We start from the raw sequence: 72089 nt of genomic DNA, 5'->3' as shown, positions 1-72089 counted from the left end.
CATAATTGTTAAAACTAACACAAGACTAGTAAGTACTAACTGTCAAATAATTTATTTAAATAAATTATTTAATTGATAGTTGTAAAGTGTTTGATAGATGTTAAAGAGGGGGGAAGGAAAATAAGATTACTATTTAGTATTTAAAAAGTCAATTGGTATATAGAGCAGGGTTATGTACTAATCTATAGATCTGATTATAGACCAGCCAATATATCATACTACAGAATACAGACTATAGGCTGGTCTTTAGATTACACTAGTCTATAGATCGTACTTTACACCAGCCTATCAGATAATAGAAAACACTATATAAAAGTCTATAGAACAATTTGCTAACTAATATATTGATCAAACTATTGACTAGCCTGTAGACTTGTCTATTGATCAAAATATAGATCATGGTATAAATTAGTCCATAGATTAGACTATAAACTAGTTTATAGATCAGACTATGAACCAGTCAATAGATCAGACTTTGGACTAGTGAATAGATCAGACAATAGACTAGTCTATATATTAGAATTTAGAACAGAATATAAACTAGTGTATGGAGCAGAGTATATATCAGACTATAAACTAGTGTATAGATCAGACTATAGACTAGTCTTCAGATTAGATAATATATTAATCAGTCTATAAATTAGTCCATAAATCAGACTATGAACTATTCCATAGATCAGACTATGGACTAGTGAATAGGTCAGACAATAGACTATTCAATATATTAGAATTTAGATCAGACTATAAACTAGTGTATAGATCAGAGTATATATCAGACTACCAACTAGAATGTAGATCATATATATAGACTAGTCTATAGATTACATCATACACTAATATATAGACTAGTCTATAGATCAGATAATAGACTAGTCTATAGATCAGGCTATAGCTAAGTATACAGGTCGTACTATATACTAGTCTATAGGATAAATATAAGTCTATGTACATCAAACTACAGACTAGTCTATTTACCATACTGCGGACTAGTCTATTGATCAAAATATTGACTAATATATTGATCAAATTATATATTAGTTTAGATTAGATCATAGACTATAATGTAGATAAGACTACGATCTATTAGTCTGCCTATAGAAGAAGGTCAAAATAGATGTTAGTCTATAGATCAGACTATATACTGTTCAGGATATAAAGTAGTCTACAGATCAGCCTATATACTAGTGTATTGATTAGACTATAAATAATTCTATTTTTATAATTGTGTTTAAATCGGGCTATATACTAGTCTATAGATCATACAATTCTACAGATTATTCTATAGAAGATTTTTAGATCGGATTATAAACTAGTCTACAGATCATACTATAGACTAGCCTATAGACTGTTCTATAGATCAGATTATAGACTAGAATACAGATCAATCCACAGACTAGTCTATAGATCGTACTACAGACTAGTCTATAGATCGTACTACAGACTAGTCTATAGATCATATTAAAGACAAATCTATACATCAGACGAATGAGTTAACTATTGAACGGAATAAAGACTAATCTTTAAATCTATCAACCAGAATATAGCCAAGTCTATATATAGTAAAGACTAGTCTATAGATCATTGCAAAGACTAGTTTTTAGACCATTGTAAAGACTAGTCTTCAGATCATTGTATGGACGAGTTTATAGATAAGTCTGTGTATCAATTTATAGACTAGTCAAAAGATCGTTGTATTTACTAGTCTATAGAGCATTGTATAGACTAGTCTTAAGATAATTTTATAAACTATAGATCGGACTAAAAACAATTCTACATATAAGACTATATACTAGTCTATAGATCAGATGAAAAACTATTCCATAAATTAGACTAATTTAAAGTATACAGATCAGATTTATAATAGTGTTTAAATCGAGCTATATACTAGTCTTTAGATCTTACAAATTCTACAGATCATACTATAGACGATTTTGTAGATAGTATTATATATTAAACTATAGATTTGACTATAGATTAGTCCATCTTAGACTATAGATCAGAGTAGTCTGTAGATCGTAGTATAAACTTGCCTACAGATCAAACTATATGCTGGACTATAGAACAGTTCATAGACTATATGTACAAATCATAGTATAGACTAGTTTAATATCACAACAATATAAAAACAAGTATATAGATTAAACTATATAAGACTATACCGTAGTCTATAGATTAAACTATAGTCTATTTTAGTAGTTTTTAATAAATTTTCCCGAAAATTTTTGACAAGTACTTACCTTTTTTGCTTAATTATGACAACAAAGAAAAAGAGAATTTTAAAATAACGTTCTTTTAACTCAAAATATGATTAAGTTCTTAAAATCTATGGAAAACGTCCATGTTTGTAATACATACATACATCTGAGACTAATTTCGTTTACCATCAGGACAATCTCACCCCTCATAGACATACATATTTACTTACATACATATATAAGCTCTGTATAGTGGGTTTGAGGCTGGTGGTTTTTAGAAGCATTTGTTTGACCATAGTTAAAACTATACATAGTCCATAATACTAAAGATTAAAAGTAATTATGTTCTTACAGAAAATAGTAATTTTGTGTTGATACACTCAATCAGTTAAATAAATTCAATTTCAATTGGAGTGCTCAAAACTGGTTTTATTTAATAACTAGTATGCACTAACTATTACCAGCATTCTTATTAGGGATTATGGTTATGGAACTACATATCTAGTTAAAAAATATTAATTGATTAACATATACATACATACATTACCGTATAATGTTGATAGATTTATGGCTAATAGGGGTTTTAAGACCTTCTTATATAGATTTTAAAAAAAAAAATAATAAACTGTGGACTAATTCTAACTATAGACTAGAGTATAATTTAGTCTAAAACCCTGTTTATAGATCGGATTATAGATTAGTTTATAATTAAGGCAAAATACTATTCTAGTTATATTTCAGACTATAGACTAATCAATAGTTTAGTATGTTCTATAGTTTAGACTATACTCTAGTGTTTACTCAGACTATAGTCTAGTTCATACTATAGTCCAGACTATAGCCTAGTCTAGTCTATATTATAATATTCATACTGTAGTCTAGACTATAGTTCGGACTACAGTCTAGTCTATATTTCGGACTATAGACTATTATATAGTTCAGACTGTAGTCTAGATTATAATACGGACAATAGATCATAGACAATCCTACAGTTCAGACTGTTTGATTAGACTATAGCCTAGTCTAGTCTAACCTATAGTATATATTATATATTCATACTATAGTCTAGATTATAGTTCGGACTACTGTCTAGGCTATAGTTGGGACTACATTCTAGTCTATATTTCGGACTATAAACTATTCTATAGTTCAGACTGTAGTCTAGTTTATAGTACGGACAATAGATCATAGACAAGCCTATAGTTCAGACTGTTTGATCAGACTATAGCCTAGTCTAGTCAAGTCTATACTATACTATTCATACTATAGTCTAGAGTATAGTTCGGACTACTGTCTGGACTATAGTTGGGATTAGAGTATTGTCTATATTTCAGACTACAGACGAGTCTATAGTTCAGACCGTAGTCTAGTTTATACTACGGACAATAGATCATAGACAATCCTATAGTTCAGACTGTTTGATCAGACTATAGCCTAGTCTAGTCTATACTATACTATTCATACTATAGTCTAGTCTATAGTTCGGACTACTGTTTAGACTATAGTTGGGACTAGAGTCTTGTCTATATTTCAGAATATAGACTACTCTATAGTTTTGATTTTTGTCTGCTTTATAATATGGACAATAGATCATATACATGCCTATAGTTCAGACTGTTTGATCTAGATTATACTGTAGTTTTAAGTTTATTCTATGGTCAAACTATAGCCTAGTCTATATTTCATACTATAGTATTTTCTATAGTTCAGTCTTGTGTATAGTTCAGACTGTAGTCTTATCTATATTTCAGACTGTAGTCTTGTCTGTAGTTCAGGCTTTAGTCTAGTCTATACTTCAGACTGTTCATAATTCAAACTATAAGTTAGTCCATAGTTCGGGCAATAGAATAGTTTATAGTTCAGACTGTAGTCTAGTCTATAGTTCAGAATATAGTCTTAATAGTTTAGACTGTAGTCTAGTCTATAGTTCAGATTATAGACTATTATATAGTTCAGACTATAAACTAGCCTATAGTTCTGTCTATAGACTGGTCTATGGTTAGACTATAGTTCAGCCTATAGACTAATCTATATTGCAGACTAGTAGATAATTCAGACTATATACTAGTATATGTTTTAAACTATTGTTAGTCTATAGTTAAGATTATGGTATGGTTTATAGTTCAGAATCCGTTCAGATACTGTAAAGTTAAAATTTGCTTTAATTAAAAAAAATATAAAAAAAATTTCTTTCGCCCGAGCAGGGACTTGAACCCTGGACCCTTGGATTAAAAGTCCAATGCTCTACCGACTGAGCTACCCGGGCATATGTCTTGCTGCCGTTTAGTTAAACCCACTTCGCACATTATACTAGATATTAAAACATACTCAAACACACATCGTGCAATTAAACAAATAAAACATGAATAATAGTTGCTGTTTTTTTGTTGTATTATTTTGTAAACATTTGTTGTTTTTTTTTTAGTAAGATTAAATACAAATTGATAACAACAAATTCAATTAACTGGAAATTGATAAAGTTTATTATGTATTAATAATATTAACTTGTTGCTTTTATTTGATTTAAATTTTAAAATTAACATTTTTTAAAGAGAGAAAAACTGTATTTATATTTGCCATGTTTTAAATGTAATGTAATGCGTTTTTTTTGTATAAATATTTAAAATATAATCTATTTTGAAAATAAGTTTATTGAAAAATTTTATTAAAAAAATGCTTTTTCAAATGACACTAAAAAATGATATTAAACGTTTTCTGGGAATTTTTAACAATTGGTCTAAACTCTAGAACAGCATTTAACCTAAATTTTTATAATTTTTAATGCTAATGATTTAATATAGAATAACGAGATTTAAGAATGGAAAAAAATATTTGTTCTTTTATTGTAAAAGTATTAGATGTATGTATGTATATATGTACATACCAAAACGAATACATATAAAGGTATACAAGTTCCCAGCAAACATTTAATTGAGGCGAAGATCTAAAATTAAATCAACATCCATTACAATGTTAAGATGATATACAAATGTATAACACTACTGATCTATAGACTAGTATATAGTCTGATATATGGTCCTATCTATAGACTAGTATATAGTCTGATCTATAGTCCGATTTAAATACTAGTCTATACAATGATCTATAGACTAGTTAATACAAAAAGCTATAAACTAGTATATACAATAGTCTAAGATTCGTCTATACAATGATCTATAGAGTAATCTATACAATGATCTATAGAATAGTCTATACAATAATCTATAGACTAGTCTATATAATGATCATTAGTCTAATCAATACAATGATCTTGATATAGTCTGATCTATAGTATGATCTATAGTCTGATCTATAATCTAGTCTATAGTCTGATCTATAATCTAGTCTATAGTCTGATCTATAAAACAGTCTATAGTCTGATCTATACAACAGTCTATAGTCTGACCTATAGAACAGTCTATAGTCTGATCTATAGAACAGTCTATAGTCTGATCTATAGAACAGTCTATAGTCTGATCTATAGAACAGTCTATAGTCTGATCTATAGAACAGTCTATAGTCTGATCTATAGAACAGTTTATAGTCTGATCTATAGAACAGTCTATAGTCTGATCTATAGAACAGTCTATAGTCTAATCTATACAACAGTCTATAGTCTGATCTATAGAACAGTCCATAGTCTGATCTATAGAACAGTCTATAGTTTGATCTATAGAACAGTCTATAGTCTGATCTATAGAACAGTCTATAATCTTATCTGTAGATGAGCATATAGTCTGATGTATAGTCTAAATTGAATTGAAAATAGATTTGCATGTAGTCTGATCTATAGAATTGCATATAGTCTGATCTATAGATTAATCTATAGTCTGATCTAAAGACTAATCTATATTCTGATCTATAGACTAGTTTGGTCTATAGAAAATTCTATAGTCTGATCTAAAGACTAGTCTATAGTCTGCTCAAAGGCTAGTCTATAGCCTAATCAAAAGACTAGTTTATTGTCTGATCATAAACTAGTCTATAGTCTAATCATAAACTAGTCGTATGTATGGACTAGTCTATAGCGTGATCTATATATTAGTCTATAGTCTAATCTATAGACTAGTCTATAGTCTGATCTGTAAAATATTCTATAGTATGATCTAAAGACTTACCTAGAGTCTGATCTATAGGCTAGTCTACAGCATGATCTATAGATTTGTCTAAAGTCTACTCAATAGATTAGTCTATAGTCTAATCTATAGATTAGTCTTTAGTCTGACCTGTATAATATTCTATAGTCTGATCTATAGATTAGCATACAGTTAGATCTGTAGACTAGTCTATAGTCTGATCTGGCCAACAGAATAGTCTGCTTTAAAGATTTTTCCATAGGCTGAGTCTAGAGCGTGATTTTAATAAAACATTTCACTTCATATGAGTCTTACTGGGTTTACACACATCCAAGGATTTTTCTTTATATACATATATATTTTCCACATACATACATACGTATGTATAGGTCTGTGTTTCCTTACCTTTTCGGTTCAGAGTGTCAGAATTTGTGGTCAATTGTTAAATGACAATAGACTAACAACCATAATGTCGTTTCTAAGTTTTCCAAGTATGCTGTAGACCTTTTTTAAACATTGGTCATCATCTTCATCATCGTCATCATTGGAAAGTATGTTCATGAGAGCAAACAAACACACATAGAAAATCAAGTATTGTATTTTTCCTTTAGAGTTTCTATACTCAGATTGGGTGGAGGGGAAGTAGCAGGTTTAGATACTGTGGCAAAATACATACATATATATACATATTTAGGAGAATGTTAAGCTCATAAAACCTGAAAACATATTTTAAAATCATAATATGTAGAAGAATGTACATAAGTGTGTAATAGGTGGAAGAAATATAAAATTCTATCGGAAATTTAGTGTGACATAAAATGGTTGAGTGTATATTAAGGGGAATTTTGTTTGTTAGGTGAGAAACGAAAATGAAGCTTTATAGATCATTCTATGGACTAGTATATAGAACATTCTAAAGACTAGTATGTGGATCAGTCTTAAGACTAGTATGTAGATCATTCTAGAGACTAGTCAATAGATCATTCTAGAGACTAGTCTATAGATCATTGTATAAACTAGTATATAGATAATTCTAAAGACTAGTATATAGATCATTCAAAAGACTTGTATATAGATCATTTTAAGACTTGTCTATAGACCATGCAATAGACTAGTATATAGATCATTCTATAAATTAGTCTACAGATCATTATATAGACTGGCCAATAGATCATTCAATTGACTAGTATATAGATTATTCTAAAGACTTGTCTATAGACCATTCAATAGACTTGTCTATAGACCATTCAATAGACTAGTCTATAGATCATTCTTAAGACTAATCTATAGATCATTCTATAAACTAGTATATAGATCATTCTATAGACTAGTCTATGGATCATTCTATAGACTAGTCTATAGATCATTCTAAAGGCCAGTCTGAAGATCGTTCTAAAGACTAATCTTTAGATCATTCTATGGACTAGTCTATAGATAATTCTAAAGACTAGTCTAATAATCATTCTTTAGACTAGACTTAAGATCATTCTGCAGGGTAGTCTATAGATATTCTAAAGATTATTATATAGATAATTCTATAGACTAGTTGGATGATCATTCTATAGACTCATTCTAAAGACTGGTCTATAGACCATTCAATAGCCTAGTATATAGATCATTCTAAAGACCAGTCTACAGATCATTTTATAGACTAGTCATAGATCATTCTATAGACTAATCCATAAATCATTCTATGGACTGGCCAATAGATCATTCAATTGACTAGTATATAGATTATTCTAAAGACTTGTCTATAGACCATTCAATAGACTAGTCTATAGATCATTCTTAAGACTAATCTATAGATCTTTCTATAGACTAGTCTATAGATCATTCTATAAACTAGTATATAGAGCATTCTATAGACTAGTCGAATAATCATTCTTTAGACTAGACTTAAGATCATTCTGCAGGGTAATCTATAGATATTCTAAAGACTAGTATATAGATCATTCTATAGACTAGTTGGATGATCATTCTATAGACTCATTCTAAAGACTGGTCTATAGACTATTCAATAGCCTAGAATATAGATCATTCTAAAGACCAGTCTACAGATCATTTTATAGACTAGTATATAGATCATTCTATAGACTAGTCTATGGATCATTCTAAAGGCTGGTCATTGAATAGCCTAGTGTATAGATCATTCTATATACTAGTCTATAGATCCTTCTATAGACTAGTCTATAGGTCATTCTATAGACTAGTCTATAGATCATTCTATAGACTAGTGTAAAAATCATTCTTTAGACTAGACTACAGATCATTCTTCAGAGTAGTCTATAGATATTCTAAAGACTAGTATATTCATTCCATAGACTAGTTGAAAGATCATTCTATAGACTAGTCTGTAGATCATTTTAAAGACTGGTCTATTGACCAAAGAACAGTCTACAGATCAATCTTTAGTCTGGTCTACAGATCATTCTATAAACTAGTCTGTAGATCATTCTATATATAGATCATTCTATAGACTAGTTGGAAGATCATTCTATAGACTAGTCTATAGATCATTGCGCAGAGTAGTCTGTAGATATTCTAAACACTAGTCTATAGATCCTTCTATAGTCTAGTCTATTGATCATACTATAGACTAGTCTATTGATCATTTTAAATAGTATTTTCACGTTATGAAAACTTTGAAATAAATTTTTTATATATTACCGCAGTGTCTGACAACTTGAAGCCAATTATTGCGATATGTTAATTTAGAAACCATTAATTTGGCATAAAGTGCCGGAAGTCATACATAAATATCAATGGTTTTAATGTAGAAACATTTTTCAACTGTCCTCTCTAGTTACCTTTTACGCACTGCTGTTTCTAACACATCTCTCTAAACTGTCGTTAAATAGCATGCTGAGGTTTTCTTAATTTAAATTTTCCTTAAAAAAAAACGATTTTGTGTGCCCATAATGACAAGGCTTTGTGACCTGTTTCTAAAGCAAATTTTACAAAAGAAACAGTTTTCAAGTAACAGCTGGAAGGACCATATACAACCACATAAACAATTAAGTAAAAAAAATGTTCTAACGTTGGTCAATATATTTACTTATACTTAAACAGAATTTTTCTCTTTAAGTTTTTGTTGTTTGTCATTTTGACATTTGTTAAGAAGATTGTTTTTTATTTTTGCCTTTATAGACAGGAAGAATATACACATTCATTTGTATGTGTAAACATGTAAGTGTGTCCTAGATTTGAGTGGCTTTATTCTATTTAGTATCATTAAATATGGCCCCAACCACAATATAAGGGATAACAAGAGAAATCATTTAGTTGCTGTTTAAAATGTTGATCTTTTAGACCTTAAGTCTGAAACTAAACAACATGAAATGAAACTAAAATTTACTAGACATCAATAAAAAAAAAAAACAACTTCATCTTCTTCATCAGCAATATCATCATCATCATCATTAGTATTAGAGATTTTGTAGCAAAATTTCAGACACACATCTATATCATATGTAGTTGCTTTTTTATATCATTTATATAGATGCTACTAATTTTGTTTATAATAGAAAAATTGGTTTAGTTTAACACCGATTCACATACTATACATACATATGCACATATATGTAAATATACACACATACATTTACTCATTTACTTAATTACATACAAATACACTTAGTTGTACTTTCCAGTTTATAGATTTTGACGTGTATACTGTATCTTTCTGTGAGTGTGTGAGTGTGTTACCAAAATTTAAATAAAATCTATTTTCTATTTTAATGGTATTTTAATAGTGTGTGTGTGTCATCAGTTGTACATACATATGTATGTATGTTATTGCATACATACGTAGGATACAATGCCAAATATGCATTGAAATTTAGTCTGCCTTTAGATGAATGTATGTATATGTTCATTAATGTACGAGGGTTGTGTGAGCAAATTTAGGCAAACAATAGACTGTATGCATATAACTTAGACTACTTTACACTTTATACAAGTCTCTCGATCAGACTTTAGTTAAGACTACAGTATAATCTATAGTTCAAACTATAGACTATGGTTCAGACTATAAAAGAGTCTATAGTTTAGACCATAGATAAGTCTATAGTTCAGAAATTATACTTGCTTCTAGTTCAAACTATAGACTATGGTTTAGACTATAAATAAACTATGGTTTAGACTATAAATTAGACCATAGATCAGTCTATAGTTCAGAAATTATACTTGTCTCTAGTTCAGACTATAGACTAGTATATAGTTCTGATTTTTCGCTAGTCTACAGTTCAGACTATAAATTAGTCTATAGTTTAGACTAGTTTATAGTTCAGACTATAGACTAGTCTATGGTTCAGACTATAAATGAGGTTAAAGTTTAAACTATAGACCAGTCTATAGTTTAGAATTTATGCTTGTCTCTAGTTCAGACTATAGACTAATCTATAGTTCAGGTTATAAATTAGCCTATAGTTTAGACTATAGACCAGTGTAGTTAAGACTATATACTAGTATATAGTTCAGACTTCACACTAGTCTACAGTTTATAGTTCAGACTTTATACTTGTCTCTAGTTCAGAATATAGACTGGTCTATAGTTCAGGTTTTCGGGTTATAAATTAGTCTACAGTTTATACTATAGACCAGACTATAGTTCAGAATGTATACTTGTCTCTAGTTTAGACTATGTACTAGACAAGTCTATAGTTCAGACTTTATACTTGTCGATACTTTAGACTATAGACTAAACTATAGTTCAAACTATAGACTAGTTTATAGTTCAGACTATAAATTGGGCTATAGTTTAGACTACAGACCATTCTATAGTTCAACTCTATACTTGTCTCTAGTTCAGACTATGGACTGGTCTATAATTCATACTGTAGACAACTCTATAATGCATTCTGTAGCTTCTCTATGTTTCAGGCTATAGATTAGTCTATAGTTCAGAATGTAGAATAGTCTATATTTCAAACTATAGATTAGTCAGTAAATAGTTCATACTATATACTCGTCCATAGATTGGACTTTAGATTCTAGTCTATATTTTTGACTATAGACCAGACTGTAAATCAGTCCACAGACTAGTCTGTAGTTTAGAATCAGTCCACAGACTAGTCTGAAGTTTAGAATATAATTTAGTCTATAAGGCCATATACTAGTTTATAGTTCAGACTATAGACTGGTATATAGTCCAGGCTATAAACTAGTCTATAGTTTAGACTATAGACCAGACTATAGTTTAGACTTTATAGTTGTCTCTAGTTCAGACTTTATACTAGTTTATAATTCTGACTATAAACTAGTCTATAGTTTAGACTATAGACCAGTCTATAGTTCAGACTATATACTTGTCGCTAGTCCAGACTATAAATCAGTCTATAGTTTAGATTGTAGACTAAACTATAATTTAAACTATAGACTAGTCTATAGTTCAGACTATAAATGAGGCTATAGTTTAAACTACAAACCAGTTATAGCTCAGACTTTATACTTGTCTCTAGTTCGGACTATGGACTGGTCTATAGTACAGACTATAGACTAGTCTATTATTCATAGCGTAGACTACTCTATAATTCATTCTGTAGCTTCTCTATATTTCAGGCTATAGTTCAGAATGTAGATTAGTTTATAGTTCAGACTATAGATTATTCAGTAAGGACTTCAGACTATATACCCGTCCATAAAATGGCCTTTAGATTCTAGTCTTAAGTTTAGACTATAATTTAGTCTATAGTTAAGAATATAGACTAGTCACTAGTTCACACGACAGACTAGTTTATCTGTAATTTAGTCTATATTTCAGACTATAGACTAGTTTATAGTTCAGACTATAATTTGGTTTATAGTTCAGACTGTAATTTATTCTTTAGTTCATTCTATGGAAGTTTGTAGTTTATAGTTCTATAGACTATAATTTTTTCTATAGTTCAGACTAGTCTATAGCTCGCACTGTATATTCTAACCTATAGTTTAGACTATAGACCAGTTTATAGTTCAGACTATACACTAGTCTATAGTTCAGATTATAGACATGTCTATAGATTAAACTTTACACTGGCTGATAGTTGAAAATTTAAACTAGTCTAAAGGTCAGACCATAAACTAGAATATGCTTCAGACTATAGACTATTCTGTAGTTTAGATTATAGACTTCTTTAGACAATAGTTTACTCTATAGAGCAGACTATTGACTACTTTATGTTTAAGATTTTGGCTAGTCTATAGACTATAGTCTATAGTTCAGAGTTTGCACTAGCTTATAGTTCAGAATAGTGTTCAGACTAGTCTATAGTTCAGGCTACACACTTTGTAGTCCATAGTCTAAACTATAGACTGCTATTTAGTTCTGGATATAGTCTAATCTATAGTTCAGTATATGGTTTAGGTTTGGGTTATAGTTCAGACTAAAAACTTTGTTAATGTTTAGACAATAGACTTCTTTAAAGTTCATACTACTATTAGAAGCCTTGGTCTTCTCACTTATCGCTCAGACTCTTGATGTGTATGTTTTGTAGTAGATTATTTACTGACAACATTTTTAGTTTTTTTTTTTTTTTTTGAAAAGACTTCATCTTAATGTAGGCTATTAAATTTTGCTTGTGTTGCTGATGTTGCTACTGTTGTTTGCTTCTTGTTGTAGTTGTTGTTGCTATTTTAGTTACTGTTGTTGTTTTTATTACCATTATTGTTGATATTTTGCAGTAGGTTTTTACATTCTAATCGATTAACTTTCTCACATTTTCTCAGATACATAGAATATATTCACAGACATAAATTCATAGATACTAGTAAAAAAATTAGGGTGGTAATGATTGTTTTTAAAAAAGAGATTTTTAAATAGTTCTTTAAGTATATTTTGAAGAAAACAATAACAGTCTCTAGAGAACTGATAAAAGTAATCTATCGAAGAGTAATCTATCTAAAAGTATCTAGCTGTTTCTTTTTTTTTTTAAATTTTACCACCCTAATATTATAAATTGCATGTGAACTAAATTTAGTTAATTCTACTGTATATGAAAATCTTGTGTATGTGTGTGTTTGTTGGGGTACTTTTTAAAATTTCAATTTTAAATTTAATTAAAAAAAGTTTGTTAAAGTCTTTAGGCAATATGCTGCATACGCACACACATACACACACAAACTCATTCACGAACTTCTATACGTATACATATTGAAATATACCCTGCAGTTTAAGGAACTAGTTTTTCAATAGATCCAGCAGCAGCAGTAGTAACCCAGCCATCTACTTGTAAGACAATTCTAACACCCTAACGGTTTAAGATACTTACAGGAACTCGAAAAAGCTGCTTTGAAATTTTAAAACTGCAGGGTTTTTTTTTGTATGAAAATGTGTTCATATAAACTAAATATTTAAATATATTTATCATACTAATATTCACATTTATTCATGTTTACCGATACTGTATATATAAATATATTGTTAATTTATAAAGGATTAAACCGGATTTTCGTACACTTCATTTTTTGCATTCAAAGTTAATTTTTATTTTTTGCATAAAAATACCTTTATTCCAAAGTAATTAATTTACTCACTTGCCATGATTTTCAAAAAAAAAAAAAAATAAATAATCCATACATTTTTCTTTAAGGAATTTTGTCAAGGAGTTAAAATTCAATTAAATTTACAATATTTTATTTATAAAGGCTTATTTAGTAAAATATAATTAATTCCTTTTTAGAAATCAATATTTTTGGATCAGTAGTTTAATTGGCTTTTCGTAGCAACACTTTCAATTATATATTTTAAAAACACATTTACGAAATAAAACAGTTTTATTAGAAGAATTAATTTTTGATTTCATGTAATAAATTTTAGGTTAAATTGAAGTCAATTGCATACATTTAGTCGGAGCAACTAAGACAAGCACAATCTACAAAATGTTTAAATAATTAATGTTATCGAAAGAGGAACCTGTCCGAGCTATAAACTAATATGTAGTCTAAACTATAGACAAGAACTAGAACAGAACTAGAACTGAACTAGAACTGAACTCGAACTGAACTAGAACAGAACTAGAACAGAACTAGAACAGAACTAGAACAGAACTAGAACAGAACTAGAACAGAACTAGAACAGAACTAGAACAGAACTAGAACAGAACTAGAACGGAACTAGAACAGAACTAGAGCAGAACTAGAACGGAACTAGAACAGAAATAGAACAGAACTAGAACAGAACTAGAACAAAACTAGAACAGAACTAGAACAGAACTAGAACAGAACTAGAACAGAACTAGAACAGAACTAGAACAGAACTAGAAAAGAACTAGAACAGAACTAGAACGGAACTAGAACAGAACTAGAACAGAACTAGAACAGAACTAGAACAGAACTAGAACAGAACTAGAACAGAACTAGAACAGAACTAGAACAGAACTAGAACAGAACTAGAACAGAACAGAACTAGAACAGAACTAGAACAGAACTAGAACAGAACAGAACTAGAACAGAACTAGAACAGAACTAGAACAGAACTAGAACAGAACTAGAACAGAACTAGAACAGAACTAGAACAGAACTAGAACAGACAATAGAACAGAACTAGAACAGAACTAGAACAGAACTAGACAGAACTAGAACAGAACTAGAACAGAACTAGAACAGAACTAGAACAGAACTAGAACAGAACTAGAACAGAACTAGAACAGAACTAGAACCGAACTAGAACAGAACTAGAACAGAACTAGAACAGAATTAGAAGAGAACTAGAACAGAACTAGAACTAGAACAGAACTAGAACAGAACTAGAACAGAACTAGAACAGAACTAGAACAGAACTAGAACAGAACTAGAACAGAACTAGAACAGAACTAGAACAGAACTAGAACAGAACTAGAACAGAACTAGAACAGAACTAGAACAGAACTAGAACAGAACTAGAACTAGAACTAGAACTAGAACAAGAACAGAACTAGAACAGAACTAGAACAGAACTAGAACAGAACTAGAACAGAACTAGAACAGAACTAGAACAGAACTAGAACAGAACTAGAACAGAACTAGAACAGAACTAGAACAGAACTAGAACAGAACTAGAACAGAGAACTAGAACAGAACTAGAACAGAACTAGAACAGAACTAGAACAGAACTAGAACAGAACTAGAACAGAACTAGAACAGAACTAGAACAGAACTAGAACAGAACTAGAACAGAACTAGAACAGAACTAGAACAGAACTAGAACAGAACTAGAACAGAACTAGAACAGAACTAGAACAGAAATAGAACAGAACTAGAAATGAACTAGAACAGAAATAGAACAGAACTAGAACAGAACTAGAAAGAACTAGAACAGAACTAGAACAGAACTAGAACAGAACTAGAACAGAACTAGAACAGAACTAGAACAGAACTAGAACAGAACTAGAACAGAACTAGAACAGAACTAGAACAGAACTAGAACAGAACTAGAACAGAACTAGAACAGAACTAGAACAGAACTAGAACAGAACAGAACTAGAACAGAACTAGAACAGAACTAGAACAGAACTAGAACAGAACAGAACTAGAACAGAACTAGAACAGAACTAGAACAGAACTAGAACAGAACTAGAACAGAACTAGAACAGAACTAGAACAGAACTAGAACAGAACTAGAACAGAACTAGAACAGAACTAGAACAGAACTAGAACAGAACTAGAACAGAAATAGAACAGAACTAGAAATGAACTAGAACAGAAATAGAACAGAACTAGAACAGAACTAGAACAGAACTAGAACAGAACTAGAACAGAACTAGAACAGAACTAGAACAGAACTAGAACAGAACTAGAACAGAACTAGAACAGAACTAGAACAGAACTAGAACAGAACTAGAACAGAACTAGAACAGAACTAGAACAGAACTAGAACAGAACTAGAACAGAACTAGAACAGAACTAGAACAGAACTAGAACAGAACTAGAACAGAACAGAACTAGAACAGAACTAGAACAGAACTAGAACAGAACTAGAACAGAACTAGAACAGAACTAAACAGAACTAGAACAGAACTAGAACAGAACTAGAACAGAACTAGAACAGAACTAGAACAGAACTAGAACAGAACTAGAACAGAACTAGAACAGAACTAGAACAGTTTTTGTTTTAAAGTTTATGTCTAAAGTTGAAGAATATTTCTTTTCGGAGAAATATAGTAAGAAACTTAAGTCGGGCGTGGCCGACCATAAGATACCCTACACCAAATACGAATATTTATTGTAATTTAATAAGCTAAGCATTTGTGTTATTTATTGACGAAAAGCAAATTAACTTAAAGAAGCCATATAACTTGGTGGATGGATTTGTATGAGAGCTGAGACGCAATTATTATGAAATTGAGTTGAGACACTTTTTGCCTAGACACAAGTATATTTCACATAATTATGAATTCAAAAGCCACATACGGTGGGGGTTAGGTTAAGTAATGAACCAATTTCAACCATTTTGAACGCGATCCAGTGAAGAATATGTTTCAAAGTATATTTAAAATTGTGACCTGGAGCGAGCGCCTAAGGTTTGCATGGACACACAGATAGACTGACCATTTGTAAGTGTGTGGTCAATTGATTACTATTAGATATGAAAATTCCTTAGTTCAGTTTACCCTAACAATTAGACAGCTATTAGCGAACTGTTGTCTTGTCTTGTGTAGGCTATTATATGATCGGTTAAGCCCTACTATTTATATCTTGACTCGTTTTTATCGCCATTGTCTTAAAAAAATTGTTTGAAACGTTTGTAAAACATTGCTAACAAGTGCATACGGCAAAAATTAAAAAGAAAAGCAACATAAAAACGATAAAATTGTATAAAAAATGTAAGAATAGAAGAAGAAGATGAAGAAAATCAACATAAATAATTCATTATTGCCGCCTGGTTGAACATAAATCAAAAAGCCACATACACCACATATGACTCACGTTAAAAGTTTCATTCCACCATCTCAAGTTGTTCATGCGTTGGTTGGCAATCAAATCCATGACATAACGAGAATTATGTTTTTTTACACAAACTCAAGTTAAATTTCGATAAAACCTTCAAAATCGCAATTAACCATTTATTTCCCAACATAAAAAACAATGTGTTCTCTTTAAGCCGATCTCTAATGTATAGCATTCACAAGCAAGTACTGGTATTAGTATTTAAATTAGGTGTTTGTATGTCTGTCACATTTTCTCTGTCTTCACTGTCTCAGTTTTAAATAAAGATGAAATCGGCGCTACTTTCGTTCTAGTTCAGTTCTAGTTCAGTTCTAGTTCAATTCTAGTTCAGTTCTAGTTCAGTTCTAGTTCAGTTCTAGTTCAGTTCTATTTCAATTCTAGTTCAGTTCTAGTTCAGTTCTAGTTCAGTTCTAGTTCAGTTCTAGTTCAGTTCTAGTTCAGTTCTAGTTCAGTTCTAGTTCAGTTCTAGTTCAGTTCTAGTTCAGTTCTAGTTCAGTTCTAGTTCAGTTCTAGTTCAGTTCTAGTTCAGTTCTAGTTCAGTTCTAGTTCAGTTCTAGTTCAGTTCTAGTTCAGTTCTAGTTCAGTTCTAGTTCAGTTCTAGTTCAGTTCTAGTTCAGTTCTAGTTCAGTTCTAGTTCAGTTCTAGTTCAGTTCTAGTTCAGTTCTAGTTCAGTTCTAGTTCAGTTCTAGTTCAGTTCTAGTTCAGTTCTAGTTCAGTTCTAGTTCAGTTCTAGTTCAGTTCTAGTTCAGTTCTAGTTCAGTTCTAGTTCAGTTCTAGTTCAGTTCTAGTTCAGTTCTAGTTCAGTTCTAGTTCTAGTTCAGTTCTAGTTCAGTTCTAGTTCAGTTCTAGTTCAGTTCTAGTTCAGTTCTAGTTCAGTTCTAGTTCAGTTCTAGTTCAGTTCTAGTTCAGTTCTAGTTCAGTTCTAGTTCAGTTCTAGTTCAGTTTTAGTTCGGTTCTAGTTCGGTTCTAGATCAGTTCTAGTTCAGTTCTTGTTCAGTTCTAGTTCAGTTCTAGTTCAGTTCTAGTTCAGTTCTAGTTCAGTTCTAGTTCAGTTCTAGTTCAGTTCTAGTTCAGTTCTAGTTCAGTTCTAGTTCAGTTCTAGTTCAGTTCTAGTTCAGTTCTAGTTCAGTTCTAGTTCAGTTCTAGTTCAGTTCTAGTTCAGTTCTAGTTCAGTTCTAGTTCAGTTCTAGTTCAGTTCTAGTTCAGTTCTAGTTCAGTTCTAGTTCAGTTCTAGTTCAGTTCTAGTTCAGTTCTAGTTCAGTTCTAGTTCAGTTCTAGTTCAGTTTGTAATATTCTTAGATCATTTTGAATCTATACTATAGTTTATACTACATTCCAGACTACGCTCTATTAAATAATATGAACAATAAAAAGAAAATTAAATTTTATAATTTTTGTTTCAATAAATTCAATAATTTTAGTTAAATATATTTTAAAAACACAAAGAAATTTAATTTAAAAAGTTGTTGTTATAAGAAAAATTAAATTATTTTAATTTTATGGCACTTTTACGACGAATCATGAATATAATTGTTTTATGGGAATAACGCCAGCCACCAAATCCATACCAAAAGCAACCATTTGAATCTCCGCTATATTTACCACTTTTATATAATCCAGTGGGATTTCTGAAAATAATATAAATTAATTTATTAGTTAAAATTTCAAGAAAAGTTATTAAATAATTACGCAGAACCACAATCATTAAACCAAAAACCACCTCCACGATATTGAGCACAATTTATTGAATCATACACATCGTTATCATTGTCATATGTACTAAAATAGGAGCCTAATTGGTGTTTCATTTCATCACCAGCTGTACCCGAATATACACCTAGTGACTTTAATTTATATTTTTCTCTAGCATTTCCAATAACAAAATCACTATATCGTGCATATTTTGCTATACCTTCAAAATTTTCAATATACACAATCAACTCTTGTGGTCCATAATAGTTTGTTAGGGCATAGAGACGTTCTAGACCCAACCAATATTCATTGGCAACATTACCAAAACCATGAGTATAATCATTCCAGGTTCGGTTAAAATTCTTCCCACCATTAAAGCGTGTTAAAAAGTATAACCAATCCCCATCGTTATAGTCATAGTCGCAATAAACCGTGAAAGTCTGATTGCTATAGCGATAATCAGTGATATTATAAATGCCACTGGTACGAGTGCATTTAGTGGCTTCGGCACATGAGCTGGGTCGCACTGCACTGGTGGCACAATGTTTGGGTAAGCTATCAAAGCGTATATCGAACATGGATCGGGAAGTTTTGGTTGGATTATCAATGTATTTTATTTTGTCAGCCATAGATGAATATCTAATCATAATAAAAAGTAATTATCACAATTTTCATCTAAAACATTATTATATATTACTTTACCTATCGTTAATTAAATCCATGCGATTGTTTACTATTTGTAAGGATTGTTTAATATTTTCAATTTGTCCAAATAAGTGAAGATACACTTCATCCAAATTACAGTTTTCACAATTCTAAATATGTAAAATATATATGTATATAACAAACGTTTTAAAAGTTATAAGAAATCTTAAGAAATAAATGCAATCTTACCCCATTTCCAAATGAAATTATGCAAAAGAATATTTGCAAAATCAGATATTTCAAAAACATTTCGTTTTAAACAATCGAAGTTGTTATTTCGAATGGAACAGTAATTAAAATGAACAATTTCTTAAATTGTAATTGTTTAAATATTCAGGACTGGTCAGAGGTTCTGTAACTATTTTTCTTTATTCACAATGCGTTTTTCTATGTGTCATTATGCATTTTTTGAGAATCTTTAATCGTAATACTTATAAATAAAATGAACACTTTTTTTAGACTCCATCACTGCCGAAGACAAGAGTCTAGTCTAGTCTATAGTCTAGTCTATAGTCTAGTCTATAGTCTAGTCTATAGTCTAGTCTATAGTCTAGTGTATAGTCTATAGTCTAGTCTTTAGTCTAGTGTATAGTCTAGTCTATAGTGTAGTCTATAGTGTAGTCTATAGTCTAGTCTATAGTCTAGTCTATAGTTAGTCTTAGTCTAGTCTATAGTCTAGTCTAGTCTAGTCTATAGTCTAGTCTATAGTCTAGTCCATAGTCTAGTCTATAGTCTAGTCTATAGTCTAGTCTATAGTCTAATCTATAGTCTAGTCTGTAGTCTAGTCTATAGTCTAGTCTAGTCTAGTCTAGTCTGGTCTATAGTCTAGTCTATAGTCTAGTTTAGTTTAGTCTAGTCTAGTCTAGTCTAGTCTAGTCTAGTCTAGTCAGTTCTAGTATAGGAGTCTATAGTCTAGTCTATAGTCTAGTCTATAGTCTAGTCTATAGTCTAGTCTATAGTCTAGTCTATAGTCTAGTCTATAGTCTAGTCTATAGTCTAGTCTAGTCTATAGTCTAGTCTAGTCTATAGTCTAGTCTAGTCAAGTCTATTGTCTAGTCTATAGTCTAGTCTATAGTCTAGTCTATAGTCTAGTCTATAGTCTAGTCTATAGTCTAGTCTCTATAGTCTAGTCTATAGTCTAGTCTATAGTCTAGTCTATAGTCTAGTCTGTAGTCTAGTCTATAGTCTAGTCTATAGTCTAGTCTATAGTCTAGTCTATAGTTAGTCTAGTCTATAGTCTAGTCTATAGTCTAGTCTATATTCTAGTCTATAGTCTAGTCTATAGTCTAGTCTATAGTCTAGTCTATAGTCTAGTCTATAGTCTAGTCTATAGTCTAGTCTATAGTCTAGTCTATAGTCTAGTCTATAGTCTAGTCTATAGTCTAGTCTATAGTCTAGTCTATAGTCTAGTCTATAGTCTATAGACTAGACTATAGTCTAGTCAATAGTCTAGTCTATAGTCTAGTCTATAGTCTAGTCTATAGTCTAGTCTATAGTCTAGTCTATAGTCTAGTCTATAATCTAGTCTATAGTCTAGTCTATAGTCTAGTCTATACTCTAGTCTATAGTCTAGTCTATAGTCTAGTCAATAGTCTAGTCTATAGTCTAGTCTAGTCTATAGTCTAGTCTATAGTCTAGTCTATAGTCTAGTCTATAGTCTAGTCTATAGTCTATAGTTTAGTCTATAGTCTAGTCTATAGTCTATAGTTTAGTCTATAGTCTAATCTATAGTCTAGTCTAGTCTAGTCTAGTCTAGTCAGTTCTAGTATAGGAGTCTATAGTCTAGTCTATAGTCTAGTCTATAGTCTAGTCTAGTCTAGTCTATAGTCTAGTCTAGTCTATAGTCTAGTCTATAGTCTAGTCTATAGTCTAGTCTAGTCAAGTCTATTGTCTAGTCTATAGTCTAGTCTATAGTCTAGTCTATAGTCTAGTCTATAGTCTAGTCTATAGTCTAGTCTATAGTCTAGTCTATAGTCTAGTCTATAGTCTAGTCTATAGTCTAGTCTATAGTCTAGTCTATAGTCTAGTCTATAGTCTAGTCTATAGTCTAGTCTATAGTCTAGTCTATAGTCTAGTCTATAGTCTAGTCTATAGTCTAGTCTATAGTCTAGTCTATAGTTAGTCTAGTCTATAGTCTAGTCTATATTCTAGTCTATAGTCTAGTCTATATTCTAGTCTATAGTCTAGTCTATAGTCTAGTCTATAGTCTAGTCTATAGTCTAGTCTATAGTCTAGTCTATAGTCTAGTCTATAGTCTAGTCTATAGTCTAGTCTATAGTCTAGTCAATAGTCTAGTCTATAGTCTAGTCTATAGTCTAGTCTATAGTCTAGTCTAGTCTATAGTCTAGTCTATAGTCTAGTCTATAGTCTAGTCTATAGTCTAGTCTATAGTCTAGTCTATAGTCTAGTCTATAGTCTAGTCTATAGTCTAGTCTATAGTCTAGTCTATAGTCTAGTCTATAGTCTATAGTTTAGTCTATAGTCTAGTCTATAGTCTATAGTTTAGTCTATAGTCTAGTCTATAGTCTAGTCTATAGTCTAGTCTATAGTCTAGTCTATAGTCTAGTCTATAGTCTAGTCTATAGTCTAGTCTATAGTCTAGTCTATAGTCTAGTCTATAGTCTAGTCTAGTCTATAGTCTAGTCTATAGTCTAGTCTATAGTCTAGTCTAAAGTCTAGTCTATAGTTTAGTCTATAGTCTACTCTATAGTCTAGTCTATAGTCTAGTCTATAGTCTAGTCTATAGTCTAGTCAATAGTCTAGTCTATAGTCTAGTCTATAGTCTAGTCTATAGTCTAGTCTATAGTCTAGTCTATAGTCTAGTCTAGTCTATAGTCTAGTCTATAGTCTAGTCAATAGTCTATCTGTAGTTATTCTATAGTCAGTCTATGGTCGAGTTGTTTATTAGTTTAGTACTTTAAAGCCTAAAAAGTACTCTTTTTGTCATATATTAGTACTATTTCAAAATTTCAATTTTTCATGCCTGAATCAAAATATAATTTTTATATGTTAATTATATTTGGATACGGTTTTAATGTTTAAGAATCGCTGTCGGTTTAAAAAAGTCGAAAAATAATTGTTTATGTAATATTTGTTATCATATATATTTAAACAAGGTTCTTATCACATACGATCTGTACATTAGGGTGGCCCCTAAGTTGCAAATGTTCCTCAAGAAAATTTAAATTTATTTCATTCAAACATAACATTCCTCAAAGTTGATTGAGAAAAATTCACCTAAAATTTGGGTGAAATTTAATGAAGTTTATGTTAAATATATTTATTTCACTTCATTATATTGTTTAAATATTTGATGTAAAAATTTAAAATGAAAATGTTAATATTTTCCAAAAAATTATAAAATTTTTAAACTAGCATGAAAAAGATACGATATACCATCAAAAGCGTTGAGAGGCGCTTTCAAATGATATCAAAAATTCATAACATTCTTTTGCGTGAAATATGAAAACGATTGAAAAATTCTCGAATAAGAACCTTATTATTGTTTGAAAAAAACATTTTGAGAAATATTAACTAAGAATGAACCAAGCTTTCATTTTCAATGGGAACATCAGTACCTATCTCCATACAAATGGGGCCACCCTAATCTACATAGCTTATGCTAAAAGTGAGAGACCCTCACTTTGTTTTGCGTTTGCAAATTTTTAATTGAATGTTTTTTTATACAATTTTAATATCATCATACCGTTCACCTTCGTGAGAAGTGTATATATAAGTTTGTCATTCCGTTTGTGATTTCAAAAATATAATTTTCCGACCCTATAAAGTATATATGTATATTCTGAATCCTTATAGATAGCGGAGTCGATTAAGCCATGTCCGTCTGTCTGTCTGTTGAAATCAGTTTTCTGAAGACATCAGTTATCTTCGGGATCCAACCTTTATTAATTTTATCACAAACTTTTAATATTTAATTGTTTTTTCTTGTTATTTTTATTAAAATTGAGCACCACATAAAAGACTTTGTTCGCTTTGATTGACATTTGATTTCATGGCATGCTTCTTTTGTTTTCATATCTTTTTATACCCACCATCAAAAAATATAAATATATCCCACATATTGATTTTGTCATTCCGTTTGTAACACATCGAAATATCGATCATAGACCCACAAAAGTATATACATATATTCTGGGTCCTTATTAAATTCTAAGACGATCTAGCCATGTCTGTCCGTCCGTCTGTCTGTCCGTCCATCCGTCTGTCTGTCTGTTTGTCTGTCTGTTGAAAGCACGATAGAGTCCGAACGGAAAGAGCTAGAGAGTTGAAATTTTCCATACATATTTCTTATAGGTAAGTTTTGTTTGGTATTGAAAATGGGCAATATCGGTGAACGTTTTCGCATAGCCCCCATACAAGTGGCCTCCCTAAAAACTGCGAGTATAGCGATGAAATTCGACATAAGTAAGTTTCATATAATCCAAATTCTCTCTAGCAAATTTTATCAGGATCCCCTTCAAAAAATTACTTTAACTCCCATTACTGGCTTGAAAATACGAGTCTAGCGCTGAAATTCGATATAAGTAAGTTTATCACTATCAAAAATCTATTTACCATACCCCCATATAAGGTCCCCTTCAGAAAAATACTTTAACGCTCATTACTGCCTTAATAATAAGAGTATACATAAGCAACTTTTTTATGAGTTAAAATCTATCTAAATTCTATCCAAATTTTATGAGGATCGGTCCACAATTGACTCTACTCCCCCCCCTCACTACTGCCTTAAAAATACGAGTATAGCTCTGAAATTCGACATAAGTAAGTTTCTTATGAGCACAAATCTCTCTACTGAAATTTATGAGAATCGGTCCATAATTTACCTTACCCCCCCATATAAGACCCCCTACAGAAAATGACTTTAACGCACATTACTGGCTTAAAAATGCGAGTATAGCTATGAAATTCGATATACAGAAATAAGTTTCTTGCAAGCCAAAATCTCTTTCGAATTTTATAATTGACCCCGATTGACCGCCCATATATGTTTATGGTTTAAAAGTTGGACAAAAATATTTTATTTATAAAAGTGAATATTTTGTTAATCCGAAAGAGGGATGTGTACATAATTGACTTAAGCCCTATTTTAAATATCAACCTAATGTTTATAGGGCAGCATTCCATTTACGGCATACGGGTTGATGGTGGGTATATAAGATTCGGCATGGTCGAATATAACACTCTTACTTGTTCTTTTATAGATTTTTCATTCACTCAGTATGCTGAGTGTTTAATTTGCGTTTCTAGATTCAATATTATGAACGATTCAAAAAGTACCAGCTGATGAACGCAAAAGTACCTAGCTAAATGTCTACTTTTATAGATTTTCATTCCAAAAGGATTCTATATGTCTGATGTTTTATGTTTCTTGGTTCTATATTGCAGAAAAGACAAAAAGTAGCAGTGGTATAACCAAAAAGTGCTTTCCTACAGATATCTAACACTTAGGAATCTGAATATTTAATTTTTTATTTGATGGTACAATACTATTTAAAAAGATTCTCATTTACTCAGTTCAATATTATAGAAAACTCAAAAAATATCAGATGAAGAATGTAACAATGTGCTGATTTAAATTCATTCAGGACCCTGAATATTTAAATTTTATATTTCTAGGTTCAATATTCAAAAAGTACCAGTTGAATAACAAACAAAAAGTACCAAAAAGTGCCCATTTTATAGATTACTCAGTTCAGTAATATAGAAAATATAAAAAGTATCAGTTGCAAAAGGAAAAAGTACCGTGGTACCGGAATCTTCAATTAACTAGTCCGACTGATAGGAGATAGATAGCTGCCAACAAACCGATGGGAAAACAAGAATGAAAAGACAAATTGTCTTCTGAAGATTCCTGTTGGTTTAATGGCCCTGACATTCTAAATGATAATGAAGACTAATGGACCAAAAAAATAATTGAAGCCTCAAATGATTTCGATGCAGAAGAATTTCGTTTAAAATTTTTATTAAATACTGAAGATGTTGTTGATTATAAAAGATTTTCATGGTATTTAAAACTAAAACATATGATTGCTGGGTTGTTACGTTTCATAAATCGCTGTCGTAAGAAGTTTGATCATGTTGAGGAAAATGCTTTAATGTTGAACTAATAATAAAGATTCTCGATAATTTGATTATCTGGCAAAATCCAATGTTTCCGTTCTTCTCAGTCGTCTATGACCCTCAAATGACAGCAACTACCTGGCAAGGGGATTTGGGTGATCCATTAGTTTCGACAGGTAGGTTAAACAAGAGAGTTTGATCTGCTCGCGTATTATGGGGACATTGAGATCCCTATGAATATTACTATTGCGAATGAACCACGGGGTACCTGTTATTGACCTTAACAGTGCTGACTGCTTTCTTTGTAATTTTTCAACATTAGATGAGCAGGCTGTTTCCCACAGTTGAATGCGATATAGCCATATCGGTTTTATAACTGTTTTGTACAAAAGCACTTTGTACTCCAAGTCTAGAGCAGACCGTGGTCCAATTAGCCAGTACATTTGAGCTGACTTTAATTTTATCTGTGTAATCTTGGCTGCAATGTGGTGAGTCCATGTTAAGCGGCGATCAAGGTGGATACCAAGATATCTCACATGGCTTTGTTCAGGAATTTTTATATTGTTTATCTGTACGGGAGGACAATTTTCCCGTCTTAAAGTAAATGTAACGTGAGTACATTTTGTTGCATTGACTTTTATTTTCCATTTGTCCAGCCACTTTTCCAATTCGCCGATGTGAAACTGGAGTTGTTCAGAAGCTATTGAAGGGTTTTCATGTATACTTACAAAAGCGGTATGTAGATGTGTGAGTCAGTGCGCTCGTTGGCATATCTGCAGTATATAAAATATATAGGAACTGACATAGAATACTCCCCTGGGATACTCCAGCAGATATTTTTCGACGTGAAGAGATCACATCTTTTGATCGGATTTGAAAAGATCTTTCATATATGTAATTTTTAAGCAGTTTGTGAACGTTCGCAGGTAGTAATGTGATAATTTTGTGTATTAGTCCATCGTGCCAGACTTTATCGAAAGCTTGAGAAATATCTATGAATAATGCTGAGCAATATTGCTTGCTCTCGAAGGCCTTCCGAATAAGAGTAGTTATTCGATGTACCTGTTCGATAGTGCTGTGCTTTCTTCTGAAACCAAACTGATGGTCAGGAATAATGCAATTATCGTTAAGGTCGTTGCCATCAAAAGGATTTCAAATAATTAACAATGAAGTTGCTTAGTCTGTCCAAAAGTAGAAATTTCTATGCCCTGTTACCTTACTATATAGGGATGCACATTTATTACTTCCTGTTTTTAAGGCTTCCTTTTATATTCGTTTATAAAATCGTTTTTTTTTGGCATCGAGTTGTTGGTGGCCCAAAGATGAAACATTGAAACTTGTAAAATTCTTAGAACATTTTGAATCTATACTATAGTTTATACTATATTCCAGTCTACTCTCTATTTACGATTATTTAGTTTGAAATAATTTTATTTAATTTTTTACAATAAAATGAAAATTAAATTTTGTAATTTTTGTTTCATTAAATTCAATAATTTTAGTTAATTATTTTAAAAAACACAAACTAATTTAATTTAAAAAGTTGTTGTTATAAGAAAAACTAAATTATTTTAATTTTATGGCACTTTTACGACGTATCATGAATATAATTGTTTTATGGGAATAATTCCAGCCACCAAAATCAAGCCAAAAGCTTCCAATATCTCCATTATCTCCATTATATATATGTAAACCACGTTTATATAATCCAGTGGGATTTCTGAAAATAGTAAAATAATATTAGTGAGGAAAATTAAAGAAAAGTTATTAAATATTTACGCAGTAGTACAACTATTAAACCAAAAACCACCTCCATATTCTTGAGCACAATTTAATGGATCATTCATATCATTATCATTGTCATATGTAGTAAAATAGCAGCCAAATTGATTGCTCATACTATCACCAGCTGTACCCGAATATTCTCCCAATGTCTTTAATTTATATTTTTCACTTGCATTGCCAATAACAAAATCACTATATCGTGCATATTTCGCTATACCTTCAAAATTTTCAATATACACAATTAACTCTTGTGGTCCATAATAGTTTGTTAGAGCATAGAGACGCTCTAAACCCAACCAATATTCATTGGCAACATTGCCAAAACCATAAACATATTCATTCCAGGTTCGCTTAAAATTCTCTCTACCATTAAAGCGCGTTAAAAAGTATAACCAATCCCCATCGTTATAGTCATAGTCGCAATAAACCGTGAACGTCTGATTGCTATAGCGATAATCAGTGATATTATAAATGCCACTGGTACGAGTGCATTTAGTGGCTTCGGCACATGAGCTGGGTGGCACTGCATTGGTAGCACAATGTTTGGGCAAGCTATCAAAGCGTATATCGAACATGGATCGGGAAGGTTTGGGTGGATTTTCACAAGTTTCTTTTTTGTCAATAATAGATGAATATCTAATAATAATAAAAGAAAATTATCATAATTTTCAGCTAAAACATTATTATATTTTACTTTACCTATCGTTAATTACATCCATGCGATTGTTTACTATTTGTAATGATTGTTTAATATTTTCAATCTGTCCAAATAAATGAAGATGCACTTCATCCAAATTACAGTCTTCACAAATCTAAAAATATATTATATAAAAAAGTATTAAATTTTATAAGAAATCTTAAGAAATAAATACAATCTTACCCCATTTCCAAACGAAATTATGCAGAAGAATATTGTGGAAATCAAATATTTTAAAAACATTTCGTTTTAAACAATCGATAATGTTATTTCTAATGGAACAGTAAATAAAATGAAAAATTTCTTAAATTACAATTGTTTATATGTATATTCTGGACTGGTCAGAGGTTCTGCAACTTTTTTTCTTTATTCACAATGCGTTTTTATACCCTTCACCTTCGTGAGAAGGGTATATATAAGTTTGTCATTCCGTTTGTAATTTCTATAATATAATTTTCCGACCCTATAAAGTATATACATATATTCTGGATCCTTATAGATAGCGGAGTCGATTTAGCCATGTCCGTCCGTCTGTCTGTCTGTCTGTCTGTCTGTGTGTATGTTGAAATCAGTTTTCAGAAGACCCTAGATATCTGCGAGATAATTCTATTGGAAATACGATCGAATAGAACGCTATTTAAAATCAGCCCAATCGGCCCATAAATAGCGGAGATATGAGCAAAAATCCGAGACCACCTCTGAAAATTTCATGAAAAATTTAAATTTTTTATTCATGCTCAGACAGAAACTGTAAAAAACAACAACAAAATACATAATCATACGGTAAATTTTGTTATTGTAATTGTTTATAAAAACAAAGCTGAGCATGACGTCACTTGAAACATGAAATTTAGTATGTAGAGCCCGGATTAGGTGCGAACACATAAAAGGGGTTTTTTTGGTACTTTTTCGTTCTTCAAAAGGTACTTTTTGAAATTTCTATAATATTGAACCTAGAAACATGAAATTAAGTATGTAGAGCCCGGATTAGCTGAGAACCTATAAAAAGGGACTTTTTGGTACTTTTTCGTTCTACAAAAGGTACTTTTTGAATTTCCTATAATATTGACCCTAGAGACATAAAATTAAGTATGTAGAGCCCGGATTAGGTGAGAACACATAAAAGGGAACTTTTTGGTACTTTTTTGTTTTACAAAAGGTACTTTTTGAATTTTCTATAATATTGAACCTAGAAACATGAAATTAAGTGTGTAGAGCCTAGGTTAGTTGAGAACACATAAAAGGGGACTTTTTGGTACTTTTTCGTTTTACAAAAGGTACTTTTTGAATTCTTCATAATATTGAACCTAGAAACATGAAATTTAGCATGTAGGGCCCGGATTAGGAGAGAACCTATAAAAGGGGACTTTTTGGTACTTTTTCGTTCTTCAAAAGGTACTTTTTGAATATCCTGAAATTTTGACCCTAGAAACGTGAAATTAAGTATGTAAGGAATGGATTAGGTGAGAACCTTTAAAAGGGAATATTTTGGTACTTTTTCGTTCTTCAAAAGGTACTTTTTGAAGTTTCTATAGTTTTGACCCTAGAAACATGAAATTAAGTATGTAGAGCCCGGATTAAGTGAGAACGTATAAAAAGGGACTTTTTGGTACTTTTTCGTTCTTCAAAAGGTACTTTTTGAATTTACTATAATATTGAACCTAGAAACATGAAATTAAGTATGTATAGCCTGGATTAAGTGAGAACCTATAAAAGGGGACTTTTTTGGTACTTTTTCGTTCTTCAAAAGGTACTTTTTGAAATTTCTATAATATTGAACCTAGAAACATGAAATTAAGTATGTAGAGCCCGGATTAAGTGAGAACCTATAAAAGGGGACTTTTTGGTACTTTTTCGTTCTTCAAAAGGTACTTTTTGAATTTTCTATAATATTGAACCTAGAAACATGAAATTAGGTATGTAGAGCCCAGATTAAGTGAGAACCTATAAAAGGTGACTTTTTGGTACTTTTTCGTTCTTCAAAAAGTACCTTTTGAAATTTCTATAATATTGAACCTAGAAACATGAAATTAAGTATGTAGAGCCTGGATTAAGTGAGATACTATAAAAAGGGACATTTTGGTACTTTTTCGTTCTTCAAAAGGTACTTTTTGAAATTTCTATAATATTGAACCTAGAAACATGAAATTAAGTATGCACTACATACTCACATAGATTAAGTGAGAACCTATAAAAATGTACTTTTTGGTACTTTATCATTCTTCAAAAAGTACTTTTTGAATTTTCTGTAATATTGAACCTAGAAATTTAAAATTATGCATGTACAGCCGGGATTAAGTGAGAACCCATAAAAGGGGACTTTTATATACGTTACCGTTTTACATTTGGTACTGACTGGTTTTTAACACAGCATGGTGAAGGGTATATAAGATTCGGCACAGCCGAATATAGATCTCTTACTTGTTCTATATGTCATTATGCATTCTTTTAAGAATTTTTAATCCTAATACTTATAAATAAAATTAACACTTTTTGTTAGACTCCATTACTGCCGAAGACAAGAGAACGTTCTCTGTATTGGTTATTTATAGTGACGTTATAGTGACTAAGTAATGCCTGACTTTTTTGTTGAATTTGATGTGACAATGACTCTACGAGTCTAGATCTAAATAATAGCTCGATCTATAAAACATATCGCTTATATTGCTCAAGACCCCATATAGCAAATTTGTATCTACATACATACATATATATATATAAATTTATATCGAAGCAAAATATATTTTTTATATTTATTTTATTAGTTAAGTTTCTTTAAAAATGTATTTAAATTTCCATTCGATCTTAATGTTTAAGAATCGCTGTCGCTTTAAAAAAGTCAAAAATTAATCTGATGCATATTTAAACAAAGTTCTTATCACATACATATGTATGAACTAGAGTACCCTGGGTGCTTCGCTACCCTAATCGATATTAAATACATAAAAAAAAATTTTGATTACTTTTATAGACAAATTTAAATGATTAACTGAATTTGGTGTCATGTAGTTCTTAGTATCTGAGTTCCAAAATAACACACCAATAGCTTACAATAAGCTTATTTTGTGTGATTAAATTAACAGCAAGTCATTTTCTGAAGGGGATTTTGCCCGATCATTACGAAAATCGGCAGTGTCATTTAGACTTTTATAAAATTAAGTTTTGACGATTTTTGCTGACATACTAGAACGTTTAACATAATTATGAACTTAAAAGCCCTATTCGGGGGATACGGTTGTATGGGGGCTAGGCGAAATAATGACCTATTTTAACCATTGGGTCAAATAAAGAGTATATGCCAAATTTTATCAAATTATCTTGAACAGTTCGACTTGTAGCGTGCGCACAAGCTTTACATGGACACACAGACAGATGGACGGACGGACGGACGGACAAATCTAAATCGCCTAAAAAGTCTTTCTAAGCCGATTGATATACTTTATGGTGGTTGTTACAAACATCAGCACAGACGCATAATACCCTTTCCACTATTTTGAAAGATGTTCGATAATGAATTAGTTAGTCAGTAACGCGACTCTTTTATATATGTACATACGGATTAGCAAATGCTAAGTGAGAGACTTACTTACACTTTGTTTTGAGTTGCAAATCATTCAGTTTAAATGTAAGGTCCGTATTTCGTTTCAATGCTCATACGATTATCATATCGCCTCGTTCAAACTAAAACATACTAAGTCGAAAATGTGTGTGTTGAGTTTTAAGATTTTTTTTCCTCTATACCACTATAGTGGGACCCAAATATTTTTAATCTACAACACATCTTAAAGTGTATACCAACCAACTTTAAATTACTTTCTAAATCGATTGTCCGTCTATCCGTCCGTCCATCTGTGTCTCTATGCAAACCTTGTGCACACACTACTGCTTGCAATTTTCAAGATAATTTAATGAAATATGGCACAAAATCGACTCTTTACCCAAGGACAAAGCCTATTGATCATATTTGAAATCGGCACATTATTTCACCTGGACCCCATACAACTGTATCCCGTGAATAGGTCTTTTCAGCTCATAATTATGTTAAATGTTCTAGTATCAGTACAAACAAGTAAGAATACTATATTCGGCTGTGCCGAATCTTATATACCCTTCACCATGATGTGTTTAAAACCAGTCAGTACGAATTTTATTACAAAAAATCAAAAAATACCAAATGTAAAAAGGTAACGTACCAAAGAGTCCCCTTTTATAGGTTCTCACTTAATCCAGGCTCTATATACTTAATTTCATGTTTCTAGGTTCAATATTGTAGAAATTTCAAAAAGTACCTTTTGAAGAATGAAAAAGTACCAAAAAGTCCCCTTTTTTAGGTTCTCACTTAATCCAGGCTCTACATACTTAATTTCATGTTTCTAGGTTCAATATTGTAGAAATTTCAAAAAGTATCTTTTGAAGAATGAAAAAGTACCAGAAAGTCCCCTTTTTTAGGATCTCACTTAATCCAGGCTCTACATACTTAATTTCATGTTTCTAGGTTCAATATTGTAGAAATTTCAAAAAGTACCTTTTGTAGAACGAAAAAGTACCAAAAAGTCCCCTTTTATAGGTTCTCACTTCATCTAGGCTCCACATGCTTAATTTCATGTTTTTAGGTTCAATATTGTAGAAATTTCAAAAAGTACCTTTTGTAGAACGAAAAAGTACCAAAAAGTCCCCTTTTATAGGTTCTCACTTAATCCAGGCTCTACATACTTAATTTCATGTTTTTAGGTTCAATATTGTAGAAATTTCAAAAAGTACCTTTTGTAGAACGAAAAAGTACCAAAAAGTCCCCTTTTATAGGTTCTCACTTAATCCAGGCTTTACATACTTAATATCATGTTTCTAGGTTCAATATTGTAGAAATTTCAAAAAGTACCTTTTGTAGAACGAAAAAGTACCAAAAAGTCCCCTTTTATAGGTTCTCACCTAATCCGGGCCATACATACTTAATTTCATGTTTCTAGGTTCAATATTATAGAAATTTCAAAAAGTACCTTTTGAAGAACGAAAAAGTACCAAAAAGTTCCCTTTTATAGGTTCTCACTTAATCCAGGCTCTACATACTATATTTAATGTGTCTAGCCAATAACAACATACTGCTTCGTTCGTAACGTGACGTCATGCTCAGCTTTGTTTTTATAAACACGTACAATAACAAAATTTACCGTATGATTATGTATTTTGTTGTTGTTGTTTACAGTTTCTGTCTGAGCATGAATACAAAATCTCAATTTTTCATGAAATTTTCAGAGGTAGTCTCGTATTTTTGCTCATATCTCCGCTATTTATGGGCCGATTGGGCTGATTTTAAATAGCGTTCTATTCGATCGTATTTCCAATAGAATTATTGAAAATTCGGATCTCGCAGATATCTGGGGTCTTCTGAAAACTGATTTCAACATACACACAAACAGACAGACAGACGGACGGACAGACGGACATGGCTAAATCGACTCCGCTATCTATAAGGATCCAGAATATATATACTTTATAGGGTCGGAAAATTATATTATAGAAATTACAAACGGAATGACAAACTTATATATACCCTTCTCACGAAGGAAGGGTATAAAAATCAACAAAAATTAGGGAGCAGTTAGGGGTCCGCAAAGTAGGACACTTTGGGTATTTTGAATTTTTTAAAAAGATCCTATTTATTTGTTTGTGTTGCGATCTCAAAAAATGACATATTTTACAGTTATATAGACAGTGTAAAACTAAAAAGAAATTTTGAAATTCACAAAAAAAATCTTTTGAAAAATCCCAAAAATGGATTTATTTAGTTTTTTTTTTGGTCATAATATCCGTAACAGGAGCGGGATTATCGAAAAGTTCCAGTTAAAGAACGTAAAAGTAACAAAAAGTTTCCATTTTTAAACATTAATTTTCATTCCATTAAGATCTTATATGTCTGGTTATATAATTCTAGGTTCAATATTGCTAAAAAAATGAAAAAGTACCATTGGAATAACGAAAAAGTACCAAAAAAGTTTACTTTTATAGATTTTCATTTAACCGGGGCGCTGCGTATTTAATTCTATGTTTTTTAGGTTTAATATTATAAATGATTTAAAAAGTACCACTGGATTAAAGAAAAAGTACCAAAAACGCCTACTTTTATAGATTTTCATTACATTAGGATCCTATGTCTATGATTTTATGTTTTTTTGGTTCATTATTTCTGAAAAATCAAAAAGTAGCAGCTGAAGTATGAAAAAGTACCAAACAATTTACACTTATAGATTCTCATAACATACTGATCCAAATATTTTTCAGAATGATTTATATGTACATACAAAAAAATACTCATGTCAATTTGTCAATGAAATATGTGGGGCTAAGTAATTTTTGAAAGTGGACCGCATATCGGGCCAATCCAGAAAAAATTTAAGTGATTTGTGTATATCAAAAACTTATTTATGAGGAATTTTAGTCCGGTATCTTTATTTATCAATGAAATATGCAATTTTTGGAAGTGGAGCTATGACCAATTATGGACTGATCCGGAAAATATTTCTCAGTATGTTTCATATCTACGTTAAACACATTCATTACGAAATTTATACCGATATCTTCATTCAGTAATGAAATACATCCATTTATATGGTTATCGTAAGTGGGCCATTATGTGGTAGCGATGACCAATTAAAGACAGATCCGGAAAAAATTTGGTGGAGCCATATGTATATGTATACACAAAACATATTTAAGTATGTCGAATATTATTCCAATATCTTTATTTCTTTATTATATTAGTTATGTGCTGGTTTTCGGAAGTGGACTTTATAGGGAAGCTGTGACCAAATATGCAACGATCCGGAAAAAATTTCGCAGGGTCGTTTATATGTACTTTAAACATATTCATGATGAATTTTATACCGATATCTTTATTCAGTAATGAAATATGTGCGTTTACATGGTTATCGGCAATAGGCCTTATATGGAGTCTAAGCCCAATTATGGAGCGATCCGAAAAAATATTTTTTCAGAGTGATATATGTTTACACAAAACATATTTATGTCGAATATTATTCCAATATCTTTATTTCTTAATTAGTTATGTACATTAAAGTGATATTCGAAAGTGGACCTTATATGGGAGCTATGATCATTTATGGACCGATATAGATTTACGTTGGTAATATTATTTCTGTTCATATTATATACATATAATATATATGCAAAATTTCGTGGTGATACCGATATTTTTGACAAAGTTATTAACCATAAACCCATTTTCGAGAATATGGACCTTTGTATGGGGGCCGATTTTTTGAGTTTGAACATAATTGATCCCTGGGCAAAATAAATAACATGTGACAGAATTCTGAGAAAACTACTCGAGAATTAGGAAAAAACGTAATATTTTTCGAGGTAGTCTGAAATTTTTACTCAAAACTTTTTACATTGTGAACCGAATTTGCTGATTTTCAATACCAAACTGCTCAGGCCAATAATGAATATTTTCGGAGAACTTGTTTGATTTCCTTTGCTTAGTTTTAACGTGAGCGTGTTTTACACAGACAGACAGACGGACGGACATAGCTAAATCGACACAGAATTTGATAAGGACCCGGAATATATATATACTTTGTTGGGTCTTAGATGAATATTTCTTGGTGTTACACACGGAATGACAAACTTATACATATATACCCTCTACCACCACTGATGGTGGTGAAGACTTATAACCAGAATGAAAAGACAAATTGTCTTCTGATGATTCCAGCTGGTTTAAAGACCCTGACATTCTATATGATTATGAAGACAAATGGACCAAAGAAATAATTGAAGCCTCAAATGATTTCGATGCAGAAGAATTTCGTTTAAAATTGTTATTAAATACTGAACATGTTGTTGATTATAAAAGATTTTCATCGTATAGCTGGGATATTACGTTTCATAAATCGCTGTCGAAAGAAGTTTGATCATGATGAGGAAAATGCTTTAATGTTGAGCTAATAAAAAAATGTTCAAGAACAACAAGAGGATTTCAAATATTTAACAATGAAGTTAGTTAGTCTGTCCAAAAGTAGAAATTTCTATGCCCTGTGACCTTACTATATAGGGATGCAAATTTATTACTGTTCTGGTTTGGCAACGATTTGTTGGTGGCCCAAAGATGAAACATTGAAATTTGTAAAATTCTTAGAACATTTTGAATCCATACTATAGTTTATACCATAGTAGAAAAAAAGAAGGTAGTGTCATTCTCTCTTTATTTTTTGGAATTCACCATAATAAATATGGTTGTATCATGGAATTCACTATCTGACATGCTTAAGGATTTTGAAGTTTTTATTAAAATTGTGCTACCATATTTTATTTAAAAATGTTGATATTTTTTGAAGTTTCCTTTTAAAAATAAAATTTTTACTCTAAATTGAAAATTATAAAACAAATATTAAAAACTACATTTAAATTGTAAATAAAGGTTAGTCTCATGAATTATTCAATATTTTTTAGAAGCTAATTGTTCCAAAACATTAAATAGTGACTGCAAAATAAGCAAAACATAGGAGGATGATTTGAGGTACGAGCCGATGGTGTGGGTAGAATCGTTTAACCAAAACGGATAGTGCTGTTAGTAAGAAATGTGTGAGGCTTTTATCCCCTTTGCTGATGTTTGTAGCATCCTTCTTCCATTAAACTAACTAATTTAAAATTACATTTTGATTGACTAGATGTTAGTCAAGATTATAGATTGGACTTTTGACTAAATTATTGTCGGACTAGTCTAAAAATTAGCCTGAAGTTCTTTAAAGACCAGTTTATAGTCTAAAGTTTAGTCTATAGTCTGTATTCTAGTATATTGTCTACTTTACAGTCTAGTCTATAGTGTTGTCTACAATCTAGTCTATAGTCTAATCTGTTGTATAGTCTATAGTCTAGTCTATAGTCTAGTCTATAGTCTAGTCTATAGTCTAGTCTATAGTCTAGTCTATAGTCTAGTCTATAGTCTAGTCTATAGTCTAGTCTATAGTCTAGTCTATAGTCTAGTCTATAGTCTAGTCTATAGTCTAGTCTATAATCTAGTCTATAGTCTAGTCTATAGTCTAGTCTATAGTCTAGTCTATAGTCTAGTCTATAGTCTAGTCTATAGTCTAGTCTATAGTCTAGTCTATAGTCTAGTCTATAGTCTAGTCTATAGTCTAGTCTATAGTCTAGTCTATAGTCTAGTCTATAATCTAGTCTATAGTCTAGTCTATAGTCTAGTCTATAGTCTAGTCTATAGTCTAGTCTATAGTCTAGTCTATAGTCTAGTCTATAGTCTAGTCTATAGTCTAGTCTATAGTCTAGTCTATAGTCTAGTCTATAGTCTAGTCTATAGTCTAGTCTATAGTCTAGTCTATAGTCTAGTCTATAGTCTAGTCTATAGTCTAGTCTATAGTCTAGTCTATAGTCTAGTCTATAGTCTAGTCTATAGTCTAGTCTATAGTCTAGTCTATAGTCTAGTCTATAGTCTAGTCTATAGTCTAGTCTATAGTCTAGTCTATAGTCTAGTCTATAGTCTAGTCTATAGTCTAGTCTATAGTCTAGTCTATAGTCTAGTCTATAGTCTAGTCTATAGTCTAGTCTATAGTCTAGTCTATAGTCTAGTCTATAGTCTAGTCTATACATATTGTAGTCTATAGATTGGACTATAGTTTAGACTACAGTACAAAATTATATAATAAAATCATTTATTATTGTAATAAAAATAATTTAAAAAATCCATCATTTAGAACAGTGTGTTGTCGTTATCAGTTTGTAGCGAAAATGAATAATTGAATGAATCTCCTAATAATAAATTACACATTCTTCATTAAAAATTCTCCCGGAATTCAACATAATTTTGAAAAATATGGCTTCAAAAAACCTTATTTAAAATAAAATTTTTTGATTGGCACTACCTTCTTTTTTTCTACTATGGTTTATACTATATTCCAGACTACGCTCTATTTACGATTATTTAGTTTGAAATAATTTTATTTATTTTTTTACAATAAAATTAAAATTAAATTTTGTAATTTTCGTTTCATTAAATTCAATAATTTTAGTAAATTATTTTAAAAATACAAACAGTTTAATTTAAAATGCTGTTGTTATAAGAAAAACTAAATTATTTTAATTTTATTACACTTTTACGACGAATCATGAATATAATTGTTTAATGGGAATAATTCCAGCCACCAAAATCATGCCAAAAGCTTCCAATATCTCCATTATCTCCTCTATATAAATCCAGTGGGATTTCTGAAAATAGTAAAATAATATTAGTGAGGAAAATTAAAGAGAAGTTATTAAATATTTACGCAGTAGTACAACTCTTAAACCAAAAACCACCTCCATAAGTTTTAGCACAATTTAATGAATCATTCATATCATTATCATTGTCATATGTAGTAAAATAGCAGCCAAATTGATTGCTCATACTATCACCAGCTGTACCCGAATATTCTCCCAATGTCTTTAATTCATATTTTTCACTTGCATTTCCAATAACAAAATCACTATATCGTGCATATTTCGCTATTCCTTCAAAATTTTCAATATACACAATCAACTCTTGTGGTCCATAATAGTTTGTTAGAGCATAGAGACGCTCTAAACCCAAACCAATATTCATTGGCAACATTGCCAAAACCATGAACATATTCATTCCAGGTTCGCTTAAAATTCTCTCTACCATTAAAGCGCGTTAAAAAGTATAACCAATCCCCATCGTTATAGTCATAGTTGCAATAAACGGTGAACGTCTGATTGCTATAGCAATAATCAGTGATATTATAAATGCCACTGGTACGAGTGCATTCAGTGGCTTCGGCACATGAGCTGGGTGGCACTGCACTGCAATGTTTGGGTAAGCTATCCAATCGTATATCAAACATTGATCGGGAAGTTTTGGTTGACTTTTCACATGTTTCTTTTTTGTCAATAATAGATGAATATATAATAATAAACAAGACAAATATGTATCACAATTCTATGATAAAATATAATATTTTACTAACCTATCGGTCAGTACATCTATGCGATTGTTTACTATTTGTAACGATTGTTTAATATTTTCAATTTGTCCAAATAAATGAAGATAAACTTCATCCAAATTAGAGTTTTCACAATTCTAAGTAAGTATATATATAAAAAAATTATTAAAATTTATCTTAAGATATAAATAAAATCTTACCCCAGTTTCAAATGAAATTATGCAGAAGAATATTTGAAAAATCAAATATTTCAAAAACATTTCGTTTCAAACAATCGATGTTGTTATTGCCAAAGCAACAGTATATGAAATGAGAAATTTTAAAACTGCAATAGTTTATATACATTTGTATACTATAGGGTCTGGACAGTGGTGGGTGGTCTTTGTTTTAGATAATGTGTTTTTTGCTTTATTGAAAATACAAATTTTTCTGGAATTTTTGTTTATTTCAACTGTAAGGCGAAAATAAATTAATATTTATTTGTTTGTTGTCAAAATTAGATCAAAAATAAGTAAGCGTTTTATAATCGGCCTTGCCGCATCTTATATACCCTTCATAGGCGGTAGGGAATTCTTCATAAAATGTTGTAGAGAGATTTTTGTACTTATAAAAAACTTGAATTTCATCACTGTACTGGTCTTTTTAAATCAGTTATGACTGTTTAAACTGTATACCGGAGGGCAATTTGTATGGGGCCAGGTGAAATTGTGGATCGATCTTTCCCATTTTCAATACCAAACAATACGTTTGGACTCTATCGTGTTTTCAACAGACGGTCAGATCATTAGACGGACGGACGTGTCTAGATCGCCTAAGAATCTAATGAGAACCAAGAATATATGTACTTTTCTGGGTCTTAGACCAATATTACGATATGATACAAACAGAATGATAATATTATACCCTACTATAATGGGGACGGTGTCCATGTAAACTTTGTGCTCACGCTACAGGTCGCAATTTGCATTATAATTTCATGAAATTTTGCACATACTCTTCTTTTGATCCAATCCTATTAAAAATGTTTAAAATCGGTCCATTATTTCGATTAGCCCCCACACAACCGTACCCCCCAAATAGGGCTTTTCAGCTTATAATTATGTTAAATGTTTAGTTTTATATAAGTCTAAATTTTCATAATGATCAGGCCTCATTTCATCGTAGCCCCCATACAAAGACCATACAAAGCGGAGGCGATTAAACTATGTTCTTTTGTTCTGTCCGTCTGTACGATTGTTGAAATAAATTTCCTCTAGACGCCAGATATCTTCTGGTCGCAAATCTTCAACAATTCTATCAGATATGATTTCGAGAAATTTTCTATTTAAAATTAGCAAAATCGATTAAGAAATAACGGTGATATAAACAAAAATCCGAGACAACCTCTGAAAATTTCATCAAAAAATGAGAATTTTTTGTGCACTGATACTTTTTGAAAATTTTATAATATAGAATATAGATTGTAACGCAATTGTAACGCCGCATACTGATTGAATGAACATTTATGTTCTTCCATTTTTTTAATAAAATTAATTTCATCAAAATATTTTTCTATTAGTGTAACTTATAAAAACTGAGGTAAATTTTTGCCTTTAAATACTATTACCAAGTAAATGTCACAAACTCAGCATGAATTCAAATCCATAACAATCATATTCAATTACATTATGTTTAATCTTTTCCAAAGAAAAATAATGCAGTAACTAATACTGAAAAGTTGTTTTGTTACCAAAACTTCAATTATAATTTAAATACTAAAAATCATATAGTTGTTATGCTAAATCCTAGTAGAAGACTGCATAAATATAGAAAAACTAGTTGGAAAAATGCATAACATACAGATTTAAAATACTCATCTTGTTTTTGAAAAAGAAACTAAAATCATTATCTCTTACTATTTTTCTGTCCCCAACTTTTATTACACTACGTAAACATAGAAACAATATACATATGTTAACGAAGGAAAATTGGATCAGCAGCAACAACATAAATAACATTTGCTTACAATAATACAGCTAAAAAGAAACGACAATATCAACATTAACAATAACTAGTAATAAAACAAATATGGCCCCATACTAAACTACATGATTAACAAGATGTAAAAATTATGAACACATACATCAACAACAAAATATACATTAGAAATCTGTCACCAGTACACAACAGCAGTAGCAACAACATGAACCTGTTCTAATAAAATACAATGACATTTTTAAAATACAAATGCACCTATTCAACGAATTAGGGTAGTGTTCAAATATACAAGCACAACTGAACTAGAACTGAAGTAGAACTGAACTAGAACTGAACTACTAGAACTGAACTAGAACTGAACTAGAACTGAACTAGAACTGAACTAGAACTGAACTAGAACTGAACTAGAACTGAACTAGAACTGAACTAGAACTGAACTAGAACTGAACTAGAACTGAACTAGAACTGAACTAGAACTGAACTAGAACTGAACTAGAACTGAAAAACTAGAACTAGAACTGAACTAGAACTAACTAGAACTGAACTAGAACTGAACTAGAACTGAACTAGAACTGAACTAGAACTGAATTAGAACTGAATTAGAACTGAACTAGAACTGAACTAGAACTGAACTAGAACTGAACTAGAACTGAACTAGAACTGAACTAGAACTGAACTAGAACTGAACTAGAACTGAACTAGAACTGAACTAGAACTGAACTGAAGAACTAACTAGAACTGAACTAGAACTGAACTAGAACTGAACTAGAACTGAACTAGAACTGAACTAGAACTGAACTAAACTAAACTGAACTAGAACTAAACTAGAACTGAACTAGAACTGAACTAGAACTGAACTAGAACTGAACTAGAACTGAACTAGAAACTGAACTAGAACTGAACTAGAACTGAACTAGAACTGAACTAGAACTGAACTAGAACTGAACTAGAACTGAACTAGAACTGAACTAGAACTGAACTAGAACTGAACTAGAACTGAACTAGAACTGAACTAGAACTGAACTAGAACTGAACTAGAACCTGAACTAGAACTGAACTAGAACTGAACTAGAACTGAACTAGAACTGAACTAGAACTGAACTAGAACTGAACTAGAACTGAACTAGAACTGAACTAGAATGAACTAGAACTGAACTAGAACTGAACTAGAACTGAACTAGAAACTGAACTAGAACTGAACTAGAACTGAACTAGAACTGAACTAGAACTGAACTAGAACTGAACTAGAACTGAACTAGAACTGAACTAGAACTGAACTAGAACTAACTAGAACTGAACTAGAACTGAACTAGAACTGAACTAGAACTGAACTAGAACTGAACTAGAACTGAACTAGAACTGAACTAGAACTGAACTAGAACTGAACTAGAACTGAACTAGAACTGAACTAGAACTGAACTAGAACTGAACTAGAACTGAACTAGAACTGAACTAGAACTGAACTAGAACTGAACTAGAACTGAACTAGAACTGAACTAGAACTGAACTAGAACTGAACTAGAACTGAACTAGAACTGAACTAGAACTGAACTAGAACTGAACTAGAACTGAACTAGAACTGAACTAGAACTGAACTAGAACTGAACTAGAACTGAACTAGAACTGAACTAGAACTGAACTAGAACTGAACTAGAACTGAACTAGAACTGAACTAGAACTGAACTAGAACTGAACTAGAACTTGAACTAGAACTGAACTAGAACTGAACTAGAACTGAACTGAACTAGAACTGAACTAGAACTGAACTAGAACTGAACTAGAACTGAACTAGAACTGAACTAGAACTGAACTAGAACTGAACTAGAACTGAACTAGAACTGAACTAGAACTGAACTAGAACTGAACTAGAACTGAACTGAACTAGAACTGAACTAGAACTGAACTAGAACTGAACTAGAACTGAACTAGAACTGAACTAGAACTGAACTAGAACTGAACTAACTGAACTGAACTGAACTAGAAACTGAACTAGAACTGAACTAGAACTGAAACTAGAACTGACTAGAACTTGAACTAGAACTGAACTAGAACTGAACTAGAACTGAACTAGAACTGAACTAGAACTGAACTAGAACTGAACTAGAACTGAACTAGAACTGAACTAGAACTGAACTAGAACTGAACTAGAACTGAACTAGAACTGAACTAGAACTGAACTAGAACTGAACTAGAACTGAACTAGAACTGAACTAGAACTGAACTAGAACTGAACTAGAACTGAACTAGAACTGAACTAGAACTGAACTAGAACTGAACTAGAACTGAACTAGAACTGAACTAGAACTGAACTAGAACTGAACTAGAACTGAACTAGAACTGAACTAGAACTGAACTAGAACTGAACTAGAACTGAACTAGAACTGAACTAGAACTGAACTAGAACTGAACTAGAACTGAACTAGAACTGAACTAGAACTGAACTAGAACTGAACTAGAACTGAACTAGAACTGAACTAGAACTGAACTAGAACTGAACTAGAACTGAACTAAACTGAACTAGAACTGAACTAGAACTGAACTAGAACTGAACTAGAACTGAACTAGAACTGAACTAGAACTGAACTAGAACTGAACTAGAACTGAACTAGAACTGAACTAGAACTGAACTAGAACTGAACTAGAACTGAACTAGAACTGAACTAGAACTGAACTAGAACTGAACTAGAACTGAACTAGAACTGAACTAGAACTGAACTAGAACTGAACTAGAACTGAACTAGAACAGAACTAGAACTAGAACTGAACTAGAACTGAACTAGAACTGAACTAGAAATGAACTAGAACTGAACTAGAACTGAACTAGAACTTAACTAGAACTGAACTAGAACTGAACTAGAACTGAACTAGAACTGAATTAGAACTGAACTAGAACTGAACTAGAACTGAACTAGAACTGAACTAGAACTGAACTAGAACTGAACTAGAACTGAACTAGAACTGAACTAGAACTGAACTAGAATTGAACTAGAACTGAACTGTAATAAATATGAACCTAAACACTCTAATACCAACCAACAAAACCAAATACCAGCACAAACTCTCACACAAATATTCGCTCTAATACGAAAAAGCAAAATTCTATAGGGATTTTGTTTTTTTGTATTTTTTTTCCTTGGACTACAAAATAAAACTACAATAACACTACCAAAAACAGTTATCGATGTGTTACCAAAAACGTTGGACATCATCATCACCATAGTCATCATAATGTCATATTGTATATACACGTACAGCAACATTACATACAATAAGAGAAACAATGATGAGGTCCTTTTACTCGACAATAAATGTGCATACATTGGTCAAAACCCTCAAAACCGAAAATGTTCGAAATAAAAACACTCCAACCATACATAAATACAACGTTCGATGCTCATACATACTTTTACTTACTCACGTACACATGCACCTTGACATGTTCATGAACGAGGAACACTCATTGAATACACAATTTCCATTTTACCACAGACACCAATAAGCAGTGGCCTCATAAGTTTTTTTACTCAAACCTTCAACCATTCAATTGAGGACCTACATACATATGTATGTGAACTCGGAGAATGATCACTCACACTCTCTCTCTCGCTGTCTTTAAAGAATATACATATGTACTCTATGTAAATATAGACCACAACACAAGCACACAGACATTACATGTACGAGAACAGGTATGTAAAAGGATAAAAGGGAGAATGTTAAAGTAACGTTTTCTTCAGTGAGACATATGGGATCAGTTGTTGACTTACTAACGAACTATGACTACTTGCCATCATACTAAGATTAGACTAGCTAATACTGACAAGTATTGTCGTTCTGATTTCGGAAGGGTTATAGGTTCTATGTGGTCCTAACCACCGTTTCATTCTGGTGCTTCTTTTGGACATTTTGTCTTATAAAAAAATTTACCGGAACCTCTCCTTTAATTAAAGTTCCATCGGCCGAAAAAGGACATGTTTGTGCTCTCACTGCTTTAAGTTAGAAATAAGTTTGACTGCAAAGTGTTAGGCAGTCTCAAGCACATTCTACTTACACAGACAAATAAATAAAATTACAAATGTACATGTACTTACGCACGAACTCTGTTACATACACACTTGCATAAGTACACGCATTGCAAATGCCTTTAGGGAATTTTTATAAACTACTGAATACAAACATACATACGCATTACGCATACAAACAAAACAATACATACACACATGAACTAATGTAACAATTCTGCTTATCCGAAATCATCAATGTAATAAGACTACATGATTTAATACAGACGCGTGTGTGTAAGTTTGTATTCGAATGCATAGCATTCGTTCATTTAGTTGATCGGATGCATGCTGCTGCATACACAGGTAGTTAAGTTGCAATGGTGTTGCAATCAGTTTAGAACTACCACTCAAATTCACAATTTGGATTTGAAAAAGAAATATAAAAAAACTCCACAAAACCAACAATAACAACTGCAACAATAGACTAATATACATTTGTTTGTAGGTATGTCTGTGTGCTACAGCAACACACACTTACATACTTGTCCTAAACTAATTACGTTAATATGTGACAATGCACCATTTACCAATGTCCAATACAGATTGGTCACTGATTGCTCGACCCAGCGCTGTATGTATGTGTATATGAATGTCTGTGCGGGGTACCCAAAATGGATTATTTTGTACAAAATGACAATATTTTACATGAATTGTTTTGGTTAGAGAAAAAAAATTTGCAATTTTTGGGCCTGTAATTCCTAAAGGGTTTAAAATTTATGAGAACGTCATAAAATGAGAGAAAAAATTGAAATTAAACTAAAGTGAAAATATTCTCGCTCGAGATTGAACGTCTAGCAGAGTAATTCTATAGTCTGGACTATAGAATAGTATATAGTCTGGACTATGGAACAGTATATAGTCTGGACAATAGAACAATCTATGGTCTTGACTATAAAACAGTCTGTAGTTTGGACTGTAGAACAGTCTACAGCCGGACTATAGAACAGTCTACAGCCGGACTATAGAACAGTCTATAGTTTGGACTATAGAACAGTCTATAGTCGGGACTAAAGAACGGTATATAGTCTGGACTATAGAACAGTCTATAGTCTGGACTATAGAACAGTCTATAGTCTGGACTAAAGAACAGTCTACAGTCAGACTATATACTGTTCTATAGTCCAGACTGTAGACTATTCTATAGTCCAGACTATAGACTGTTCTATAGTCCAGACTATAGACTGTTCTATAGTCCAGACTATAGACTGTTCTATAGTCCAGACTATAGACTGTTCTATAGTCCAGACTATAGACTGTTCTATAGTCCAGACTATAGACTGTTCTATAGTCCAGACTATAGACTGTTCTATAGTCCAGACTATAGACTGTTCTATAGTCCAGACTATAGACTGTTCTATAGTCCAGACTATAGACTGTTCTATAGTTCAGACTATAGACTGTTCTATAGTCCAGACTATAGACTGTTCTATAGTCCAGACTATAGACTGTTCTATAGTCCAGACTATAGACTGTTCTATAGTCCAGACTATAGACTGTTCTATAGTCCAGACTATAGACTGTTCTATAGTCCAGACTATAGACTGTTCTATAGTCCAGACTAAGGACTGTTCTTTAGTCCAGACTATAGACTGTTCTATAGTCGAGACTATAGACTGTTCTATAGTCCAGACTATAGACTGTTCTATAGTCGAGACAATGGACTGTTCTATAGTCGAGACTATAGACTGTTCTATAGTCCAGACTATGGACTGTTCTATAGTCGAGACTATAGACTATTCTATAAACCAGATTATAGAATGTTCTATAGTCCACACTATAGACTGATCTATACTCCAGACTATAGACTGTTCTGTAGTCGAGACTTTAGACTGTTCTATAGTCGAGACTATAGACTGTTCTATAGTAGAGACTATAAACTGTTCTATAGTGGAGACTATAGACTGTTCTATAGTCGAGACTATAGACTGTCGAGATTATAGACTGTCGAGACTATAGACTGTTCTATAGTCCAGACTATAGACTATAGTCTTGACTATAGAAACTATAGAACAGTATATAATCTGGACTATAGAACAGTCTATAGTCTGGACTATAGAAAAGTCTTAGTCTGGACTATAGAACAGTCTATAGTCTGGACTATAGAACAGTCTATAGTCTGGACTATAGAACAGTCTATAGTCTGGACTATAGAATAGTCTACAGTCTGGACTATAGAATAGTCTACAGTCTGGACTATAGAATAGTCTACAGTCTGGACTATAGAACAGTATATAGTCTGGTCTATAGAACAGTCTATAGCCTGGTTTATAGAACAGTATATAGTCTGGACTATAGAACAGTCTATAGTCTGGACTGTAGAACAGTCTATAGTCTGGGCTATAAAACAGTCTATATTCTGGACTATAAAATAGTCATAGTCTGGACTATAAAATAATCCATAGTCTGGACTATAAAATAGTCTGTAGTCTGGACTATAGAAAAGTCTATAGCCAGGACTATAGAAGAGTCTATAGTCTGGGGTATGAGCAGTCTACAGTCTGGACTTTAGTTCAGTATTTACTTTGGACAACTGTCCTATTTGGAGTTACTATAGACTATAGACCATTCTATTGGCTGGACATGACTTTAGTTTGAAATCTTAAAAACAGAGACTTGTAACACATTAATTCACCTGAAAATCTAAATTAAACTTTCAAGCGTAGGTGTTTGTTATGAACTTTATACCAACTTTTACAAACTCTGTCGTACAAAGGCGGCACTTTTTTTTACACACACCTCTATGATTATACAAACTTAACTTCAACTACAAACAAGGGGAGCATAAAAGAAGGTAAAAAATATAAACGAAAAAAATGCAACAAAGTAATAAAATTAAAACGAATAACAATAATACCAACAACAACAATAGTAAACTTAACATAACAGTTATAAAATACACGGAAAGAAATAAAATCGTCTTGTTGTGTCATTTGAAAACGAAATTTGGTTAAAAGTAGCTTAACTGTGAACTGTATAATATTTTCCAATATGAACGTATGCTTATATAAGAGCTGTGGCGTATACGTAATATTTAATTATTATACATATATTCATACGCACACATACGCAAAGTACCCATTAAGTAACCATTTTTCCTTAATTTTAAATTTCTTTCCGTGTTGTTGCATTGTTGTTCTTTGTAATTTTTTTCTTAAAATTTTTATTACATTTGCCAACCTGGCTATAAATATAGAAAAGTGGCAACGTGTATTAATGTGCGTTTTTTTTGCAGGTGATATTGCTGCCGCCTGTTCAAACTTTACATACTCGTAAGTGTTTGCTTACCATCTAGAATTATAATAAAATATAAGTATGGTTCATATTTCCGTTTCCTTTATTTTTTTCTTCTTCATTTAAATAAGAATACCACTGTATGCCTTTCAGTTTTGTTGTTTTCTACTGATTCTTTTTTTTTAATTTTATTTCGATTCCACTACTAAAACTGCCACCCGCTAACTTTTGTTGCCATATGAAAAAGACCCGGTAGCAAAGTGTCATATCTTGGACAATTTTCAATACAGAAAAGCCTTTAGTCTGTACAATAGTCTAGAATTCATATTCTTGGGTATAGGTGGATCATGAGTCCAAAGAAAAGACTGATCTATAACCAAGACTAGAGAATGATCTGTAGTTCTGACTTGAGACTGATCAGTAGTCCAGTCTATAGGCTGTTCTATAGTTCGGTCTAGACTATAAACTGTTCTATAGTCCAGACTATAGACTGTTCTATAGTCCAGACTATAGACTGTTCTATAGTCCAGACTATAGACTGTTCTATAGTCCAGACTATAGACTGTTCTATAGTCCAGACTATAGACTGTTCTATAGTCCAGACTATAGACTGTTCTATAGTCCAGACTATAGACTGTTCTATAGTCCAGACTATAGACTGTTCTATAGTCCAGACTATAGACTGTTCTATAGTCCAGACTATAGACTGTTCTATAGTCCAGACTATAGACTGTTCTATAGTCCAGACTATAGACTGTTCTATAGTCCAGACTATAGACTGTTCTATAGTCCAGACTATAGACTGTTCTATAGTCCAGACTATAGACTGTTCTATAGTCCAGACTATAGACTGTTCTATAGCCCAGACTATAGACTGTTCTATAGTCCAGACTATAGACTGTTCTATAGTCCAGACTATAGACTGTTCTATAGTCCAGACTATAGACTGTTCTATAGTCCAGACTATAGACTGTTCTATAGTCCAGACTATAGACTGTTCTATAGTCCAGACTATAGACTGTTCTATAGTCCAGACTATAGACTGTTCTATAGTCCACACTCTGGACTGTTCTATAGTCCAGACTCTGGACTGTTCTCTAGTCCAGACTATGGACTGTTCTATAGTCCTGACTATAGAGTGTTCTATAGTCCAGACTATAGACTGTTCTCTAGTCCAGACTTTAGACTGTTCTCTTGTCCAGACTATAGACTGTTTTATAGTCCAGACTACAGGCTGTTCTATTGTGCAGACTATAGACTGTTTTATAGTCCAGACTATAGACTGTTCTATAGTCCAGACTATAGATTGATCTATAGTCCAGACTATAGACTGATGTATAGTCCAGACTGTAGACTGATCTATAGTCCAGACTATAAACTGTTCTATAGTTCAGACTATAAACTGTTCTACAGTCCAGACTATAGACTGATCTATAGTCCAGACTATAGATTGTTCTATAGTCCAGACTATAGACTGTTCTATAGTCCAGACTATAGACTGTTCTATAGTCCAGACTATAGACTGTTCTATAGTCCAGACTATAGACTGTTCTATAGCCCAGACTATAGACTATAGACTGTTCTATAGCCCAGACTATATATTATAGATTGTTCTAGAGTCCAGACTATAGACTGTTCTATAGTCCAGACGATAGACTGTTCTATAGTCCAGACTATAGACTGTTCTATAGTCCAGACTATAGACTGTTCTATAATCCAGACTATAGACTGTTCTAAAGTCCAGACTATAGACTGTTCTATAGTCCAGACTATAGACTGTTATATAGTTCAGACTATAGACTGTTCTATAGTCTATAGTCTGAACTATCTATCCAGACAATCTATAGACTGTTCTATATTCCAGACTATAGACTGTTCTATAGTCCAGACTATAGACTGTTCTATAGTCCAGACTATAGACTGTTCTATAGTCCAGACTATAGACTGTTCTATAATCCAGACTATAGACAGTTCTATAGTCCAGACTATAGACTGTTCTATAGTCCAGACTATAGGCTCTATAATTTTCTACAGTCCAGATATTGAATAGGTTTTATAGTTTCTGTTTTAAAGAGATTCCTATTAAAAATTTTCCATAGGCTTCCATATCTACAGCAATAATGCGAAGTATAAACTTAAATTGCATACAGATCTGAATTTTTTTATATAAAAACGTGTGTAATTTTTATTTGTCTCTTACTTTCATGACATTTAGCAACAAACAAACATATCTACTCATATTCCTATTTACATACGACACTCTACAACTTTGGCGTCATTGTAAGAAGAAACTAAAACAAACTTATACATACACTTATGCACAAAGGAGAATGCAGCAGTTTTAGCAAACCCTACTGTCAAGTTAAGCTTTTCTTGGTGTGTGTGTGTTTAGCGCTCACTTTTTTATTACTGTTTTAGTGTTTTTTTTTTTTGTTAGTTTCTGCTCGTGTATTTAAAAGGCATATTTCCGTTTTATTCTTCATCTTCAGTGTCTTTTTGCAGCCTGTTTGTTTGGATTCCTGTGTGTTTGTTTGAGTGTATAAGTTTGTTTTTTCATTGTTATATTTTTTTCATTTCTGTTAGCTGTTGTTTGCCTTTGTTCTTTTTTTTTTTTTTTTTTGTTTGCTGTCTTCTCATATTGCTGCTGTTAGACAGTTTCTAGCGTTAAGGTTCACACAGGAGGTGCTGTGGCACATATGCGACATTTATAAATTTATAACCACTTCAAGTACCATACAACAACAACAAAAACTATATATGTATGAGAAAAATAACTTACAAAAACAGAGCTCGTTTGAAATTCTTTATAATAAAGAAGTAAAGTAGAGGTATAAGGGGGAAAAAAGAATTGAACAATTTAAATGAACTTTAAGTTGTCTGAATACAGAATAAAAAATAACAAAATGGAATGCAATATGAGAGTGTGTGGCATGCAACATACTCATGCTTATTTAAAATTAAAATGTTGGCTGTAATTTGCAAAAAAAAAACCTTTTATTAAGAGGTTTAGTAATTATAACAATGAAAAATTTATTACAAAAAAGTTTAATAAAGAAAAATTGTATAGAAATTTAAAAGTTTATAGAAGGATATTATAACTAATACGTTTAGGTTAGTTTTTCTTATTAATTTTCTTTAGAAATGTTTATAGTGGTTAACAGATCTATGAGCTATATTCTGTTCTGAATAAAACGAGGTATATATTGTTGAAATCGGTTGAGAATTGCAAAAGTTATCGACGTTTTTCCAAAAGCTTATCATAAATTGTACACTACACACATGATGTTTGTCTTGCCTCACAGTGCATACCTTTAGGCGTTTATATAAAAAGCCCTTTGGTAATTTAAATAAACAACAATAAATTACACATTTTTCAAGCGATTTTAAAAAATAAGAACTTTTTGTCATCACAAAAAATATGTCTTTGTTGCATTTAAGTACTGCATACTTCTAGGCGTTAGTTTATATACAGTATGAAAAGTTAAAAATTGAAATAAATTCTTCAATTTTCAAATAATTTTTTAAAATTTAACAAAAATAATAACTTAAAAAAAAAACATTATATAAATTACCTCCTTAAATATTTCCTCAAACTTATTTTTGAATAAACACACATTAATCTACAAACCAAAAAAAAAAAAAAAATAAAACTTAACTAGAAACATACACAAACACACACAGGTCTAAATAATAATAACTTTTGTTATCAATTGTCGCAGTCACATATTTTGGCGTATTTTTAGCATTATTTTCCCATTGGTTTACGTTGGTGTATTGTAAAATTTTTTGGTTGAAGTAAGAACACAACTAAAAAAAAAAAAAAACAAAACTGAATGCAGCCAGCAATCGTAGCAATGACAACAATATGCATAAAAAATTGTTTCCCATTTAAATGTATGAAGTGAAGAGAATGTTGATGTCAGAACAAGAGCTTAAGGCTTTCGAGCGAGCAAACTAAAAATAACATTTTTAAGCAGCTTATAACAAGTAAACGAACAAACGAAAAAATTTAAAAATAGGAAAATGAACCAAAAAAAAATTTTAAAATGAAATGTAGCAAAAGGAAATCTCACAGGAGATCTACAGCGTTACTAACTTACACACTAAAGACTGATCTGTGTTCAATCTATGGAATGAAAATAGACCGATCTTTAACTGATCTACGTTTCAGACTTATACTGATCAAAAGTACAGAATATATACTGATCTATAAGCCAGACTAACGTTTAATCTATAGCCAAGATTATAGTCCAGACTATAGCTTCAACTATAGTCCAGAATATTGAATGATCTTTAGTTTAGGCTATAGACTGATCTATTGAACAGACTACTGATCTATAGAACTAACTCTTGACTGATCTGTAGAATAAACTCTAAACTGATCTATGGTCTATATCTATAGACTATAGACTGATCTATAGTCCAAACTATAGATTGATCTATATTCCAGACTATAGACTGATCTATAGTACAGACTATAGACTGATCTATAGTGCAGACTATAGACTGATCTATAGTGCAGACTTCAGACTGATCTATAGTCCAGACTATATAGAGAATAATCTATACTCCAGACTATAGGCTGATCTATAGTCCAGACTATAGACTGATCTATAGTCCAGACTATAGACTGATCTATAGTCCAGACTATAGACTGATCTATAGTCCAGACTATAGACTGATCTATAGTTCAGACTATAGATTGATATATAGTCCAGACTAGAGATTGATCTATAGTCCAGACTATAGATTGATCTATAGTCCAGACTATAGATTGATCTATAGTCCAGACTATAGATTGATCTATAGTCCAGACTATAGACTAATCTATAACCCAGACTATAGACTAATCTATAGCCCAGACTATAGACTGATCTATAGTCCTGACTATAGACTGATCTATAGTTCAGACTATAGACTGATCTATAGTCCAGACTATAGACTGATCTATAGTCCAGACTATAGACTGATTTATAATCCAGACTATAGACTGATCTATAGTTCAGACTATAGACTGATCTATAGTCCAGACTATAGACTGATTTATAGTCCAGACTATAGACTGATTTATAGTCCAGACTATAGGCTGATCTATAATCCAGACTGATCTCTAGTCTAGACTATAGACCGATCTGTAGTCCAGAATATAAACTGATCTACAGTCCAGGCTAAAGTCTATTCTATAGTCCAGACTAAAGGCAAAAGTGTACAAACTTGGCTTTAGTTCAGACTATATTGTAATCGAATTTCAGTCTATAGACTGCTAGTAAGCAGTGAATACTGAACAAGTTCCTGAATATGAACCTAAATATAGTCAAAACTATAAATTGATCTGTATTCAAACCAAATTTAAAATTTTCAGTTGTAAAAGCTTAAGTTCCAAAACTTTGTTTAAAAAATATATATATACATATGTATGTTAATAAAATTACAAAACATTCTATATTATAAAACCCTCTTCCATAGAGTAACATTAAACCAAGCAGGACAAGAATTTCAACTGGAGACAAAAAAACTAAAGCTAAATCATAGAAAAGCATCTACAGTTTCTGCAGTTTTTTACAGATGATATTGTAGATGTTGTTGCTGTGATATTTTGTACAGAGTAATAGGACAAAACATGTTTGTGTTTCAATGTAAACTTGATAGTTGACAAAACATTTTTGCATGTCGAACGATAAAGTCTGGAGGTACAACAAGAAAGGAAACCTTAATACATGCAGCTACAAGGAAAAATTATACAAAAAAGAAAAAAAATGAAATCTAAAAGACTCAGGCAACCTGCAAAAGGTTTTTTACAGTTGTGTTACTCTTTTTTTTTTGGGCCCTGTCTGTTCAAAGCTACAGTGTGTATTGTAGCATTTAATACGAATATACAAACATCGTTACTTGCACACTCTCAATCGTACCGAGCAATATACTCTAACATTTTTTGTGAATGCATGTGTGTGTGGAATCCCATATAAAAATGTTGGTATACCATGCCTTAATATTTTGTTTAAAGATACCATTTGAAAATGTCTAAATATGTCGTTGAAATACAAATACTTTTACACACAGATGCATACATGCATGTGGTTGCTAGAAAAAAGTAAGAGTTTTTTTTGCCAAGTGGGTCGAATTTAATATGCCCTTCTAATTTGTAGGCAAAATTATACCTTTGTTTGTTTAAATAGACATAATAGGTGAGATGAAATGAATGCAACTGAACTAGAACTGAACTAGAACTGAACTAGAACTGAACTAGAACTGAACTAGAACTGAACTAGAACTGAACTAGAACTGAACTAGAACTGAACTAGAACTGAACTAGAACTGAACTAGAACTGAACTAGAACTGAACTAGAACTGAACTAGAACTGAACTAGAACTGAACTAGAACTGAACTAGAACTGAACTAGAACTGAACTAGAACTAGAACTGAACTAGAACTGAACTAGAACTGAACTAGAACTAAACTAGAACTGAACTAGAACTGAACTAGAACTGAACTAGAACTAAACTAGAACTGAACTAGAACTGAACTAGAACTGAACTAGAACTGAACTAGAACTAGAACTGAACTAGAACTGAACTAGAACTGAACTAGAACTGAACTAGAACTGAACTAGAACTGAACTAGAACTGAACTAGAACTAAACTAGAACTGAACTAGAACTGAACTAGAACTAAACTAGAACTGAACTAGAACTGAACTAGAACTGAACTAGAACTGAACTAGAACTGAACTAGAACTGAACTAGAACTGAACTAGAACTGAACTAGAACTGAACTAGAACTGAACTAGAACTGAACTAGAACTGAACTAGAACTGAACTAGAACTGAACTAGAACTGAACTAGAACTGAACTAGAACTGAACTAGAACTGAACTAGAACTGAACTAGAACTAGAACTGAACTAGAACTGAACTAGAACTGAACTAGAACTAGAACTAGAACTGAACTAGAACTGAACTAGAACTGAACTAGAACTGAACTAGAACTGAACTAGAACTGAACTAGAACTGAACTAGAACTGAACTAGAACTGAACTAGAACTGAACTAGAACTGAACTAGAACTGAACTAGAACTGAACTAGAACTGAACTAAACTGAACTAGAACTGAACTAGAACTGAACTAGAACTGAACTAGAACTGAACTAGAACTAGAACTGAACTAGAACTGAACTAGAACTGAACTAGAACTGAACTAGAACTGAACTAGAACTGAACTAGAACTGAACTAGAACTGAACTAGAACTGAACTAGAACTGAACTAGAACTGAACTAGAACTGAACTAGAACTGAACTAGAACTCAACTAGAACTAAACTAGAACTCAACTAGAACTCAACTAGAACTGAACTAGAACTGAACTAGAACTGAACTAGAACTGAACTAGAACTGAACTAGAACTGAACTAGAACTGAACTAGAACTGAACTAGAACTGAACTAGAACTGAACTAGAACTGAACTAGAACTTAACTAGAACAGAACTACAACAGAACTACAACAGAACTAGAACAGAACTAGAACAGAACTAGAACAGAACTAGAACAGAACTAGAACAGAACTAGAACAGAACTAGAACAGAACTAGAACAGAACTAGAACAGAACTAGAACAGAACTAGAACAGAACTAGAACAGAACTAGAACAGAACTAGAACAGAACTAGAACAGAACTAGAACAGAACTAGAACAGAACTAGAACTAGAACAGAACTAGAACAGAACTAGAACAGAACTAGAACAGAACTAGAACAGAACTAGAACAGAACTAGAACAGAACTAGAACAGAACTAGAACAGAACTAGAACAGAACTAGAACAGAACTAGAACAGAACTAGAACAGAACTAGAACAGAACTAGAACAGAACTAGAACAGAACTAGAACAGAACTAGAACAGAACTAGAACAGAACTAGAACAGAACTAGAACAGAACTAGAACAGAACTAGAACAGAACTAGAACAGAACTAGAACAGAACTAGAACAGAACTAGAACAGAACTAGAACAGAACTAGAACAGAACTAGAACAGAACTAGAACAGAACTAGAACAGAACTAGAACAGAACTAGAACAGAACTAGAACAGAACTAGAACAGAACTAGAACAGAACTAGAACAGAACTAGAACAGAACTAGAACAGAACTAGAACAGAACTAGAACAGAACTAGAACAGAACTAGAACAGAACTAGAAACTAGAACAGAACTAGAACAGAACTAGAACAGAACTAGAACAGAACTAGAACTAGAACAGAACTAGAACAGAACTAGAACAGAACTAGAAACAGAACTAGAACAGAACTAGAACAGAACTAGAACAGAACTAGAACAGAACTAGAACAGAACTAGACAGAACTAGAACAGAACTAGAACAGAACTAGAACAGAACTAGAACAGAACTAGAACAGAACTAGAACAGAACTAGAACAGAACTAGAAGAACTAGAACAGAACTAGAACAGAACTAGAACAGAACTAGAACGAACCAGAACAGAACTAGAACAGAACTAGAACAGAACTAGAACAGAACTAGAACAGAACTAGAACAGAACTAGAACAGAACTAGAACAGAACAGAACTAGAACAGAACTAGAAAGACTCAAAATGTTTGTTCCCTCGACACCACAAAGTATGAGTGATATTTGTTTATATTATTAATTATACGTTAAGTGGGCCGCACTAAACGTATTGTTTTGTATGTAAGTAGATGTGTTGCATGTACAAAATATTGTTTTTTTCTTTTAATGCAATTGAGTTTGATCAATAGTAAAATAACAATTTATGTTTATTTAAATACTTCTAAGTTTGAAATATAAATACTTCACTACTATGCAGTTATATTAAGATCAGCAGAATCTTAATTTTTCTCTAACTAAAACTTTTTTCAAATATATTTTAACTTGGTTTTTGAAATATATTTTAAACTAAAGTTAAGCAAAACAGTATTTTGTTTGGCGTTTTTGTTACTTTTAAGAAATAAAATTAAAAATGCTTCTACAACTGCAGCTGGCTGCCACCTACAACAAGAAGAACACAAACAATTTGCAACCAAAAAAAGTATGTAATGTAATTTTGTATTTTTTGTTTGTTTAAAAAAACTTTAGCCCACATCTGAACCACCATAAACAAAACAAAAAAATGTATTTTGGTGAAAAAAAACTGTAAAGATTTAAGCTTTTTTCCAGGAGTTGTAAGGATATAAGAGTATGTGTAAGGCTACATGTATAACAGAATGTCTGTGTGTAAGTATGTGTACATGTGTTTTTTTTCTTTTTTGTTGCTGTAACTATATGTGAGCATAACATCAGCCTTTGGCATTTCTACAAAATACTTAGTTACTCTCATCATACAACGCTGCTTTTTCACAGTTATAATATCATGGCGGAAGTTATCGTTATAAGATGTGTTGGTATGTGAATTTTGTTGTTGTTATTATCGTCATGTGTATGACTGTGTGTGTGTGTGTGTGTGTGCGTCTTCCTGTATTTTGTTTATCTCGCTCTCGATATAAACAGTAATGTGTATGTTGGTTGCCGTTGTCTTTTTTTGTATTTTTTAATACTGTTACAGTTAAAAACCACATGACGCGTCAAAATATGTATTTAAGTTTACGTGTGAGTGTGCCTTGATGTTGATACTGCGCTTGGGTTTATTTTTTAAATAATCTGAGGCAGATTTCAAAATCGCTTTAAGTATAAACACTATGCCGATTCTAGTTCAGTTTTAGTTGAGTTCTAGTTCTGTTCTAGTTCTGTTTTAGTTCTGTTTTAGTTCTGTTCTAGTTCTGTTTCTAGTTCTGTTCTAGTTCTGTTCTAGTTCTGTTCTAGTTCTGTTCTAGTTCTGTTCTAGTTCTGTTCTAGTTCTGTTCTAGTTCTGTTCTAGTTCTGTTCTAGTTCTGTTCTAGTTCTGTTCTAGTTCTGTTCTAGTTCTGTTCTAGTTCTGTTCTAGTTCTGTTCTAGTTCTGTTCTAGTTCTGTTCTAGTTCTGTTCTAGTTCTGTTCTAGTTTCTGTTCTAGTTCTGTTCTAGTTCTGTTCTAGTTCTGTTCTAGTTCTGTTCTAGTTCTGTTCTAGTTCTGTTCTAGTTCTGTTCTAGTTCTGTTCTAGTTCTGTTCTAGTTCTGTTCTAGTTCTGTTCTGTTCTAGTTCTGTTCTATTTCTGTTCTAGTTCTGTTCTAGCTCTGTTCTAGCTCTGTTCTAGTTCTGTTCTAGTTCTGTTCTAGTTCTGTTCTAGTTCTGTTCTAGTTCTGTTCTAGTTATGTTCTAGTTCTGTTCTAGTTTTGTTCTAGTTCTGTTCTAGTTCTAGTTCTGTTCTAGTTCTGTTCTAGTTCTGTTCTAGTTTGTTCTAGTTCTGTTCTAGTTCTGTTCTAGTTCTGTTCTAGTTCTGTTCTAGTTCTGTTCTAGTTCGTTTCTAGTTCTGTTTCTAGTTCTGTTCTAGTTCTGTTCTAGTTCTGTTCTAGTTCTGTTCTAGTTCTGTTCTAGTTCTGTTCTAGTTCTGTTTGTAGTTTTGTTCTAGTTTCTGTTCTAGTTCTGTTCTAGTTCTGTTCTAGTTCTGTTCTAGTCTGTTTCTAGTTCTGTTTCTAGTTCTGTTCTAGTTCTGTTCTAGTTCTGTTCTAGTTCTGTTCTAGTTCTGTTCTAGTTCTGTTCTAGTTCTGTTCTAGTTCTGTTCTAGTTTCTGTCTGTTCTAGTTCTAGTTCTTGTTCTAGTTTCTGTTCTAGTTCTGTTCTAGTTCTGTTCTGTGTCTAGTTCTGGTTCCTATTTCTGTTCTAGTTCTGTTTTAGTTCTTTCTAGTTCTGTTCTAGTTCTGTTCTAGTTCTGTTCTAGTTCTGTTCTAGTTCTGTTCTAGTTCTGTCTAGTTCTGTTCTAGTTCTGTTCTAGTTCTGTTCTAGTTCTGTTCTAGTTCTGTTCTAGTTCTGTTCTAGTTCCTGTTCTAGTTCTGTTCTAGTCTGTTTCTAGTTCTGTTCTATTTGTTCTAGTTCTGTTCTAGTTCTGTTCTAGTTCTGTTTCTAGTTCTGTTCTAGCTCTGTCTAGGTTTCTGTTCTAGTTCTGTTCTAGTTCTGTTCTAGTTTCTGTTCTAGTTCTGTTCTAGTTCTGTTTGTAGTTCTGTTCTAGTTCTGTTCTAGTTCTGTTCTAGTTCTGTTTCCTAGTTCTGTGTCTAGTTCTGTTCTAGTTCTGTTCTAGTTCTGTTCTAGTTTCTGTTCTAGTTGTTCTAGTTCTGTTCTAGTTCTGTTCTAGTTCTGTTCTAGTTCTGTTCTAGTTCTGTTCTAGTTCTGTTCTAGTTCGTTCTAGTTCTGTTCTGTTCTATTTCTGTTCTATTTCTGTTCTAGTTCTGTTTTAGTTCTGTTCTAGTACTGTTCTGTTCTAGTTCTGTTCTAGTTCTGTTCTAGTTCTGTTCTAGTTCTGTTCTAGTTCTGTTCTAGTTCTGTTCTAGTTCTAATGTAGTTCGGTTCTAGTTCTGTTCTAGTTCTGTTCTAGTTCTAATGTAGTTCGGTTCTAGTTCTGTTCTAGTTCTGTTCTAGTTCTGTTCTAGTTCTATTCTAGTTCTGTTCTAGTTCTGTTCTAGTTCGTTCTAGTTCTGTTCTAGTTCTGTTCTAGGTCTGTTCTAGTTCTGTTCTAGTTCTGTCTAGTTCTGTTCTAGTTCTGTTTCTAGTTCTCTTCTAGTTCTGTTCTAGTTCTGTTCTAGTTCTGTTCTAGTCCTGTTCTAGTCCTGTTCTAGTTCTTCTAGTTATGTTCTAGTTATGTTCTAGTTCTGTTCTAGTTCTGTTCTAGTTTTGTTCTAGTTCTGTTCTAGTTCTTTCTAGTTCTGTTCTAGTTCTGTCTAGTTCTGTTCTAGTTCTGTTCTAGTTCTTTTCTAGTTCTGTTCTAGTTCTGTTCTAGTTCTGTTCTAGTTTTGTTCTAGTTCTGTTCTAGTTCAGTTTTTAGCTCTCTTCTAGTTCATTTAAGGATTTTAAAAACTTTTTCAGGTTGACCTCGTTTTGTGTGCATATTTATGTTCAGCTTGTTCAGTAGTAAAAATATGTAAAATTTTTTTATTATATTTCTCTATATAAATATATATTTTTTGCTGCTGCTGCTTGCTTCTACTCATTTTAAATTACAAATTCTCGTTTGTTTTATGTGACTTACGCAGCCAGCGTGTACAAATTCGCTTCTTTTTTTTCGCTTTATATATTTTCCGTATTGTTGCTTTATTTTTCGTTGTAGATTTCTTTGTCTTTTTCTTACAAGTATTTTTCCAGTAGAATTGTTTCGTATAGATATGAATACACGACTGGTGTTTGAAATCGTTTTTTCTAGTTATTTTTTTTTTTCGGAAGGTTAACGTGAAATATAAAGAAACAAATCTTTTATATACACATGTTGTCACATGATAAATTTTGAATACTCGTTTGCTTTATGCAATTCCGTTTTTTTTCCTTTAGATGTTTATAAGGAAGGGATATATATTTAGTTTAAAGAAATTTTGTTGTTTTTGTTATCTTGAGTGTAGAGAAAGTAAGAAATAAATAGTACATTTTAAATTAAGGTTGTAAAGAGGTAAGAAATGACTTTAAGTTAAAAAAAAACAGATGATTGACCTCAGTGGTTGAGGAAAATCTATGATCTGAAAAGAAAAGACTTTCAAAAACATTGTTAGTTTATTTTCACTTAACAGCCATTCATCTGCATTTATATTTTAACAAAACATTTACAACATTCCTTGCCACTTTTAGCTCGACAACTTCCTTTCAAAGGATTAAAACTCTAAAGAAAGTGAAAAATTGTAAACAAAACGTTTAAAAGAATAGAAAAAAAAAAACTTCGAACACCCTACGTAACAGATTAAGTTTTGCAAATTAGCATAAGAAACAGGGAATTTTTATATAATTGCATTAATTGAGCAAAAAACACTTAACAAAAGCACAAAGAAACACACAACACAAGACAAAAAAACTCTAGAAGGAAATACTCTAGAGGAAAAAAATCTTCTGAATAAATGGCTGAATGTAAAGGATATAAAACAAACAAGCAGAAAACAACAAGTAAAACAAATAAGTATTGAAATAAAGGATTGAAAATACTCTAAACTAAACCCCAAAACTTGAAGTTACTTCAACCAACAAAGACAATAAGAACACGACAATGTCGATGATGATGATGATAATGATGATGTTGGTGGTGACAATAATGATGAGGATGATGATGATTTTGTTGAAGCAGTGCATTGTTGTAGTTAAAGAAGAGAAACAAGAAATTACAATAAAAATACTGGATATTCTCAGACAATACCAAACTCCAATCGAACAAAAAATAAGTTTGAAAATGATTCTATGGCAAAAGTGGCTAAATTTATAAGTAGTTTCTTAGAAACCGAAGTTAGTTTTTGATCAATCTAAACATCTGGGCTTTAGCACAGACAATACCACGTCCTATATATCAATGTTACTTCCATGTCTTAAATATTTATATTCATACGAATAAACACACAAATCTATAGACTTGTATATAGTTCAGTTCTAGTTTAGATCTAGTTCAGTTCTAGTTCAGTTCTAGTTCAGTTCTAGTTCAGTTCTAGTTCAGTTCTAGTTCAGTTCTAGTTCACTTCTAGTTCAGTTCTAGTTCAGTTCTAGTTCTAGTTCAGTTCTAGTTCAGTTCTGGTTCAGTTCTAGTTCAGTTCTAGTTCAGTTCTAGTTCAGTTCAGTTCTAGTTCAGTTCTAGTTCAGTTCAGTCTCAGTCAGTCTAGTTCAGTTCTAGTTCAGTTCTAGTTCAGTTCTAGTTCAGTCTAGTTCAGTTCTAGTTCAGTTCTAGTTCAGTTCTAGTTCAGTTCTAGTTCAGTTCTAGTTCAGTTCTAGTTCAGTTCTAGTTCAGTTTCTAGTTCAGTTCTAGTTCAGTTCTAGTTCAGTTCTAGTTCAGTTCTAGTTCAGTTCTAGTTCAGTTCTAGTTCAGTTCTAGTTCAGTTCTAGTTCAGTTCTAGTTCAGTTCTAGTTCAGTTCTAGTTCAGTTCTAGTTCAGTTCTAGTTCAGTTCTAGTCCGTTCTAGTTCAGTTCTAGTTCAGTTCTAGTTCAGTTCTAGTTCAGTTCTAGTTCAGTCCTAGTTCAGTCCTAGTTCAGTTCTAGTTCAGTTCTAGTTCAGTTCTAGTTCAGTTCTAGTTCAGTTCTAGTTCAGTTCTAGTTCAGTTCTAGTTCAGTTCTAGTTCAGTTCTAGTTCAGTTCTAGTTCAGTTCTAGTTCAGTTCTAGTTCAGTTCTAGTTCAGTTCTAGTTCAGTTCTAGTTCAGTTCTAGTTCAGTTCTAGTTCAGTTCTAGTTCAGTTCTAGTTCAGTTCTAGTTCAGTTCTAGTTCAGTTCTAGTTCAGTTCTAGTTCAGTTCTAGTTCAGTTCTAGTTCAGTTCTAGTTCAGTTCTAGTTCAGTTCTAGTTCAGTTCTAGTTCAGTTCTAGTTCAGTTCTAGTTCAGTTCTAGTTCAGTTCTAGTTCAGTTCTAGTTCAGTTCTAGTTCAGTTCTAGTTCAGTTCTAGTTCAGTTCTAGTTCAGTTCTAGTTCAGTTCTAGTTCAGTTCTAGTTCAGTTCTAGTTCAGTTCTAGTTCAGTTCTAGTTTAGTTCTAGTTTAGTTCTAGTTCAGTTCTAGTTCAGTTCTAGTTCAGTTCTAGTTCAGTTCTAGTTCAGTTCTAGTTCAGTTCTAGTTCAGTTCTAGTTCAGTTCTAGTTCAGTTCTAGTTCAGTTCTAGTTCAATTCTAGTTCAGTTCTAGTTCAGTTCTAGTTCAGTTCTAGTTCAGTTCTAGTTCAGTTCTAGTTCAGTTCTAGTTCAGTTCTAGTTCAGTTCTAGTTCAGTTCTAGTTCAGTTCTAGTTTAGTTCTAGTTCAGTTCTAGTTCAGTTCTAGTTCAGTTCTAGTTCAGTTCTAGTTCAGTTCTAGTTCAGTTCTAGTTCAGTTCTAGTTCAGTTCTAGTTCAGTTCTAGTTCAGTTCTAGTTCAGTTCTAGTTCAGTTCTAGTTCAGTTCTAGTTCAGTTCTAGTTCAGTTCTAGTTCAGTTCAGTTCTAGTTCAGTTCTAGTTCAGTTCTAGTTCAGTTCTAGTTCAGTTCTAGTTCAGTTCTAGTTCAGTTCTAGTTCAGTTCTAGTTCAGTTCTAGTTCAGTTCTAGTTCAGTTCTAGTTAGTTCTAGTTCAGTTCTAGTTCAGTTCTAGTTCAGTTCTAGTTCAGTTCTAGTTCTAGTTCAGTTCTAGTTCAGTTCTAGTTCTAGTTCAGTTCTAGTTCAGTTCTAGTTCAGTTCTAGTTCAGTTCTAGTTCAGTTCTAGTTCTAGTTCTAGTTCAGTTCTAGTTCAGTTCTAGTTCTAGTTCAGTTCTAGTTCAGTTCTAGTTCAGTTCTAGTTCAGTTCTAGTTCAGTTCTAGTTCAGTTCTAGTTCAGTTCTAGTTCAGTTCTAGTTCAGTTCTAGTTCAGTTCTAGTTCAGTTCTAGTTCAGTTCTAGTTCAGTTCTAGTTCAGTTCTAGTTCAGTTCTAGTTCAGTTCTAGTTCAGTTCTAGTTCAGTTCTAGTTCAGCTCTAGTTCAGTTCTAGTTCAGTTCTAGTTCAGTTCTAGTTCAGTTCTAGATCAGTTCTAGTTCAGTTCTAGTTCAGTTCTAGTTCAGTTCTAGCTTTTATAGTATCCCAAATATATGAATTTTTCTTTTATTTAATTTCATGTGAGATATGCCACTCCCACTTTTTCTTGACCGTCCACTATTGTTAGTTTACCCGTTTTTCCCCTAACAGACCTTGAAAAGTTTTAGGACTAGAGCTTTTAAAGTTTGCTAGATATACAGAGATATGTCACATGACCGCCCATTTTCCCCCCTTAGATTTCATATGCTTAAGTTACAACTACAAAATTTGGTCACTCTAGTTTTTGTAGTTTCTCCGATATACGAATTTTAGTATTTGATAAGTATGGAAGATGCCACGCCCACTAATACTAGCCTGCCTCAATTTTTTCCAAAAAGTTTATACGCATATCAAAGTAGAACGTATAAAATGATGAGGATTCCAGCTGTTATACTATCCAAGATATGAGACTTTTAGTATTTGACTAATATGGAAGATACCACGCCCGCTAATGCTAGTCCGCACACTTCATATAAAAGTTTATATCGATGTCAAAGTTGTCTGTGTAAAATTTTAGGATTCTATAGCGGAGTCGATTAAGCTATGTCCGTCTGTCTGTCTGTCTGTCCGTCTGTGTGTTTGTTGAAATCAATTTTCTGAAGACCCCAGTTATCTTCTGGACCCAAATCTTAAAGATTGAAACAAAAAACATGAAATGTAGAGCCCGGACTGAATGAGCACCTATAAAAAGACACTTTGTGGTACTTTTTCGCTCTCCAAAGGGAACTTCTCGAGTTTTGCTTAATATCTCCTTAATATCTCTGCAGAGTTCTGCATATTATCAGCCTCCAAATTACACCTCGTATATTCCTCGAAAATATACCTAAACCTAAAAAACTACAACATACTCTGGCGTATTTATAAATATATTTACGTATACAAACTGAAAAACGAAAGAGGAAAGGAAACGGAATGACTGACACAACTCACGTTTCTGGCTTTTAAATTACACTATCTAAACTCCTCCTCAACCTCAAAACAATCAATCCAGTTTTATAGGTTTTAGAATAAAACCTGCAGCAGTATGAGTTGCAGCAACAAACAATGACAATAAAAATGTATGGAAAAACAAAAGACACAAAAATCCAAATAATGAAGTACACAGTGCGGTGTTGCAAATGTTTTCAAACATGATAACTCACACTGTTATAGAGAAGAAGAAAACGTATGAGGTAGTCTGTATGGCTGACTCAATGACTCCTCTGCCTGTATACTTCATACCGGGCCAGTTAACAGCAACAATAAAGTACACAAATATTCTTGCATAGCACTCCTACAACAATAGTAGTTGTGTGCTGAAGGAGGGCTAGTAGTTGTTGTGGTGTTTTTCATTGTACACCGACAGCGGCAACAGCAGCATTTCCACCAGCAATAATATTTACTGTCAAACAAGACAACATTTTATGCTCGAAAGCGTACTTTCCCTCAACAACTCCTCTTTTCTCTGCCCGTTAGGCAATTGTTTGGGTCTGTTTGTTCCAATGATGTACATGGTTGGAAAAATATGTTGATAAAAAGTTTTGTTTACAACAAAAATGAGAAAAAAAACAAAAAGAAAAACTGAAAACAGAAATAAAATAGCTTGGAAAAACTTTAGACAAACTAGAATGTATAGATAAGAGACAGTTATGAGTGATCATATCATACCCTACAGTAATTGACAAAACAATGTTGCAGTTTTATTTTTTTTGGAAGGGGGGTTATTTTTGAGAACGATTTTTTTCTTTTGATTATTGTGTTTTTATTTTGTATAAATTATGGGACTATTAAAAAGTCTATAGGTTTATAAAAAACAACAACAAATCGTGTAAATATAAATGTGTTGGTTAATGCAATTAAATGTTTTTTTGTATCATTGTGGCCAAAAGGTAAAGGGTGTTGGATTTTGGGAAACTTTTAAACAAACCTTCCATAAAAGTAAACTATATACTGGTCTATGGTCAATACTATATACTTCTCTACAGTCAGGACTATAGTCAAGTCTAGAGTTAAGAATACAGTCCATTCTATAGTCCAGACTATATGATATTTTATAGTCAAGACTACAGACTATTCTATAGTATAGACTAGCCTATAGTCAAGCCTATAGACTAATCTAAAGTCAAGCTTATAGACTTTTCTAAAGTCAATAATATAGACAATAATATAGACAGTCTATAATATAGTTTACAGTCTAGTCTATAGTCTAGTCTATAGTCTAGTCTATAGTCTAGTCTATAGTCTAGTCTATAGTCTAGTCTATAGTCTAGTCTATAGTCTAGTCTATAGTCTAGTCCTATAGTCTAGTCTATAGTCTAGTCTATAGTCTAGTCTATAGTCTAGTCTATAGTCTAGTCTATAGTCTAGTCTATAGTCTAGTCTATAGTCTAGTCTATAGTCTAGTCTATAGTCTAGTCTATAGTCTAGTCTATAGTCTAGTCTATAGTCTAGTCTATAGTCTAGTCTATAGTCTAGTCTATAGTCTAGTCTATAGTCTAGTCTATAGTCTAGTCTATAGTCTAGTCTATAGTCTAGTCTATAGTCTAGTCTAGTAGTCTAGTCTATAGTCTAGTCTATAGTCTAGTCTATAGTCTAGTCTATAGTCTAGTCTATAGTCTAGTCTATAGTCTAGTCTATAGTCTAGTCTATAGTCTAAGTCTATAGTCTAGTCTATAGTCTAGTCTATAGTCTAGTCTATAGTCTAGTCTATAGTCTAGTCTATAGTCTAGTCTATAGTCTAGTCTATAGTCTAGTCTATAGTCTAGTCTAAGTCTAGTCTATAGTCTAGTCTATAGTCTAGTCTATAGTCTAGTCTATAGTCTAGTCTATAGTCTATCTATAGTCTAGTCTATAGTCTAGTCTATAGTCTAGTCTATAGTCTAGTCTATAGTCTAGTCTATAGTCTAGTCTATAGTCTAGTCTATAGTCTAGTCTATAGTCTAGTCTATAGTCTAGTCTAGTCTTAGTCTAGTCTATAGTCTAGTCTATAGTCTAGTCTATAGTCTAGGTCTATGTCTAGTCTATAGTCTAGTCTATAGTCTAGTCTATAGTCTAGTCTATAGTCTAGTCTATAGTCTAGTCTATAGTCTAGTCTATAGTCTAGTCTATAGTCTAGTCTATAGTCTAGTCTATAGTCTAGTCTATAGTCTAGTCTATAGTCTAGTCTATAGTCTAGTCTATAGTCTAGTCTATAGTCTAGTCTATAGTCTAGTCTATAGTCTAGTCTATAGTCTAGTCTATAGTCTAGTCTATAGTCTAGTCTATAGTCTAGTCTATAGTCTAGTCTATAGTCTAGTCTATAGTCCTAGTCTATAGTCTAGTCTATAGTCTAGTCTATAGTCCTAGTCTATAGTCTATAGTCTAGTCTATAGTCTATAGTCTATTCTATAGTCTAGTCTATAGTCTAGTCTATAGTCTAGTCTATAGTCTAGTCTATAGTCTAGTCTATAGTCTAGTCTATAGTCTAGTCTATTCTAGTCTATAGTCTAGTCTATAGTCTAGTCTATAGTCTAGTCTATGTCTAGTCTAAGTCTAGTCTATAGTCTAGTCTATAGTCTAGTCTATAGTCTAGTCTATAGTCTAGTCTATAGTCTAGTCTATAGTAGTCTAGTCTATCTAGTCTAGTCTATAGTCTAGTCTATAGTCTAGTCTATAGTCTAGTCTATAGTCTAGTCTATAGTCTAGTCTATAGTCTAGTCTATAGTCTAGTCTATAGTCTAGTCTATAGTCTAGTCTATAGTCTAGTCTATAGTCTAGTCTATAGTCTAGTCTATAGTCTAGTCTATAGTCTAGTCTAGTCTATAGTCTAGTCTAGTCTATAGTCTAGTCTATAGTCTAGTCTATAGTCTAGTCTATAGTCTAGTCTATAGTCTAGTCTATAGTCTAGTCTATAGTCTAGTCTATATTCTAGTCTATAGTCCTAGTCTATAGTCTAGTCTATAGTCTAGTCTATAGTCTAGTCTATAGTCTAGTCTATAGTCTAGTCTATAGTCTAGTCTATAGTCTAGTCTATAGTCTAGTCCTATAGTCTAGTCTATAGTCTAGTCTATAGTCTAGTCTATAGTCTAGTCTATAGTCTAGTCTATAGTCTAGTCTATAGTCTAGTCTATAGTCTGTCTAGTCTATAGTTAGTCTAGTCTATAGTCTAGTCTAGTCTATAGTTAGTCTAGTCTATAGTAGTCTAGTCTATAGTAGTCTAGTCTATAGTAGTCTAGTCTATAGTAGTCTAGTCTATAGTCTAGTCTATAGTCTAGTCTATAGTCTAGTCTATAGTCTAGTCTATAGTCTAGTCTATAGCCTAGTCTATAGTCTAGTCTATAGTCTAGTCTATAGTCTAGTCCATAGTCTAGTCTATAGTCTAGGCTATAGTCTAGTCTATAGTCTAAGTGGTTCAAAATCAACCTTATATACAATGTAGTCTAAAGTTATATTATTTAAAGATGCTTGATAGAGTTGGAAAATGAAGTTCTGCATTATCTGAAATTAAGTCGGAAATTAAAGTAACTAAATTGATGAATTCCAAGCTCTTTAATGGATCTGTTAAAAAGATACTTGCTTCAGTTGAAAATAATATGATTAAGTTTGAAATGTAGCTAACACTTTAAGTTTCCTGCAATAAATACAAAAACATACCAATCTATGTATAATTCTTAAGGTCTTTTTTATTGTGACAATATGTTCAGATTTGTATACAAATAGAGGACTTTTTTCAAAGACCTCTTTTTTTTCTTATAGTTTGTTATTGGTTTTCCGTATAGCTAGTGTTCTTGTTATTTTTTCCTTTTTTTTAATAAACTATCTCATCGAACGTTAAGCTTTTAAATTTGTTGTTGATCAACAACAAAAACCTTTTATTTTTGCCATGTTGTTGTTAAACCATTGTATTGACTGGTATCAGTGTACAGTGATTTTGTTCTTGCTAAATTTTTTTTTAGAAATTTCTTTTAATTTTTTCTCTGTTGCTGCCCTTTCAATTGATGGCGTTTGTTTGGTTGCAAATCATTTCTTGTAGGTTTTTTTTCTACGTTTTTCCATTATGTTGTATGTACTATTTTGTTTGCAACTCTGCTTTGTTGCTGCACTAACAAAAACTATAGCTATTGTCCTTGTTGTTGCTGCTGCCACTAGCATTGCTGTTGTTATCTATCGGTACTTCTATTAACCAATATATTTTTTCCTTTCCTTATTTCAAATCCTATTGCAGTATTAATGTGTAGGGTGAATGTTTATTTTCCTTTCTTTTCAGTCTTTTTTTACTCTTATTATTTCTTTATTGGTATCATTCTTTATTATGTATATACTACTCTACTGGTTGCAAGTTGCAAGTAAATGAAAATTTGATTCAATTACTAAGCAATTATTGTTTACGTTATAAACTATTTTTAATTGAGATTGGAGTGGTATTATAGTGATTAAATGTTCCAAAGTTAATCCACTAATATCACGTTGTATGGTCTTCGATAATAACTAACTAAGACGGAGAATAACAACAACAAAAACAAATAAGTATAAAAAACATATTAACTTTCTTGCAACTAAATTTTATGAAAAATAGCAAATACTTATGGAATGCAAGTGGGGACACAATGACCAGGGATGGATGGGCAGACGAATTATGTTTACAAACAACAGTGTATAAATCAGTTATAAGGTTTCAGGGAAGGATTAATTATATGATGGAAAGATTGAGCAAAATAAAATTAGGAAGAAAATTGTATAAAGGTCTATGTTAGGAATGGACAAAATCATAGACTAGACTATAGACCAGAGTATAAACTAGACTATAGACTAGACTATAGACTATATAATATGCTATAGATTAGACTATAGACTGGACTATTGATTAGACTACAGACTAGACTATAAATAGACTATACAATAGAATTTAGGCTAGACTATAAACTAGACTGTAGACTAGACTATAGATTAGACAAAAGGCTAGACTGTAGACTTTATTATAGACCAGACTATACACTAGACTATAAACTAGACTATAGACTATACTGTAGACTAGACTATAAACTAGACTATGGACTAGACTATAGACAAATTATAGACAGACTATAGAGAAAACATAGACTAAACTAGACTATAGACTAGACTATATAGACTAACGACTAGACTAGACTACTAGACTAGACTAGGCTAGACTATAGACTAGACTATAGACTAGACTATAGACTAGACTATAGACTAGACTATAGACTAGACTATAGACTAGACTATAGACTAGACTATAGACTAGACTATAGACTAGACTATAGACTAGACTATAGACTAGACTATAGACTAGACTATAGACTAGACTATAGACTAGACTATAGACTAGACTATAGACTAGACTATAGACTAGACTATAGACTAGACTATAGACTAGACTATAGACTAGACTATAGACTAGACTATAGACTAGACTATAGACTAGACTATAGACTAGACTATAGACTAGACTATAGACTAGACTATAGACTAGACTATAGACTAGACTATAGACTAGACTATAGACTAGACTATAGACTAGACTATAGACTAGACTATAGACTAGACTATAGACTAGACTATAGACTAGACTATAGACTAGACTATAGACTAGACTATAGACTAGACTATAGACTAGACTATAGACTAGACTATAGACTAGACTATAGACTAGACTATAGATCTAGTCTATAGTACTAGTACTATAGACTAGACTATAGACTAGACTATAGACTAGACTATAGACTAGACTATAGACTAGACTATAGAATAGACTATAGAATAGACTATAGACTAGACTATAGAATAGACTATAGACTAGACTATAGACTAGACTATAGAATAGACTATAGACTAGACTATAGACTAGACTATAGAATAGACTATAGACTAAACTATAGACTAGACTAGACTAGTCTATAGTCTAGTCTATAGTCTAGTCTATATTATAGTCTATATTATAGTCTATAGTCTAGTCTATAGTCTAGTCTATAGTCTAGTCTATAGTCTAGTCTATAGTCTAGTCTATAATAGTATAATAGTCTAGTCTATAGACTAGACTATAGACTAGACTATAGACTAGACTATAGACTAGACTATAGACTAGACTATAGAATAGACTATAGACTAGACTATAGACTAGACTATAGACTAGACTATAGACTAGACTATAGACTAGACTATAGACTAGACTATAGACTAGACTATAGACTAGACTATAGACTAGACTATAGACTAGACTAGACTATAGACTAGACTATAGACTAGACTATAGACTAGACTATAGACTAGACTATAGACTAGACTATAGACTAGACTATAGACTAGACTATAGACTAGACTATAGACTAGACTATAGACTAGACTATAGACTAGACTATAGACTAGACTATAGACTAGACTATAGACTAGACTATAGACTAGACTATAGACTAGACTATAGACTAGACTATAGACTAGACTATAGACTAGACTATAGAATAGACTATAGGCTAGACTATAGAATAGACTATAGACTAGACTATAGAATAGACTATAGACTAGACTATACACTAGACTATAGACTAGACTATAGACTAGACTATAGACTAGACTATAGGCTAGACTAGACTATACGCTAGACTATAGGCTAGACTATAGACTAGACTATAGACTAGACTATAGACTAGACTGTAGACTAGACTATAGACTAGACTATAGACTAGACTATAGACTAGACTATAGACTAGACTATAGACTATAGACTAGACTATAGACTAGACTATAGACTAGACTAAAGACTAGACTATAGACTAGACAATAGACTAGACTATAGACTAGACTATAGACTAGACTATAGACTAGACTATAGACTAGACTATAGACTAGACTATAGACTAGACTATAGACTAGACTATAGACTAGACTATGGACTAGACTATAGACTAGACTAGACTTGACTATATATACTTCTACGAATTTAGGGATCTTAATCTATTCCAACTTACCCTTTAATTGTACTTACAAAAAAATACGTTTAATGCTAAATTAGATTAATGAATATTTTAGCTGAGAAAACATAAAAAAAACTGTCAACCTTTATTCTAAATTAATTTAACTCAATTAACAATTTATCACACACGAACCTTCTGCATTTATTTTAATTTTACAACATATTGTCAT

The 72089-nt window shown here is 31.9% G+C and overlaps 3 protein-coding genes and 1 non-coding gene across 5 annotated transcripts; all 4 read right to left on the bottom strand.

Moving 5' to 3' along the window:
- Positions 1 to 4388: 4388 nt before the first annotated feature.
- Trnak-uuu lies at positions 4389 to 4461 on the bottom strand. The gene has a single exon. It is a non-coding gene; the product is annotated as a tRNA-Lys (tRNA).
- A 14142-nt stretch (positions 4462 to 18603) lies between these two features.
- On the bottom strand, positions 18604 to 19869 carry LOC119606210 (fibroleukin-like). Of its 2 annotated transcripts, none has more exons than XM_037959632.1 (4): positions 19760 to 19869; positions 19568 to 19680; positions 18863 to 19504; positions 18604 to 18801 (listed from the first exon to the last, which is right to left on the bottom strand). In XM_037959632.1, exons 1-4 carry the CDS (start codon positions 19817 to 19819, stop codon positions 18660 to 18662), a joined length of 957 nt encoding a protein of 318 aa, XP_037815560.1. In that variant the 5' UTR covers positions 19820 to 19869; the 3' UTR covers positions 18604 to 18659. The 2 variants fall into 2 exon arrangements, with proteins under 2 accessions (XP_037815560.1, XP_037815561.1); XM_037959633.1 differs by having other exon boundaries at positions 19086 to 19504.
- Positions 19870 to 27128: 7259 nt separating this feature from the next.
- On the bottom strand, positions 27129 to 28408 carry LOC119606209 (angiopoietin-related protein 2-like). Its single transcript, XM_037959631.1, has 4 exons — positions 28317 to 28408; positions 28136 to 28248; positions 27431 to 28072; positions 27129 to 27371 (listed from the first exon to the last, which is right to left on the bottom strand). Exons 1-4 carry the CDS (start codon positions 28374 to 28376, stop codon positions 27218 to 27220), a joined length of 969 nt encoding a protein of 322 aa, XP_037815559.1. The 5' UTR covers positions 28377 to 28408; the 3' UTR covers positions 27129 to 27217.
- Positions 28409 to 38230: 9822 nt separating this feature from the next.
- Positions 38231 to 38842, bottom strand: LOC119606212 (ficolin-1-like). The gene is made up of 2 exons (XM_037959635.1): positions 38432 to 38842; positions 38231 to 38372 (listed from the first exon to the last, which is right to left on the bottom strand). Exons 1-2 carry the CDS (start codon positions 38806 to 38808, stop codon positions 38351 to 38353), a joined length of 399 nt encoding a protein of 132 aa, XP_037815563.1. The 5' UTR covers positions 38809 to 38842; the 3' UTR covers positions 38231 to 38350.
- Positions 38843 to 72089: the final 33247 nt, after the last annotated feature.

Source organism: Lucilia sericata, unplaced genomic scaffold (assembly GCF_015586225.1).
Source record: "Lucilia sericata isolate MDLA Ls3-8-SP2 unplaced genomic scaffold, ASM1558622v1 Contig000560F_arrow, whole genome shotgun sequence".
NCBI lineage: Eukaryota > Metazoa > Arthropoda > Insecta > Diptera > Calliphoridae > Lucilia > Lucilia sericata.
Note: the sequence above shows the minus strand (reverse complement) of the source record. Positions and strands in the feature narration are given on the sequence as shown.

Coding starts and splice junctions, on each gene's coding strand:
- LOC119606209 (XM_037959631.1), bottom strand. CDS start 28,376: ATGTTTTTAAAATATTTGATTTCCACAATATTCTTCTGCATAATTTCG. Junction 28,249..28,316: donor TAATTTCGTTTGGAAATGGG/GTAAGATTGTAT, acceptor ATATATTTTTAG/ATTTGTGAAGACTGTAATTT. Junction 28,073..28,135: donor ATGGATGTAATTAACGATAG/GTAAAGTAAAAT, acceptor TATTATTATTAG/ATATTCATCTATTATTGACA.
- LOC119606210 (XM_037959632.1), bottom strand. CDS start 19,819: ATGTTTTTGAAATATCTGATTTTGCAAATATTCTTTTGCATAATTTCA. Junction 19,681..19,759: donor TAATTTCATTTGGAAATGGG/GTAAGATTGCAT, acceptor TTACATATTTAG/AATTGTGAAAACTGTAATTT. Junction 19,505..19,567: donor ATGGATTTAATTAACGATAG/GTAAAGTAATAT, acceptor TATTATGATTAG/ATATTCATCTATGGCTGACA.
- LOC119606212 (XM_037959635.1), bottom strand. CDS start 38,808: ATGGTAGAGAGAATTTTAAGCGAACCTGGAATGAATATGTTCATGGTT. Junction 38,373..38,431: donor TTTAAGAGTTGTACTACTGC/GTAAATATTTAA, acceptor TACTATTTTCAG/AAATCCCACTGGATTTATAT.